General features: G+C 44.3%; 1 protein-coding gene across 1 annotated transcript; it reads right to left on the bottom strand.

Moving 5' to 3' along the window:
• Window positions 1–20503: 20503 nt before the first annotated feature.
• On the bottom strand, window positions 20504–71887 carry LOC115464704 (vomeronasal type-2 receptor 26-like). The gene is made up of 5 exons (XM_030195067.1): window positions 71762–71887; window positions 57084–57872; window positions 30006–30227; window positions 25878–26004; window positions 20504–21410 (listed from the first exon to the last, which is right to left on the bottom strand). The coding sequence occupies exons 1-5, from the start codon at window positions 71885–71887 to the stop codon at window positions 20506–20508; spliced, it is 2169 nt and encodes a 722-aa protein (XP_030050927.1). The 3' UTR covers window positions 20504–20505.
• Between the last annotated feature and the right edge of the window lie 202 nt (window positions 71888–72089).

The raw sequence follows: 72089 nt of genomic DNA, 5'->3' as shown, positions 1-72089 counted from the left end.
CTTTCCTCTGTGTATTTTTTTTTTGTTATATTTGTACCCCGCGCTTTCCCACTCATGGCAGGCTCAATGTGGCTTACATGGGGCAATGGAGGGTTAAGTGACTTGCCCAGAGTCACAAGGAGCTGCCTGTGCCTGAAGTGGGAATTGAACTCACTTCCTCAGTTCCCCAGGCCCAAAGTCCACCACCTTAACCATTAGGCCACTCCTCCACTAATCTCCTCCAAACAACCTTCCTGTAACTCCAGCTGGTCCCTTGGACTGGTCCTTTTTCCAAACCCAAACCCTTCATTCTCTAAAAACTCTTACATCCACAATGAAGTTGACTTACTGCTCTTGCAATCTGATACCAGCCTCCTGGCTCAAACTCCCTGAAATTGGTCTATTTCTGACTCTGTTGTCTAATATCAATATTAGTCTATCCACTGGTCAATTTATATACATATAGAAAATGACTATAATCCATCCCATTTTGGAAAAAGCCAAATCTAGATCCTTTGGTTCCAGGTCACTCCGTCCAGTCTCCAACCTCTCCTACATGTCTAAAGCCCTTTGAAAGAGTCATTTTTAAACAGCTTTCTCATTTTTTTGAGAAAATACTTGCACTGCACCCTCGCCAATCTGGATTCAGAGCACATTTCAGCATGGAAGCAGTTCTGGCTGCATGACTAAGTGAACTTTACTCTCACTTTGACCAACACAAAATCATCCTAGCTGTCTCCCTTTATCACTCAGCTGCCTTCGACTTTGCTCCCAAATGCTGAAACCCTAGGCTGATGCCTAGTACGTCTTGTGGCAGAACAAGCTTTGTGGGACCCTTTTACTAAAGTGTGGTAAGTTTTAGGCCTCACTGTGCTTCAACAGGAAAAATTGACCCATGGTAAGTGTAAGTCTGTGTGGTAAGTGTTAGGGGCGTGTCTTCTATGTCCTCTGCATTTACTACACTAAAATGTTCTTTACCATGCATTAGACTGTTTGCATTTTGCACTGATGCGCTTAACGCCTCCTGTTGAGGAGGCAGTAAATGCACCCGTACCATGTGCTAACTGTAGTGAGCAGTCCACAACCATAATCCATCCAGTTTCTACCCCCTAATGCAGTTAACATGTGAATTAGCTCATGCAATTAGCGCATTGCAAATAACTCTCCTCATGCCCTGTGATTGGAGCTGGATCCTTATTTACATCTAACCCTCCTAGACAACAAAGAAAAAGCCTACAGCAATCTGCATCAATTGGACCAACAACTGGACCTTCCAAGGATATCAGAATCAAAAACTCTAAAATTCATACCTGCAATCCGTGAGTCAAAACTTTATTTTAACTATATAATCAGGGTCAGATGCACTAACTCCACGGAAAAAGCCCTTCCCTTACTGATCCCTTAGCGATTTGGAAAAAAACGGGCATGCATGATGGAAATCGCATGCAAATGAGCTTCTCGCTGTTTGCTCATTTGCACATGATTTCCTTCCTGGGGGGGGGGGGGAAGCCAGTCGACCAGCTGAGCATGCACAGAGCAGCCAAGAGTTATGCGTGGCTGCTCTGTGCATGCCAAAGACGGCTTCATACATGCAGACAAGCAGCATGTATAATAGCCATCTATGACCTCCAATAAATTGCCGTCTTTGGCATTGTGCAGCGAAGGGAGAGAGCGGGACCCTGGAAAGAGAGAGAACTAAATAATCCAATGGAGAGCCAGGTCTCTCTCTCAGCCAATCACAGCGCGTTTAGCTGACACCAGTGACACTGGTTAAACACGCTGTAATTGGCAGGCACTTCTACTTTTTTTTTTAATGCAAGAAGCATAACACTAAAAAGAAGTGCCTGCCAATCACAGCGCGTTTAGCTGTCACTGCTGTTAACTAAATGCGCTGTGATTGGCTGAGAGAGACCTGGGTCTTCCTCGATCTTTGCAGTTCTTTTCAGGGTCCCGCTGTCTCTCATCTGCTGCACAATGCCAAAGACAGCTTCATACATGCAGACAAGCTGCGTGTATAATAGCTGCCTGCAGCTCCAATAAATTGCCACAGAAATGCACCCACAACAGCTCACAGCAGCCCTAGCCAGGCATTAATGAGAGGTGCAGACTTCCCGTTAGGTTTACCACAGTAAAGGTAGGGATTGCTTTTGTGCATGGGGTCGGAAAATCGCTGTGCATCTGCCTTGCATGCACATTATAATACTAATTAGCTCATTATAATACCTTTTATTTATTTATTTTTTTGTTTTTTTGTTTGTTTGTTACATTTGTATCACACATTTTCCCACCTATTCGTAGGCTCAATGTGGCTTTCATAGTACCGGAGAGGCCTTTGCAGGTTCCGGTGTGAACAAATACAGGGTGATGTTGAGGTAAGATCAAGTTCATGTGACACAGCCACATTAGGGAATTGGAGAACAGAAGAGTTGAGTTATGTCCACTACGTGCTTTAGTTTAGTTGTGTTGCAGAGATTAGGCATTTAAGTTGGATCGGTAGGGTATGCCTTTTTAAACAGCTTGGTTTTTAGTGATTTCCGGAAGTTTGGGTGGTTGTTCGTCATTTTCTTTCTTTTTTTTTTTAATTTATACTTTATTCATATATTTCAATACATCACCACAAAGTGTGAATTGCAATCTGCATTAAATACAATAGGAAAATATTTTTAAAAAATGTGGAAATTTCTAAACTGCCTGCTTGTCCACAAGTTAACAAGAAAACAAGATTCCAAGAATAAGGAAATGGTTGTACGTCATTTTCAAGGGTTTTGGTAATGCGTTCCACAGTTGTGTGCTTATGTAGGAAAAACTAGATTCGTAATTTGTTTTGTATTTAAGTCCTTTGCAGCTTGGGTAGTGCAGATTTAGATAAGTTCGTGTTGATTCGGATGTATTTCTAATTGGTAAGTCGATCAAGTCTGTCATGTAGCTCTGGGCTTCTCCGTAGATGATTTTGTGAACCAGGGTGCAGATTTTGAAGGCGATGCGTTCTTTGATTGGGAGCCAGTGTAGTTTTTCACGGAGGATTTTGCGCTTTCAAATCACGTTTTACCAAATATAAGCCTAGTTGCCGTGTTTTGAGCGGTCTAAAGTTTCTTTAAGGTTTGTTCTTTACATCCCGCATAAATTCCAGTGCAGTAATCTAAGTGGCTTATGTATATTAGTATTTGGCAGCCCAGGCCTGAGACTTTGGTTCAGGATCTAAAAATGACAAGAAAAATACAGGCCTTTAGCCCTTATCTGAACTCTGAAGTTTCAGCAAGCTCCTGAGCTATTGGGACACACCATGCAGCAAAATGAGGGAGGAGCTAGGTTGCAAAAACCTCAAAAACAGGACACAGATGGCTTCATAGGAAAAGTTTGTGGTTAGTGGACCAGGTGCAGAGGTCTTGCAAAAGTTTGTGGTTAAAGCTAAGATTTGAAGCTATTCATTAGCATAGCCAATCAGTATTAACCATGACATTAACATAGATCCAATCAAATGTGCCTGCTGTCATATTACCTGTATCCTGAATGAGCATATAAAAGTTAGTGTACTTCCTGCTTCAAGGGAAAGAGGGGCGGCCACTGCTCTCTCTCTCTCCAGGGGAAACCAATGTAGCACAATGGAATTGGCAAATTACCCAATTGCTTTCCCATGTATACCTTTGAGTGGTAAAATATATCACACAAGACTAAGACCCAGATAGCACCTGTTTGCAGCTGGGGTATTATATTCCTATAACCAATTGAATGGTATTTCTCATGACAAATAGTGTTCTGTAAATTGTATCTGCAGACTAATGGCTAATTGTAATTATACATGATCCTTAAGAAATAAAAGATACCTTCTTATACTCTTAATTATATTTAGTATGTGTTCTTGGCTACTTAAGAGCTAGTACACAGCTCTGGTAAGTAAGGAGTTCAGATAAACGAGGTGAATATAATAATATTTCCACTGATCAGTATGTATTGTAAGCCACATTGAGCCTGCAAAGAGGTGGGAAAATGTGGGATACAAATGCAATAAATAATAATAATAAAAGCAACCTTGAGGATTTCCTGTGTTCAAGCTACCTTCAGCTAGTCTGGGGGTGTCTTGAGGGCTGGAAATAACCCAGAAAAAATTTACTTAGTACCATTGATTGTATCAGGTTGCGAAATGTTTCCCTCGGGAAGAATTGCTTCATGCATTTGAGTTTCCACATTGAGTGGAACATTTTCTTTGTTGTGGATGCCACTTGGCTCTCTAGTGTTAAGTAACGGTCCATTGTAACGCCGAGGATTTTCAAGCTGTCTGAGATAGGAAGGGTGTGATCTGGGGTGTTGATACTTATGGGGATGTCCGCGCTGTGTTGGGATGAGAGGATGAGACAATGAGTTTTTTCTTTATTGAGTTTTAGTTGAAATGCATTTGCCCATGAATCCATGATGCTCAGGCCGAGCTTGATTTCGTTGGTGATTTCTGTCAGTTTCATTTTGTAAAAAATGTATATTGTGACATCGTCTGCGTATATGAAAGGGTTAAGGCCATGGTTGGATAAGGACTTGGCAAGTGGGGTCATCATTAAGTTGAATAGGATCGGTGATAGCGGTGATCCTTGCAGCTCCACAGTCTGCTTTCCACGGTGATGATATGTTTGAATTTGATTTTACTTGATATGTTCTTGTGGTTAGGAAGCCCTTGATCCAGTTAAGTATGTTTCCACCAATCCTGAACTTGTCTAGTAATCTTATCAATATATTATGGCTAGAAATGTAAGAAAGGGTGACAAAAATTTCTTCAGGTATATTAGTGAAAGGAGAATGACTAAAAAGGGAATTGTGAGACTGAAAGATACTGCGAACCGCTATGTAGATAATGATGAAGAAAAAGCAAATTTGCTAAATAGATACTTTTGTTCTGTTTTCACAGAAGAAAATCCTGGAGAAGGACCGTGATGGACTGGAAAAGGTACAAATGAGAATGAAGAGCACCATAAACGGAAGAGAGTGTGTATGAACAACTTGAAAAGCTTAAGGTGGACAAAGCCATGGGACCAGACGGGATCCACCCCAGGATATTGAGGGAGCTCAGGGACGTTCTGGCGGGTCCTCTTAAAGATTTGTTTAATAAATCCTTGCAGACGGGAGAGGTTCCGAGGGACTGGAGAATGGCGGATGTGGTCCCTCTTCACAAAAGTGGTGATAGGGAAGTAGCTGGAAACTATAGGCCGGTAAGCCTCACTTCAGTTATTGGAAAGGTAATCGAAGCGATGCTGAAGGAAAGGATAGTGAATTTCCTGGAAGCCAATAAGTTGCAAGATCCAAGACAACATGGTTTTACCAAAAGGAAATTATGCCAAACAAATCTCATTGAACTCTTTGATTGGGTGACAGGAGAATTAAATCAGGGACGAGCTATAGACGTAATCTATTTAGATTTCAGCAAAGCTTTTGACACGGTTCCCCACAGGAGGCTCTTAAATAAACTGGATGGGCTGAAGATAGGACCCGAAGTGGTGAACTGGATTAGGAACTGGTTGACAGACAGATGCCAGAAGGTGGTGGTTAATGTAATTCGCTCAGAGGAGGGAAAGGTGAGTAGTGGAGTGCCTCAAGGATCGGTGCTGGGGCCGATTCTGTTCAATATATTTGTGAGTGACATTGCCGAAGGGTTAGAAGGTAAAGTTTGCCTATTTGCGGACGATACTAAGATTTGTAATAGAGTGGACACCCAGGAGGGAGTGGAAAACATGAAAAAGGATCTGCGGAAGCTTGAAGAATGGTCTAAGGTTTGGCAATTAAAATTCAATGCGAAGAAATGCAAAGTGATGCACTTAGGGAAGAGAAATCCACGGGAGACGTATGTGTTAAGCGGTGAGAGTCTGATAGGTACGGATGGGGAGAGGGATCTTGAGGTGATAGTATCTGAGGATCTGAAGGTGACAAAACAATGTGACAAGGCGGTGGCCGTAGCGAGAAGGTTGCTAGGCTGTATAGAGAGAGGTGTGACCAGCAGAAGAAAGGAGGTGTTGATGCCCCTGTACAAGTCATTGGTGAGGCCCCACCTGGAGTATTGTGTTCAGTTTTGGAAGCCATATCTTGCGAAGGATGTAAAAAGAATTGAAGCGGTGCAAAGGAAAGCTACGAGAATGGTATGGGATTTGCGTTACAAGATGTATGAGGGGAGACTTGCGGACCTGAACATGTATACTCTGGAGGAAAGGAGAAACAGGGGTGATATGATACAGATGTTCAAATATTTGAAAGGTATTAATCCGCAAACAAATCTTTTCCGGAGATGCAAAGGCGGTAGAACGAGAGGACATGAAATGAGATTGAAGGGGGCAGACTCAGGAAAAATGTCAGGAAGTACTTTTTCACGGAGAGAGTGGTGGATACTTGGAATGCCCTCCCGCAGGAGGTGGTGGAGATGAAAACGGTAACAGAATTCAAACATGCTTGGGATAAACATAAAGGAATCCTGTTCAGAAGGAATGTATCCTTGGGAGCTTAGCCGAGTTTAGATGGCAGAGCCGGTGGTGGGAAGCGGGGCTAGTGGTTGAGAGGCAGGGATAGTGCTGGGCAGACTTATACGGTTTGTGCCAGAGCTGGTGGTGGGAGGTGGGACTGGTAGTTGGGAGACGGGGATAGTGCTGGGCAGATTTATACAGTCTGTGCCAGAGCTGGTGGTGGGAGGCGGGGCTGGTGGTTGGGAGGCGGGGATAGTGCTGGCCAGACTTATATGGTCTGTGCCCTGAAGAGGACAGGTACAAATAAAAAGTAGCACATATGAATTTATCTTGTTGGGCAGACTGGATGGACCGTGCAGGTCTTTTTCTGCCGTCATCTACTATGTTACATATGTTACTATGTTATGGTTTACAATGTCAAATGCACTAGACATGTCGAATTGGAGGAGAAGGATGTTTTTGCCTGTTGCTATTTCCTGCTTGAATTTGGCTAGAAGAGTAATATTTATTTATTTATTTATTTATTGCATTTGTATCCCACATTTTCCCACCTTTTTGCGGGCTCAAAGTGGCTTACAATACATTATGAATAATGGAAATTACATTTTGTTGCAATTCGGTTATGGATTACATTGTGAAGAGTTATACTGTTTCCGTGCTGTGGAGGGGGTGAAAGCCTGACTGTGATTCGTGTAATATTGAGAATTTGTTTATGTAATCTGTAAGTTGTTTGGTTACCATGCTTTCCATCAGTTTGATCACCAACGGGATAGATGCTACTGGATGGTAGTTAGTGATTTTGTTTTTTTCTTGGTATCTTTTGGTATTGGGGTGAGTAGGATATTGCCATTTTCCATAGAGAAGAGGCCTTGCTGAAGCATGTAATTTATGTGGGATGTGAGGTCTGCTATGAAACGGTCAGGGGCGGATTTCATTAGGTAGCTGGGACAGTTATCTAGTTTACAGTGAGTGTTGGAAAACCTACTAATCGCCTGAGTAACTCTTTCAATGGTAAGGAGGGTGAAGTTTAACCAGGTATGATCTGCCGGGTATGCTCCAATGGATGGGTGCAATTCATTAAGGAAGTTTTCAATGTCAGTGTTGTTCTGAAGTAGCATGTTGCGTAGGTTTACAATTTTTTCATTGAAGTACTTCGCAAATTTATCTGCAGATGGGATGTCTGTATTCATGGTAGTGACCAAGCTGGTGTCTAGGAGTTTGTTCACGAGTTGGTATAATTTCTTCATGTCTTTGTAATCCAGTGCTTTTTTTGTGCCGGTACGCGACGGTACGGCGTACCAGCACCTTTTTTCTAGGGCTCCCCTGCTCGCTCCCTGCTGTTTGCACCGATCCCTGCCTCGTAAAACTTATTTTTTCGTGAACCGGCAGACTGAAGAAATAAAACAAACAGCTGACAGGCTTGCCTCCTTCGATCGCGTCGGCCGCTTCCTTTCCCTGCATTCTGAGCGCGTCCCGCCCTCCTCTGATGTCATTTCCTTTCCTCGAGGGCGGGACGCGCTCAGAATGCAGGGAAAGGAAGCGGCCGATGCGATCGAAGGAGGCAAGCCTGTCAGCTGTTTGTTTTATTTCTTCAGTCTGCCGGTTCGCGAAAAAATAAGTTTTACGAGGCAGGGATCGGTGCAAACAGCAGGGAGCGAGCAGGGGAGGGTGAACAAGTGGGGCTGGGGGTGTGTGGCCAAGTGGGGCTGGGTGTGTGTGTGTGTGTGTGTGTGGCCAATTGGGGCTGGGGTGTGTGGCCAATTGGGGCTGGGGTGTGTGTGTGTGGCCAATTGGGGCTGGGGGTGTGTGTGTGTGGGCAAGTGGGGCTGGGGGGGTTGTGTGGCCAATTGGGGCTGGGGTGTGTGGCCAATTGGGGCTGGGGGTGTGTGGGGGGGAGCAAGTGGGGCTGGGGGTGTGGGGGGGGGCAAGTGGAGCTGGGGGTGTGTGTGGGCAAGTGGGGCTGGGGTGTGTGTGTGGGCAAGTGGGGCTGGTGGTGTGTGTATGGGCAAGGGGGGCTGGGCAAATGGGGCTGGGGTTTGAATGATCTCAGGGGCAGGTGGAGGCTGGGGCGAGTCACTGGACATTGAAGGGAGGGGGAGGATAGGGGGCAAAAGAGAATCGCTGGACATGGAGGGGATGGGATAGTAGGGCAGGGGAGAGAGGAGAATGGAGAATTGCTGGACATGGATGGAAGGGGAAGGCAGGGAAGAGAGAATTGCTGGACTTGGATAGGAGAAGAGGGCAGGGGAGAGAGGAGAATCACTGGACATGGGAGGGGAGGGGAGAGGAGACATGCTGGACATGGGTGGAGGGGAGGGAAGATAGGAAGGAGATGCACATGGATGGGATGGCAGGAGAGGAAGGAGAAATGCTGGAAATGGATGGAGAGGAGAGCAGAGCAGGAGATAGAGGAGCATTGCTGGACATGGATGGATAGAGGGTTTGGCGGGGAGAGAGGAGAAATGCTGGACATGGAAGAAGAAAGGAGGAAAGTAAAGAAATAAATGGAAAGGAAGCCCTGGAAACGGAGTTAAGAGAACAGATAGACAGCAGCAGAATCAGACACTTGGACCAGTATGGATAGAAAACAGTCACCAGACAACAAAGGTAGAAAAAAATTATTTTATTTTCATTTTAGTGTTTGGAATATGTCCAATTTGAGAATTTACATCTGTTGTCTTATTTTGCACTGGGTATACTGGAGCTGTAACATCTTACAGAAATGATTTATAATGAAAAAAAATCACAAGTTATTGTTTTTCTCCTATACTAGTATATTTTCAATGATGTCTGTTTATATGCGCCATGGCTGATATAAGGGGTGTGGCTAATGTGGGTGTGGCTATCATAGGGGTGGAGCCATATGTGGTGACCCCGCCCATAATGAGTACCGGCACCTTTTTTTCTACAAAAAATGCACTGTTGTAATCTGTCCCTATTTTGGTTTTATAGTATGATCTTTTGGCCTGTCTTATTACGTATTTGTATTTTCTTTGTATTTGTTTCCATGTGTTGAGTGTATGTTCATCTTTTTTTTTTTATTCCATGCTCGTTTGAGTTTCCTGGTTTGTGTTTTTAACTTTTTCAGTTCATCGTTGAACCATGGTGTCGAGTTATGCTTGCATGGGGTTCTTGTTCGTAAGGGCGCAATTTAATCTAGTATGCTTTTGTATCTTTTGTCCCATTCTATGAGGTAGTATATGGAGTCTGTTTGTGCTGCCCATTCGTTATTGTATATTAGTTGCCAGAATGTTTTCGTGTCTACTTGACCTCTTGTGCTGTAGGATGTGTGTTCTAGTATTCGTTGTATACCCTTCTTCCGCCAATGTAGGGAGAAGTTTAGTTTGTAGTGGTTAGTCCAGGGTGTGTCTATCCATTTCGTATTTGTTATTGTTAGGTTCTGGTCTGTTGAGAGTTTGTGTGAGATGAGATCAAGTGTGTGCCCTTTGATGTGGGCTGCTTGCATTTGTGGCCATTTGAGACCGCATAAATGGAGAAATTCCTTACATTCTCATGCATTGATAGAGTTCTGGTCTTCTAAGTGAAGGTTGATGTCTCCTAGTACTAGTGTATTGGAGTTGGTTACACATGTGTTTGAAATGAAGTCCATGAAGTTGGTCTGGCCTTCGTTCCAATTACCTGAAGGTCTGTAAAACAAGACACAATTCAAATGATCACGGAGGGTTTTGTTGTGGATTCTGATTGAGGCAATTTCAAGTTGAGGTGTTGTGGACTCGGCAGTGGTTTCAGTGGTAAAGTGGCACCGATAGATTAGTGCTATGCCTCCGCCTCTCTTTTCTTTTCTGGTCCAGTGTATGATTTTGTATCCTGGAGGGCACAGGTCTAGGATTATAGGGTCCTTTTGGTCATGGATCCAAGTTTCAGTGAGGAACAGTAGAAGGAGGTTTTCTGACATGATCCAGTCTGTTAGTATTGCTGTTTTATTTACAGCGGATCTGGCGTTGACATAGCCCACTTGGATTGTTTGGAATGGGTCTTCTGTAATTGGTGTTAAGAGGACTTTTGTTAGTTGTCGTTTCTTTGTTGAGGTGAGTTTGTTTGGGCCCTTCTTTCCCTTCTGTTGTGGTTGATCACATGTAAGTGTTCTTCCTTTGTTTAGGTTGTTATTAGTTTGGTGAGGTGTGGTGTATTTGATCAATTTATGATGATTGTGTAGTATGGGTATGATGTTGTTTTCTGCAAGTGGGGTGGTTAGTGTTAAGTGGACCAGTGTTAAGGAGTAGATTATTAGGAGTAGTTTGAGGGTATTTATTATGGTATATATTCCCTGTGGTTACTATTAAGACCGTGTTGCCCCAATCTGCTCTCCTCACAAGCCTGCCTTCTCCGGTTGATCAAATGTAGTGCAAAAGGCTCCTTCTCAGGCACGCCCATCCTGCTGAAGGTGTCTTCAGTTCACTAGCAATTATTCAATTTTTGCTTTGGATTTTACTGTCAGGCCTTTCAAGCCTTGTCAGTTGTAAAGTCTCAATATCTTGAAATATAATAGGCATTTTACTCACGGTCTGGTGATCAGACGTGTTGCCCAGGGCACAGAGACTCTGCAACCCTGGGAGCTGTGTCTATGTTGGAGGTAGACACCAGAGGGGAGGCAGCAGCCTCAGGCTGCCGCTACTGCTTTGCTCTGAGCCCCTCGGAGCCTGTCTCTGGGGCCTCCGCCGCGTTGCCCGTTCTCCTCTTGTCGCTGCTGTTGCTCTCTAGTCTCAGTGCTGTCGACTGAGCCCTCAGAGGCCTCAGTGGTTCCCTCCGAGAGCGTCCTCACAGCTCCATAACTCCCATGCTCCTGGGGCAGCTCCACCAGACAGTGCTCCCCTTTCCTGCTGCCATCTGAGGAACTGGCAGGTGGGCGAGGAGACAGGGCCGGGCGCACGACCGCTTCCACACAGCCCGTGCGGTCCCCCGTGGGAGAGGCTCGATCATCTCTCCCTGCTCTGGGTGGGCGGGTGGGTGAAGAGGCAGAGTCAGGCGCATGGTCGCTGTCCCATGACCCTCGTGCGTTCCCCCGTGGGGAGAAGTTCGGATGCCTCTCCCTACTCCGAGGGCGACAGTGGTGCCATTTTGTTAGCTGCTACTGTGACAGGAAAATGGCTTGGAGAACCCTTTTGTGCATGTCTCATTTTACTACTAGCTCGCTAGACTGACTAGAACTGGTTTCAAAACCACGTTGCTGGCTATGAATCAGTTAGATTCCTTAAAACTAAAGGCAAATATCATCAATCCCCTCTAGAAAGCAATTCACACAGAAGTGCTAAGTACAGCCATTTGTTTTCCTATGTTGCTAGAAGCCTTTGATCTCACAGGCCTGGTCTGAATTTACAACTTTAAAAAGGTCTGTTTCTTTCTGAATATTTAAAGCCTTAACCCTGCATTTGCCAACTAGTAAGATTGTGAACTCCACAGAGTGTACAGTAGTGCCATCCAGTGAAATTTACCTAACTAGTTTCTGACACAAAAAAATGTGCATTGGGCTCAAACATCATGCAAGTATCCCAGTGGTGTGTGGAGAGGAAACCACAACCCCCATAAAAAGAAGGCAAAAGTGCAAGAGATCAAACACCTATATAACAGTAATTAAAAGATCACCTCATTGCCACACCAAAGCTACCCCCAGATCACCCCGGGAACTATAGGACTGGTAAATTTTTATTTATTTATTTTATCCCACATTTGTATCCCACCTTTTTGCAGGCTCAATGTGGCTTACATTTTACCGTTAGTGGCGTTAGCCGATTCCGGTCTGAACAAATACAAAGTGATATTATGGTAGAAGGAGGTACATGTATGGTAGATAATTGGGGGGAACTTAGAGAGGGAGAGGAGAGGAAGAGTCAGGTAATGTCCATTACGGTCTTTGGTTATATTGTGTCACAAGTGTTCAGGTATTTTATGTTGGGTCAGAGGGGTATGCTTTTCTGAACAGGTCTGTCTTTAGTGCTTTTCAGAAATTTAGGTGGTCGAGCATAGTTTTTACTGCTTTTGGCAGTGCGTTCCATAGTTGTGCGCTTAAGTAGGAAAAGCTGGATGCATATGTGGATTTGTATTTGAATCCTTTGCTGCTTGGGTAGTGGAGGTTTAGGTATGATCGTGTAGATTTTGTGGTGTTTCTGGTTGGTTGGTAGGTCGATGAGGTCTGTCATGTATCCCAGTGACTCGCCGTAAATAATTTTATGAACAGTCATGCAGATTTTGAAAGTGATCCGTTCTTTGATTGGAAGCCAATTCAGTTTTTCTAGGAGTGATTTGGCGCTGTCAAAACGCGTTTTTCCAAATATAAGCCTGGCTGCTGTGTTTTGGGCGGTCTGAAGTTTCTTGATCCTTGCATCCCGCATAGATTCCATTACAGTAGTCTGCGTGGCTTAGTACCATTGACTGTATCAGGTTACGAAATATTTCCCTCAGGAAGAATGGTTTCAGGCGTTGAGTTTCCAGATTGAGAAAAACATTTTCTTTATGGTGGATTTCGCTTGGGTCTCTAGTGATAGGCTACGGTCAATTGTTACTCCGAGAATTTTCAGGCTGTCTGAGATAGGGAGGGTGTATCCTGGGGTATTAATGTTTGTGGGTTTGTATGTATTGTATTGGGATGAGATGATAAGTACATAAGTACATAAGTAGTGCCATACTGGGAAAGACCAAAGGTCCATCTAGCCCAGCATCCTGTCACCGACAGTGGCCAATCCAGGTCAAGGGCACCTGGCACGCTCCCCAAACGTAAAAACATTCCAGACAAGTTATACCTAAAAATGAGGAATTTTTCCAGTCCATTTAATAGCGGTCTATGGACTTGTCCTTTAGGAATCTATCTAACCCCTTTTTAAACTCCGTCAAGCTAACCGCCCGTACCACGTTCTCCGGCAACGAATTCCAGAGTCTAATTACACGTTGGGTGAAGAAAAATTTTCTCCGATTCGTTTTAAATTTACCACACTGTAGCTTCAACTCATGCCCTCTAGTCCTAGTATTTTTGGATAGCGTGAACAGTCGCTTCACATCCACCCGATCCATTCCACTCATTATTTTATACACTTCTATCATATCTCCCCTCAGCCGTCTCTTCTCCAAGCTGAAAAGCCCTAGCCTTCTCAGCCTCTCTTCATAGGAAAGTCGTCCCATCCCCACTATCATTTTCGTCGCCCTTCGCTGTACCTTTTCCAATTCTACTATATCTTTTTTGAGATACGGAGACCAGTACTGAACACAATACTCCAGGTGCGGTCGCACCATGGAGCGATACAACGGCATTATAACATCCGCACACCTGGACTCCATACCCTTCTTAATAACACCCAACATTCTATTCGCTTTCCTAGCCGCAGCAGCACACTGAGCAGAAGGTTTCAGCGTATCATCGACGACGACACCCAGATCCCTTTCTTGATCCGTAACTCCTAACGCGGAACCTTGCAAGACGTAGCTATAATTCGGGTTCCTCTTACCCACATGCATCACTTTGCACTTGTCAACATTGAACTTCATCTGCCACTTGCACGCCCATTCTCCCAGTCTCGCAAGGTCCTCCTGTAATCGTTCACATTCCTCCTGCGACTTGACGACCCTGAATAATTTTGTGTCATCGGCGAATTTAATTACCTCACTAGTTATTCCCATCTCTAGGTCATTTATAAATACATTAAAAAGCAACGGACCCAGCACAGACCCCTGCGGGACCCCACTAACTACCCTCCTCCACTGAGAATACTGGCCACGCAATCCTACTCTCTGCTTCCTATCTTTCAACCAGTTCTTAATCCATAATAATACCCTACCTCCGATTCCATGACTCTGCAATTTCTTCAGGAGTCTTTCGTGCGGCACTTTGTCAAACGCCTTCTGAAAATCCAGATATACAATATCAACCGGCTCCCCATTGTCCACATGTTTGCTTACCCCCTCAAAAAAATGCATTAGATTGGTGAGGCAAGACTTCCCTTCACTAAATCCGTGCTGACTTTGTCTCATCAGTCCATGTTTTTGTATATGCTCTGCAATTTTATTCTTAATAATAGCCTCCACCATCTTGCCCGGCACCGACGTCAGACTCACCGGTCTATAATTTCCCGGATCGCCTCTGGAACCTTTCTTAAAAATCGGAGTAACATTGGCTACCCTCCAGTCTTCCGGTATTACACTCGATTTTAGGGACAGATTGCATATTTCTAACAGTAGCTCCGCAAGTTCATTTTTTAGTTCTATTAATACTCTGGGATGAATACCATCAGGTCCCGGTGATTTACTACTCTTCAGCTTGCTGAACTGACCCATTACATCCTCCAAGGTTACAGAGAATTTGTTTAGTTTCTCCGACTCCCCCGCTTCAAATATTCTTTCCGGCACCGGTGTCCCCCCCAAATCCTCCTCGGTGAAGACCGAAGCAAAGAATTCATTTAATTTCTCCGCTACGGCTTTGTCCTCCTTGATCGCCCCTTTAACACCATTTTCGTCCAGCGGCCCAACCGACTCTTTGGCCGGTTTCCTGCTTTTAATGTATCTAAAAAAGTTTTTACTATGTATTTTTGCTTCCAACGCTAATTTCTTCTCAAAGTCCTTTTTTGCCCTCCTTATCTCCGCTTTGCATTTGGCTTGGCATTCCTTATGATCTATCCTGTTACTTTCAGTTGGTTCTCTTCTCCACTTTCTGAAGGATTGTTTTTTGGCTCTAATGATTTCCTTTATCTTACTGTTTAGCCACGCCGGCTGACGTTTAGTCTTTTTTCCCTTTTTTCTAATACGTGGAATATATTTGTCCTGAACCTCCAGGATGGTGTTTTTAAACAGCATCCACGCCTGATGCAAGTTTTTTACTCTGCGAGCTGCTCCTTTCAGTCTTTTTTTCACCATTTTTCTCATTTTGTCGTAATCACCTTTTCTATAGTTAAACGCTAGCGTACTTGATTTCCTAGTTTCACTTCCTTCAATGCCAATATCAAAACCGATCATATTATGATCACTGTTATCAAGCGGCCCTCGTATCGTTACCCCCTGCACTAGATCATGAGCACCACTAAGGACTAAGTCTAGTATTTTTCCTTCTCTTGTCGGCTCCTGAACTAGCTGTTCCATGAAGCTGTCCTTGATTTCATCAAGAAATCTTATGTCCCTTGCGTGTACAGATGTTACATTAACCCAGTCTATATGCGGGTAATTGAAATCCCCCATTATTATTGTGTTGCCCAGTTTGTTTGCGTCCCTGATTTCCTTTAACATTTCCGCATCCGTCTGTTCGTCCTGGCCAGGCGGACGGTAGTACACTCCTATCACTATCCTTTTCCCCTTTGCACATGGAATTTCAATCCACAGTGATTCCAAGGAGTGTTTTGCTTCCTGCAGAATTTTCAATCTATTTGATTCAAGGCTCTCGTTAATATACAATGCTACCCCTCCACCAATCCGATTCACCCTATCACTACGATATAATTTGTACCCCGGTATGACAGTGTCCCACTGGTTATCCTCCTTCCACCAGGTCTCAGAGATGCCTATTATATCTAATTTTTCATTTAGTGCAATATATTCTAACTCCCCCATCTTATTTCTTAGGCTCCTGGCATTCGCATATAGACATTTCAAACTATGTTTGTTGTTCCTAAGTACATCATGCTTAGTACTTGACAGTATTAATTGGCAATCTTTTGTCTGATTTTTATTGTTATTTAAAGATACCCGATCTACTACAATCTCTTTTGCAACCTCACTATCAGGATACTCTATCTTCCCTGTTATGGTGATATCTTTGAAAGATACCTTATCCCGAACCATGCTCTTTTGAGCGACTGTCGGCCTTCCCCCCATTTCTAGTTTAAAAGCTGCTCTATCTCCTTCTTAAACGCCGATGCCAGCAGCCTGGTCCCACTCTGGTTAAGATGGAGCCCATCCTTTCGGAATAGGCTCCCCCTTCCCCAGAATGTTGCCCAGTTCCTAACAAATCTAAAGCCCTCCTCCCTGCACCATCGTCTCATCCACGCATTGAGACTCTGGAGCTCTGCCTGTCTCTTGGGCCCTGCGCGTGGCACAGGTAGCATTTCAGAAAATGCTACCCTGGAGGATCTGGATTTCAGCTTTCTACCTAAGAGCCTAAATTTTGCTTCCAGTGTGCTTCCAGTGTGTTTTTTCTGTATTGAGTTTTAGTTGGAATGCATTTGTCCATGATGTTTAGGCTGAGCTTGATTTTGTTGGTGATTTCTGCCAGATCATATTTCTAGGGGATGTATAATGTAACAGCGTAGATAAATGGGTTAAGGCCTTGGGTGGATAAGGTCTTGGCTAATGGAGTCATCATGAGGTTGAAAAGGATTGGTGATAGTGGTGATCCTTGCGGTACTTCGCAGCCTGGTTTCCACGGTGACGATATGTTTGTTTTTTATTTCCTTGTGGTTAGAAAACCCTTGATCCAATTGAGAGTGCCACCACTGATTCTGAAGTATTCTAGGAGTCTTAGCAGTATGTTATGGTTAACCATGTCAAACGCACTTGACATGTCAAATTGGAGGAGGAGAATACTCTTGCCTAATGCTATTTCCTGCTTGAATTTGGTTAGGAGAGTAAATAGTACTGTTTTGGTGCTGTGTTGGGGTTGAAATCCTGATTGTGACTCGTGTAGTATAGTGAATTTGTTTATGTAATCATTGAGTTGTTTGATCACCAGTCCTAAATGCCAGATCAGCTGCAAAAAAAATCCTCGGTGATCCACAATGCCATAAAAGAACAGCATCTTGACATCCTAGGAATAAGTGAAACCTGGCTAGATGAAAGTGGGGGTTTACCACTGGCTGAAATATGCTCAACAGGTTTCAACATCCAACATCAACCAAGACCAGGAAGACAGGGTGGAGGGGTAGCAGTCCTGATTCAGGATACAATCAAACTGCACAGAATATCCATCCCCCAGCTATATGAATCTGAATCTCTTTTAATACAACTTGAAGAGGAGAAACCAATCTGGCTGCTCATGGTTTACAGAGCACCTCGTAACAACACATCATCTGTGCAAGAACTCCTAGAACTGATTACTCAAGTGATCCTAAATTACCCTAGGCTGGTGATCATGGCAGACTTCAATCTACACATCAAAACCCCAGATACCACCACAGCTGTCTTCCTGGACACGATGACAGCACTATGATTTACATAGGTGATCAATTCTCCAACCCACGAAAAGGGTCACATACTAGACCTGGTATTCTACAAAGGAGTGGATATCCCAGAATTTCTGGGATAATAGTACTGAAATAACACCCCTATCATGGTAAGACCATTTTCTAATTTTCCCTAAGTGACCACCTAAAAGAAATGGCACCTCCCTGAGTTTGGAATGAGATCAGAGACAAAAAAAAAAAAGCTGACTGTTGAGAAATTCCTAGAGACCTTGGACTATCCATACGTGGATGATAAGACAACAACAGTATCAGAACAAGTTGACATCTGGAATGCACACTTAGCCAAGACCTCAGAGAAAACAGCACCACTAAAAAAGGTCTTATGCCAGACTCACAAATGCTCACCTTGGTTTTCTCCAAAACTTCGGATCCTTAAACACGAAGGACGAGAACTGGAAAAGAGATGGCACGAATCTCACCTGGATGAAGACAGACTAAACTGTAGGAAGCACATGGCAAAGTACCGCCAAGCCTTAACAACAACCAAAAAACAGTATTTCTCTCAATGCATTGCACAGGCTGCCAATTCAACCAACTACCTGCTCCCTCGATCCCTGCCCATCAAAGATAGTGCAGCAGGCCAGTATAGACCTCATAGAAGGCGCCACAAAAATTGTGAACATCTCTCTTTCTAATGGGCAGCTACCAACTGCATTAAAAATGGCAGTGGTCCGCCCTCTGCTGAAGAAAAATAACCTAGACCAGGACAAACTTGAAAATTACAGGCCAGTATCCAACATCCCGTTTCTAGGGAAACTCATAGCACAAACAGTCTGTTTTAAACTTAATGACTGGTTAGAAAAGAGAAACTGACTAGATCCATGTCAATCTGGATTCAGACCTGGTTATGGTACAGAAACAGTCCTTGTATCCCTACTAGATTATCTTCATAGAAACCGACACAAGGGATTCTCAGCTTTTGACACTGTGGATCATTATATCATGCTAGCACGACTGACAGAAACAGGTATCAATGGAACAGTACTTGCTTGGTTCAGATCCTACCTATCATATAGGTAACAATCCATAATGTTTGGCAGCAATTCATCACCACCATGGACATTGACCTGAGGGGTACCACAAGGATCAATACTTTCACCTATTCTGTTCAATATCTATCTCAAGCCACTAGCTGAGCTGACTCGGTCAATGGACACTCAGTTCTACATCTATGAGGATGATGTGCAGCTACTCAAACCCAATGAACCTGACTTATCTACAGCCTTGAATAAACTGATTACCTGTCTAACATCAATTCAAGAATGGGCTAAACACAACAAACCTTGTTTGAACCCAAGTAAAACCGAGCTTCTCTGAGTCCCTATCACAAGTGGATACATATCTGACATCAAAATCCCTTTTGGGAAATATGAACTCCCCCTCAAATCACAAGTCAGGAACCTTGGAATACAGTTAGATTCAACCCTTACTCTGATTCACCAAATACAAGCAACCTTCAAGAGCTGCTTCTACTCTCTGTGACAGCTACGCTGCCTCTCTCCTTACATTGAGAAGGTAAATCTTATCCCAGTTGTACATGCCATGATAACATCAAGACTGGATTACTGCAATGCACTATACAATGGTCTGACTACAAAGGGCCTGCACCAGCTCCAGTTGATTCAGAATGCAGCAAGACTCATAGAAGGTTGCAAGTGACGAGACCATATCACACCATTTTTGCAAAAACTTCATTGGCTACCAATACAATACAGGGCTAAATTTAAAACTCTATGTCTGATCTTCAAGGCCCTGAAAGGAAATGGCCTTGAAAAACAGGATGATCCTCCACACACCGCCAAGGATACTAAGGTCCTCCCACGGACTTTCACTAACCACACCCTCTCCAAAAGACATTACACGATGTGATACCCTCAAGCAAGCCTTCTCCGGAGTAGCCCCCACACTCTGGAATGCACTGCCTGAAAGGGTGCGCTTAACACAAGACTATCTCTACTTCAGGAAGTAGGTGAAAGCTTGGCGTTTCAACCAGGCCTTTAATGGAAGAAGTAACTAACACATTAGTCTCACTCACACACACAAGGAGTGACTCAGGCTGCACATACAGCAGCAGGACATGTTTATTCACTCCTACCCTAGCTGAGATCATATTTAACCATTTCTCTGACCTCATGTGCAACTTTCTTTAAATCAATCACTTTACTTTCTAACTTATCTATATGTTGCTTTACCCTTCACTATCAATTATAATGTGCTATTACATATTATGTTGACATTGTAAATAGTACACCATGCCATAGTTTGTATTATTTTTGAATATTTTTACTGCTGTAATTGTCTATTGCTCATGTTTGAATTATTCTTACTGTACACCGCCTTGAGAGAATTCCTTCAAAAAGACGGTAAATAAATAATAATTTTTTTTAAATACCATCTCACCACTGCGCTAAAAATTACGAGTGCAAATTTGATCGTGTACCAAAATTGCACGTCTGATTTAATTGAATGAGACAATTAGCACCAATAGTTTACCTTTTAACAAGCTATTATTGGCACTAATTGAAATCGATTAACATGTATGCACACAAATTTAGGTGCATGATCCATGCCTAAATTGAGCTACTGTATTTTGAGTAGTGTGGGGTCTTTTTAGGACCCGTTCTTTGCAACCTGAATAAACATAAATGGAGGAACACGTTGAAAAGCTACTCACACGTTCAAGGTTAATCCAAAAATAAGATATCACAGACAAAATTGTTATTGACCATTATATTTACTTAAACTTTATATTAAAATTGTGTATTAACATCTTATTTTAGCTATAATATAGAAAATGTGAAATTTAGGATGGCCTCGACCAATGATGCAGTTTCTGGTAAAAAAAACACAGATCATTTACTTAGGAATCACCCAGCAAATAATAACAATAATGCATTAATCCGACATTTACAAAAATTTTAATCATTCCAGTTTTTAGTTATGCATTTTCTGCTGTTCCTTTCAGGCCTCAGCAGAATAATGTAGCACTTAGGGAAAAAGATACAGCCCAGAAGTCCAGCACTGGAGGCCAGAATAGCAAATATCTCCACTGCCACCATGTACTTGCCCTTGGTGCTCAGATACGTTGGGATGAAGGAGACCCAGACACTGCAGAAAACCAGCATGCTGAAGGTGATGTATTTGGTTTCATTGAAGCTGTCAGGTAGATTTCTTGCTAGCAAAGCTACAATAAAGCTGGTACCAGCCAAAAATCCTAGATATCCTAGTACACAGTAAAATGCAACTATTGACCCTTCATTACATTCAATTAGTATTATTCCAGTTTCTGATCTCCTGTTAAGATATGGGAAAGGGGGAGCAGTACACAACCAGATGAGACAGAGAAGAGCCTGAAGAAGGGAACAGGAAAGAACTATAGAGTTTGAGAACCTGGAACCCATCCATTTCCGGAGCTTGTTGCCAGGTTTGATGGCTTGAAAGGCTATGACAACAGTGATGGTTTTTGCCAATACAGAGGAGAGTGAAATGGAAAAAGTGATCCCAAAAACAATCTGTCGGAGAATACAAGTCACCTTTTCAGGACGGCCAATGAATATCAAAGAACAGAGGAAGCAGAGCATGAGTGAGATGAGGAGAATGTAACTGAGGTCTCGGTTGTTGGCTTTCACTATGGGAGTGTCTTGGTAGTAAATGAAGATTCCCAGAATAACAGCAGTGATGAGAAAGAGGAAAATTATGATGAAAGTCAAAGTTATCCCCAAAGGCTCTTCATAGGACAAAAAGGTTATTACTTTTGGGATGCAGGCATCTCTCTTCTGATTGGGCCATTGGTCCTCTGCGCATGCTATACAGGTATCCATATCTGAGAATGAAAAATATTGTCTTATTATCTCAAAAATATCATCTGTTGCAGGACATACATGAATGTCTATTTTCTTTTATAGAATAGGCTCCTCCCAGGCATCTTCTAGGTGCCCAATTATTGGTGCCCTTTAATAAAAATACTCCCTATTGGTCAAATCCTTTTCAGCTACACATCAAGTATTGTGTAGTATTCTTGTGGCTGCATAGAATTAGTAGAAAAGGTACAGGGAGGAGTGACTGAATTTTTATTTTTCTTACATTTGTACCCCGTGCTTTCCCACTCATAGCAGGTTCAATGCGGCTTACATATTATATACAGGTACTTATTTGTACCTGGGGCAATGGAGGGTTAAGTGACTTGCCCAGAGTCACAAGGAGCCGCCTGTGCCTGCAGTGGGAATTGAACCCAGTTCCCCAGGGACCAAAGTCCACCACTCTAACCACTAGGCCAATGTAAACAAGGTTAGGGCTCTTCAGCTTGGAGAAATAAGTGCAGATGAGAAATATGACCGCGGTCTGTAAAATCATGAGTGAAGAGGAATAGGTAACCATAAAATGGTTGTTTATTCTTTCAAAAAGCACAAAGACTAGGGGACATGCCATAAAATTGGTAAATAGTACATTTAAGTCAAATAGGAAAAAATATTTTTTTTCATGCAGTGCATGTTTAGGTTCTGAAACTTGTTGCTGGAGGATGTCACAAAAGTAGTTAGCTGGGTTTTTAAAAGGTTTAGACAAATTCCTGGAGGAAAAGTCCATAAACCATTATTAAGATAGGCCTGGGGAAAGCTAGTTTTTAGCCCTGGAAATAAGGGACATGGGGTCTATCTACTTTTTGGATTCTGCTATGTACTTGTGACTTGGATTGACAACTGTTGGGAAGAGGATACCAGGTTAGATGGACCTTTGGTCTAACTCAATAGGTCAACTCTTATGTTTGCAAATTTGGACAAAAATCCTTGATTACACACACAACAGAACGTTTGGTGTTCTAAATTTAGGACTGACACCAATAGGAGTGAGGTGTAACAATACCACTTAAAACTGGGAAGAATGATAGACATTTTACCCCCATTTGACTACTGTCTGCTACTCGTGCTCCCCTTATTTTCAAATCTAAATGTTCCCATAAAGCAGTTTACACTAAGATTTCTTCAATAGCGCATGCCCATAGTGCCGGAGCCCTTACTAACACTTATTTTCTAGGTGGTAAGGGCTTCCTGCTAATCATCCACTAATCAGCTGGAAAGTGGAAATGTAGCTGCACTAACTGAATAGCACAGAAAATGCCTACTATCAGCCCCCAAACACGCTCCCTGTGCTAAAAATTAAAATTTATTTTTTAGCACATGAGAAGCGCATGCAGATCCGAAAATTGCTGTGAGACACCTGAGCATGACCCTGATAGTGGTTTTTAACCTGTGGATAGCTACCCAGGACATCTATTTTCCTGTCCTTAGTTAATAGGAAAGTTATCTGGACAGTACTTCTGAATATTGCAAAGCCCATGTAAGTCCAGACTCTACTATGACTACACCACTGGACCACTCCAGCAGTAACAGGATAGCACCACAGTGTTCTTCCCGGATTTTGAGATGAAATATCCAGTTATGGGCTGCTGAAAACACTGGAAGAATTCATCCAGTGCTAGTTAATCTTCTAAGAACCCCTTCTACCAAGTTAATTAGTGCTGAGTATTGGACCGATAGTTTGTATAATACATATTGTAGTATGTCCCTTGGCTGTAATGTGGATAGAAGCCTGTATGGATTTTTTTTCTGGCTTGGAATGTGAGGCTGCTGCAAAGCCAGCCTCCAAAATACAAAACAAACCTACTGCAATCCTGATCCTTAAATCCCATCTGGGATTTCAGTCTGCCACAAACTAAAGCACTGTGTGGTTTGTATTTCTAATATGTAACTCAAGAAGGGAAGGCAGACCAGCCTTCCTTCCTTTCAGTAAAGGCCTTTGGCACACAGCTTGTTTAACCCTTTTCTTCAGTATAACTTGAAACTCCTCAATAACTTTACAAGTTCTCCTCCACCCCCTCACAGCTCAGAGCAGAGTCCTATGTCCAGGACAAACACCAAACTGTAGCCACAGCCTTACTATGGCTTATCAAATGAAGTTCATTTCTTAGTTCCAACAGTTCAGCTCAGAGTTCAAACAGTCCAGCAATAGCTTCTCAAACTTCTCAAACTGCCTTGCTGACAACCCCAGTGTAGTTTCAGCTGGGGCTTGTCCCCACCGCCCACTTTTCCGGTTAAACTGGCTCTGGTCTTCCCACAGGGGGGGGGGGGGGGGGGGGGGGGGGGGGGGGGGGGAACCAGGCTCCTCCTCTTCAGGGATTGTGATCTCTGGAGTAGCCAGTTTAGACACTGCCTGGTCAGCCCACTCCATCTCTGTTTCCTCACTTCTTACTTCCTCCTTAATATTAGCCCATGGGGAGCCCTCCTCCTCCCAGCTGCAGCCTATATCCATATTATACTGTTTATTTATTTATTTATTTATTTATGATTTACAATAACAAAAACAAGCACTTCAATACTCATTGAAAATTAAACATTGGCAAACATTATCCCCTTTAAGGTTTAAAAAGAGAAATATAAGTATAGGAAACAATTAATGCCAGTTTACTAAAGTCCACAATATTGAGACTCAAGATTCACGAATATGGATATTTTAAGCAAATTTAACAGAGAAACTTAGCAGCGTCAGTTGCTTCAACCAATACCTCATTTACTTCAATGAGAGCTATGTTCCACTATCCCCCGCAGAACCTTTAGCTGCTAGAAAGGCGGTTAACTGCAAAGGCTCAAAGAATACAAACTTATTTGATTGATATTTTATAATACATTTACAGGGGTATTTCAGAAAAAAAGTTCCCCCCAATTGAAGTACACCTGGCCTCAATAGAAGAATCTCTGCCCGCACTTCTGTGTTTCTTTAGTAACATCAGGAAAGAGTCGAACCTTAAGTCCGAGAAGGCTCTTGTCATTATTTTGAAAAAATAATTTCATTAACCAGTTCTTGTCTGGTGACAGGGCCACCGTGGCTATCAATGTTGATGGCATTATTGATTCACTATCTGGGACTTTCAACATCAACGAGACATCCCGATCTGGTTTAGTTTGAGATACGGAGTTTTTCAAAGGCAGATAATATATTTGAGTGAATGGAGGAATTAATTCTTCTTTTACCCCTAGTATCTCCATTATATACTTTCATAGCATTTCTCTAGGAGATGTCCCAAAATGTTTAGGACAATTCAAAAATATAATGTTATTATTTCTTGTCACATTTTCCAAAAATTCTGTTCGCCTTCTAAGCGCTATTAAATCCTTTGTCATTATATCTTGGTGCAAATGTAACCCTTTAACTTCTTTTTCCAATTCCTTATGTTGGTTCAACAAAGGCTCAGTTCTGGTTTCAGTCTCTTGTACCTGTTGATCTAGACTAGTTAAATCTTGGGTAATTTGTTTAATTTGTGGATTTCCCCAGATCCACAATCAGAGTCCATAAAGTGTTACTTCCCGGGGTTTCACTAATAAAGGAAAATTTAAAATTTGTACCTCTGTGGAACAGCTAAGGAAAAAGGTTGTTTCCGTGATTCCTCGCAGGTATCCGTCATTTCTGGCTGCTTGGTTGTTGGTTGTTCCTCCCTCTGGGTGCCTTGAACTTCTCCAGGCTCAGTGCCCTGCGCGGATCTTACTTCCTCCCTTTCCCCACCAATCGCACCCATCGGTAGCAAGACTGGGGTTTCCTGCATAGGAGTGCTGAATGCAGAAGGCTGCGGAGGAGCTCTACCATTGGGGCTGAGCGAAAGCTCCAGCCCTAAGGTCGCCAAGGAGTCTCCATTCACCCCCGGTCAACCAAGCGGGCTGCCTTCCGATGCTGTGAGTATCTGGGCTCTTTGAGCGAAATTCAGTATAGTGGATTGAATTTGAGACAAATTCTGCCGTGGAGGGGCTGCGGAGGCTGGACAGCCCCTTCTCTTCGGCATTGTGAGAGTTCAGAGAGACCTCAGAAGCATCCGACCCTAACGGCGGCCATCTTGAATCTCTATATATACTGTTTAGTCAGCCAGGGGGCCTGGGCTAAATCAGAATCCTGGTCTGTCTTTCAGGATTTTCCTTGATATTATATGGAACCTGTCTGTCTGGGATCCTTCTTCTTCTCTTGCCAGGCCAGGTTTTCCCTCTCCCTCCAAAACCTATGCTGTAGCTGGGGATAATACAAGTGAATACTTCCCGTGCTCTGCCTGCCAGCTTTAGGCAGAACCCACGAGTCATTACAATATCTATGTGAGTACTAAATTTGTCTGGATAATGGTGATCAATACCTTGATGTTTTTATAACCATGGCTGCCAGTATTTTTAAACAAAGCTACTTGCTAAGGCGGGACTGAAGTTCAATAACGAATAACCAGTGCCAAGAGTAGCCTCATTATAATCTTATCACTCACCAGTTTGGTTGGAGACCTCGCCTTCTGAACAGCGAATACAGTCATAACAACAGATGGACTTTCCTTCCCTGGTTAATTTCCTGAACCCAGGAAGACAACTCAGGCTGCATCTAGACTGTGGAGGTGCCTAAGGATTGAGAAAATAATCTGAGAAAATTGAGGTAACACTGGATTATGACTTTTCAGATGCAGTTTTACTTTTCTTTATAAACATGGGCTGGTTCTATCATTTTTTTTGTGTCATTACCAAGCTACTCAGTATACAGGGGTGAAGAATGAGCACTATTTTTATTGGAAATACAGATAAACTTTGGAAAAAGGTTGACCTGGAATCAGTCATTCAGGTTCATTGGAGAATGTGTTGAAGAATGTTCTTGTGTTAGTCACCCTTAAAATTAATAACAGAATGATGAAGTACATCTGTTTCCTCAAATGACTTTGAGTAGAGAGATGTGGCAGCCCTGTTAGTCCACTTTTAAAGGTAATTAATGGAAATAAAGATTAAAAGAAAATAAGATGATACCTTTTTTTATTGGACTAACAAAACATTTTTTGATTAGCTTTCGAAGGTAGCCCTTCTTCGACAGATCAGAAATAAGCAAATGTTGATAGATTACAGTATATATAAGTGAAACATCAGCATTTCAGTGACAGTGTAACAGGATGAGGGTGGGGTGGGTTAGGTGATAGATAGTGAGGGCCAGGTGGATGAGGGACAGGGAGATATGCATGGTGGTAACAGGGTGACAAAGCAGTAGAATTTTATGCAGTGCTTTTTTTGTGCCGGTATGCGCCGATACGGCATACCGGCACCTTTTTTGTAGGTCTGGCGGTGTGCTGGAGCCGGCTCGCACTGGCTCGCAAGAGCTGGTTGCTCTTGAGGGCGAGCTGGCTCTCCTCCCTCCCTCCCCCGAGCTACAGGGTCCCTCCGAGTCAGTGGCGTACTCCGTGCCGCCAGACGACCCTCTTCTGCCACCCGACCCGGCTGGCACCTGACTCAGCCTTTAAAAAAAATCTATGAAGCGACGGTGAGGTGCCTTGCGTCTCAGTGTAAAAGAAGAAAAATCGCCTCGTCGGCCGGCTGACAAGGCGATTTTTCTTCTTTTACACTCAGACGCGAGGCGCACCGCGCCGCCGCTTCATAGATTTTGTTTAAAGGCTGGGTCAGGTGCCGGCCAGGTAGCAGGAAAAGAGGGTAGTCTGGTGGCACAGAGCTGGTAGGCAGGTGGGGACTGGGTCAGGGAGGGGGCTCAGATGGTAGGAGGGGGGCTCAGATGGGTATGGGTGACTGGAGGGAGGGGGAGCAGGGGAACGAGGAGAGTCGCTGGACATGGGTGGAGGGCAGGGGGGCGGGGGGTTGCTAGACATAGGTGGATGGCAGGGGAGGGCAGGGGGACAGGAGGGTTGCTGGACATGGGTGGATGGAGGGGAGGGGGTTGCTGGACATGGGTGGATGGAGGGGAGGGCAGGGGGGAGAGGAGGGTTGCTGGATGGAGGGGAGGGCAGGGGCAGAGGAGGGTTGCTAGACATGGGTGGATAGAGGGCGGGGGCAGAGGAGGGTTGCTGGACATGGGTGGATGGAGGAGAGGGAAGGGAGAGAGAAGAAAAGCTGGACATGGGTGGATGGAGGGGAGGGCAGGGGAGAGAGGAGGATTGCTGGACATGGGTGGATGGAGGAGAGAGAAGAAATGCTGGACATGGATGGAGGCGAGGGAAGAGAGAGGAAGGAGATGAGATGAGGGAAAAGGAAGAGAGGAGAAAAACTGCACATGGATGTAGAAAATAGGCAGAAGCTGGATCCACTGGACAGTCAAGTCTGCGGAGGACCCAGCTTTTACTTATGGATGTAGGGCAAGAAATGAAGAAGAAAGGCGGAAAGTAAAGAAAAAAATGGAAAGGAAGCCCTGGAAACGGAGTTAAGAGGACAGATAGCAGCAGAATCAGATACTGAGTCAGCAGAATCAGATACCGAGCCAGCATGATCAGAAAAACAAACTCACCAGACAAGAAAGGTAGAAAAAATCATTTTATCTTCATTTTAGTGTCTGGAATATGTCCACTTTGAGAATTTACATCTGCTGTCTTATTTTGCACTGGGTATACTGGAACTGTAACAGCTTACAGAAATTATTTATAATGAAAAAAAAATCACTTTTCTTTTCTCCTATACTAGTATAATATTTTCAATGATGTCTGTTTATATGCGCTATGGCTGGTATAAGGGGTGTGGCTAATGTGAGTGTGGCTATAATAGGGGTGGGGTTATATGTGGTGACTCCGCCCACAATGAGTACCGGCACCTTTTTTTCTACCAAAAAAGTACTGATTTTATGGATTATAATGGGCTAGAAAACCCAGATCTTTGTTAAGTCCTGTCTGGTGGATGTCAAAATATTTAATCATTCTGACTTCAAAGATCTTATGTTTCTGTATTGTTTTAAAGTTCCCTTTTAGTATTCTCACCATAAAATCGCTGGTACAGTGTTCTGGTTTTGTAAACTGCTGCCCCACCAGCTGCGGTTAAATGGGGCCTTGGTAGTTGTGTAAAACACGTGCCGATGCCAACGCAGGCCCCCTTTTGCTGGAGCTTGGTAAAAGGTGGCCTTTTTTGCAAAAAAGGATATAATTATGGTTTTGAAAACTATCCTTAAGAGAAAAGATATTTCCTTTTGTGGTCAAGAAGTTTAAATGTTTCCTGATGAGGCTCTGACCACGCAGCTCAGGAGAAATTTATTTTTCCAGTTGAAATCAAAAATTTCTCAAGTGGGTGGGACCATTTTTTTTTTAGGTTCCTTTGTAAATGTTTAATCTCCTGGCAAGGGAAACAATATATCTTTTTTGACCCTCTCCATTTGTAGAATTTATTGAGTGATAAGGTTCCCTTATAAGGTTATTTGTTTGAGTGTAGGAGTGGGATATGGGTCTGTAATGTGATAGGATTGTTAGCTGCAGATATGATATAAATCAAATTTTTCCTGTTATATTTTTGATAATGTTATCAGGTTTCTCCTTGACATGGGCTACAGTGATCAGCATTGTTATTCTTATATGTTTTATAAGATCACTAGCCGTTAAGTCCGTTAAAACGGGCGAGATTTGTGTTTTGCAAAATGTAATAATTCTCACCTCCATCCATCCATGTCCTGCAAACCTCCTCTCTCCCCTGCCCTCCCCTCCACCGATCCATGTCCAGCAACCCTGCTCTCTCCCCTGCCCTCCCCCCCATGTCCAGCAGTCCTCCTGTATCCCCTGGCCTCTCCCTGTCCACCAACCATCCTCTCTCCCCTGCCCTCCCCCCATATCCAGCAACCCTCCTCTTTCCCTTGGCCTCCCCCCTCCACCAACCCTGCTCTCTCCCCTGCCCTCCCCCCATGTCCAGCAACCCTCCTCTCTCCCCTGCCCTCCCCTCCACCGATCCATGTCCAGCAACCCTGCTATCTCCCCTGCCCTCCCCCCATGTCCAGCAGCCCTCCTCTCTCCCCTGGCCTCACCCCGTCCACCTACCTTCCTCTCTCTCCTGCCCTCCCCCCATATCCAGCAACCCTCCTCTTTCCTTTGGCCTCCCTCCCCCCCCATCCAGCAACCTTGCTTTCTCCCCTGCCCTCCCCCCATGTGCAGCAACCCTCCTCTCTCCCCCCTGCCCTCCCCCCATGTTCAGCAACCCTCCTCTCTCCCCCCTGCCCTCCTCCCATGTCCAACTACCCTCCTCCCATGTCCAGCTACCCTCCTGACCGCCGCTCCGTCCCTCCCTCCTCCGTGCCGGGCCCCCTGCACTGACATGAGGGCGCCTCTGCTGCTGCCTGCAGCGCTCCCACACAAAAGTGAGAGGTGCTCTCATGTCAGTGCAAAAGGGCCCGATACGGAGGGGAGCGGTAGCGGCGACGACGTCAGGGATGGGGGGATGGAGGTTGGTGCGCCGGCGATGTTGCTTCATCTCCCTCCAGGCTCCACAGCGGCAGTGTCTGTTTCCCTCTCTGTTCTGCCCTCTGACGTCATCATGTCTTGACATGAGGGCGAGACAAAGAGGGAAGTCTCTACTGCGCATTTGAGGGTGAGTCGGTCACTTGTCATTTAAATGTTTGATGCTTGATAAGTGCATGGTTCAGTAGCTTCCATCTTACATCTGACCTGTTTGAACAAGTCCTCCCACATATTCACATTGATGGCAAAGTCCTCCCCTAGTGGAGCATAAGGGTTATAACTTCCAACAATTTCAATACTCCGTGTCCCATTGGGTAGAACGACAATGCTTAAAATATCATATCCAATGGCAAGATCACCATTCTCGTCAAAAAAGATTTCCTCGCCCAGAGCATTCTTAAAATGAAGGTTCTTCAGATAATGATGAAGCTAATGGAAAGCAAAACATTTTTATTAGTGAATTAACTACAGGGATACACTCCTAATGTCAGATTTCTTAATTCAATACAAAAAAGTAGTCAATCCTGAAAAAATGATGAAAAAGTATATTGGATGCCTAGGGACGTAATCACTGTGATGTCTTTTAATTAAAAGGGCACAAGGGAGAGTTCAGTATAGGCTGTACCTACAGCCGAGCATGAATTTCAGTGAGTCAAACTGCAAAAGCGGCTCACTTTAAAGCTCTATACATCATAAAGTACTCTCTAAATTTGAAGCCCTTAATAACTCCCCAAGTGAATATAACTTAAATTTAAGTGTCCTAAAACAATAATAAGGATTAAGTAACTCTGCTAAATAGAAATAGTTTTATCAATAGGCATCCATATACAATCCAGACCCAGTCTAAATTATTTCAGGAACAATTACAAGAACACCAACAAATGTTGGAACAATTGAGAGCTAATTTGAAGCAAAATAAAGTAAAAAAAATTCCAAAGAGACACACAGGATTATTCCCAAGGATCTATATATTCATGGATGAATAAATTTAAAGATTCTGAAGCATCGGGCAGGGATGCTCCACAGAAGCACACATCTTTTGAAGGTGTCACAGACTATCAGAACTCGAGCAGTGGCAGTGATAGAGAATCATTGCCACTTAAATCTATGTCATAAGTATATAAATATTGCCATACTAGGAAAGACCAAAGGTCCATCAAGTCCAGCATCCTGTTTCCAACAGTAGCCAATCCAGGTCACAAATACCTGACAAGATCCCCCAAAAAAGTACAAAACATTCTATACTGCTTATCCCAGAAATAGTGGATTTTCCCCATGTCCATTTAATAATGGTATATGGACTTTTCCTTTAGGAAGCCATCCAAAGCTTTTTAAAACTCCGCTAATCTAACCACCTTTACCACATTCTCTGGCAATGAATTCCAGAATTTAATTACATGTTGAGTGAAGAAACATTTTCTCCAATTTGTTTTAAATTTACTACTTTGTAGCTTCATCGCATGCCCCCTAGTCCTAATATTTTTGGAAAGCGAAAACAGACGCTTCACATCTACCCGTTTAACTCCACTCATTATCATATCTCCTTTCAGCCACCTTTTCTCCAAGCTGAAGAGCCCTAGCTGCTTTAGACTTTCCTCAAAGGGAAGTCGTCCCATCCTCTTTATCATTTTCTTTGCCCTTCTCTGTACCTTTTCTAATTCCACAGGATTTTGAGATGCGGCGACCAGAATTGAGCACAATATTCAAGGTATGGTCGCACCATGGAGTGATACAAAGGCATTTTAACATCCTCATTTTTGTTTTCCATTCCTTTCCTAATGATACCTAACTTTCTATTTGCTTTCTTAGCCACAACAGCACACTGAGCAGAAGGTTTCAACGTATCATCAACAATGACACCTAGATCCCTTTCTTGGTCCGTGACCCCTAATGTGGAACCTTGCATGACGTAGCTATAATTCGGTTCCTCTTTCCCACATGCATCACTTTCCACTTGCTCACATTAAACGTCATCTGGCATTTTGACGCCCAGCCTCCCAGTCTCATAAGGTCCTCTTGTAATTTTTCACAATCCTCCCGCTATTTAACAACTTTAAATAACTTTGTGTCATCAGCAAATTTAATTACCTCACTCATTACTCCCATCTCTAGGTCATTTATAAATATGTTGATTTCAATCTGCCAGATGTACATTGGAAGGTTCCATCTGCGAAATTGGAAAGAAGTAGAGAGATCGTGGATGCTTTCTAAAGTGCTCCGCTCAGACAAATTGTGACGGAACCCACGAGGGAGGGAGCGACTCTGGATCTGGTGCTCACAAATGGGGATAGTGTGTCAAATGTCCGAGTGGGTGCATACCTGGGAAGCAGTGACCATCAAACGGTTTGGTTTGATATGACAGCTGAAGTGGAGGGCGGCCACTCTAAACTCAAAGTCCTGGATTTCAAGCGTGCTGACTTTAGTAAAATGGGGGAATACCTGAGGAAGGAGCTGATGGGCTGGGAGGACGTACAAGAAGTGGAAGGACAGTGGTCCAGGCTGAAAGAAGTAATAAATAGGGCCACAGACCTTTATGTAAGGAGAGTAAATAAAAGCAAGAGAAAAAGGAAACCGATATGGTTCTCCAAGAAAGTGGCTGAGAAAATAAAGGCTAAAGAGTTAGCGTACCAGAAATATAGAAAATCTCAAGAAGAGGAACATGGGGAGGAATACCGGGTGAAACTGAAAGAAGCCAAGAGAGAGATACGTCTGACGAAGGCGCAAGCGGAAGAACAAATGGCTAGAAATGTAAGGAGGGGAGACAAAAATTTCTTCAGGTATATTAGTGAAAGGAGAATGACTAAAAGATACAGCGAAACGCTATGTAGATAATGATGAAGAAAAAGCCAATTTGCTAAATAGATACTTTTGTTCTGTTTTCACTGAAGAAAATCCTGGAGAAGGACCGCAAAGGACTGGCAAAAGTACACCTGAGAATGGAGTGGATAGAGCACCGTTCACGGAAGAGAGTGTGTATCAACAACTTGGAAAGCTAAAGGTAGACAAAGCCATGGGACCGGATGGGATCCACCCCAGAATATTGAGAGAGCTCAGAGAGGTTCTGGCGGGTCCTCTTAAAGATTTGTTTAATAAATCCTTGGAGATGGGAGAGGTTCCGAGGGATTGGAGAACGGCGGATGTGGTCCCTCTTCACAAAAGTGGTGATAGGGAAGAAGCTGGAAACTACAGGCCGGTAAGCCTCACTTCGGTTATTGGAAAAGTAATGGAAGCGATGCTGAAGGAAAGAATAGTGAATTTCCTGGAAGCCAATAAGTTGCAAGATCCGAGACAACATGGTTTTTACCAGAAAGAAATCGTGCCAAATCTCATTGAATCTCATTGAATTCTTTGATTGGGTAACTGGAGAATTAAATCATCGACATGCTATAGACGTAACCTACTTAGATTTTAGCAAAGCTTTTGACACGGTTCCCCACAGGAGGCTCTTAAATAAACTGGATGGGCTGAAGATAGGTCCCGAAGTGGTGAACTGGATTAGGAACTGGTTGACGGACAGACGACAGAGGGTAGTGGTAAATGGAGTTTGCTCGGAGGAGGGAAAAGTGAGTAGTGGAGTGCCTCAGGGATCGGTGCTGGGGCCGATTCTGTTCAATATATTTGTGAGTGACATTGCCGTAGGTTTAGAAGGTAAAGTTTGCCTATTGCGGATGATACTAAGATTTGCAACAGAGTGGACACCCGGGAGGGAGTGGAAAGCATGAAAAAGGATCTGAGGAAGCTAGAAGAATGGTCTAAGGTTTGGCAATTAAAATTCAATGTGAAGAAATGCAAAGTGATGCACTTAGGGAGTAGAAACCCAAGAGAGACTTATGTGTTAGGCGGTGAGAGTCTGATAGGTACTGAGGGGGAGAGGGATCTTGGGGTGATAGCAGTGGTGTGCTGGAGCTGGCTCGCACCGGCTCGCAAGAGCCGCTTGTTAAATTTTGGCAGCTCTTGCGAGCCGGTTGTTGTTGGGGGCGAGCCAGCTCCATTGCGGGAGGTAAGCATGGCAGGAGGGCGCCATCACAGGCCATGCTTACCTCCCCTGCTGCTCCAAAGCATATCCAACCATGTCCTTCGCTCCCACCCTCCCCTCCCGCTCCCCTCCATCTTTTTTAATTACCTCCGTCGAAGCGTGCGCCATTTAAAGCCCTGCTGCGTGCTGGCCGTCTCCAGGCTTCCCCTGCTTGCTTCGGATGATGTTCGTGCCTTAGTCCCGCCTTCATTCTGAAGTCATTTCCTTTTTTCGCGAAGGCGGGACTAAGGCACGAACATCATCCGAAGCAAGCAGGGAGATGGCCAGCACGCAGCAGGGCTTTAAATGTCGCGCGCTTTGACGGAGGTAATTAAAAAAGACGGAGGGGAGGGTGGGGGCGAAGGACATCTTTGGACATGCTTCAGAGCGGCAGGGGAGGGAGGAGAATCGCTGGATGGGTAGAGGGGGGCAGGGGAGAGACCTGCTGGGCATGGGTGGGTAGATGGGGACAGGGGAGAGACTTGCTGAGCATGGGTGGGTAGAGGGGGGCAGGGGAGAGAAGAGAATTGCTGGGTATGGATGGATAGAGAGGGGCAGGGGAGAGAGGAGAGTTTCAGGACATGGATGGAGGGGAGAGCAAGAGAAATTCTGGACATGGATGGAGTGGAGTGAAGGGAGAGAGAAGAAATGCTGGACATGGAGGGAAGATAGAGGAAGGAGATTAGATGAGGGAAAAGGAAGTGAGGAGAGAAACTGCACATGGATGGAGAAAATAGGCAGAAGCTGGATCCACTCTACAGTCAAGTATGCGGAGGACCAGAAATGAAGAAGAAAGGAGGAAAGAAAAGAAATAAATGGAAAGGAAGCCCTGGAAACAGAGTTAAGGGAACAGATAGAGAGCAGCAGAATCAGATACTGGACCAGCATGATCAGAGAAACAAAGTCACCAGACAACAAAGGTAGAAAAAAAATAATTTTATTTTCATTATAGTGTTTGGAATATGTCCACTTTGAGAATCAGGTGCTGAACGTTAAAAGTTTATATTTATTTACTTATTTATGGCATTTTATCCCATATTAAACATGAATTAGATTGGAACCTGGGATAATTTAATTTTTTTTTCATGGAGAAAGTAATGTGTTGGCGGCCCCCCCCCCCCCCCCCCCCCCGGGGTATAGCCAGCTCTGCAATTTTTTTGGGGGGGGAGCAGAGGTGGGTGGGGGGCGCAGTGGTGGACGGGGGTGCAGAGGTGGATGGGGGGGGGCGCAGAGGTGGATGGGGGGGGCGTCGAGGTGGACCAGGGAGAGAGCCTGTTGTTAAAAATTTACCAGCACACCACTGGGTGATAGTATCCGAGGATCTGAAGGCAACGAAACAGTGTGACAAGGCGGTGGCTTTAGCGAGAAGGTTGCTAGGCTGTATAGAGAGAGGTGTGATCAGCAGAAGAAAGGAAGTGTTGATGCCCCTGTACAAGTCGTTGGTGAGGCCCCACCTGGAGTATTGTGTTCAGTTTTGGAGGCCGTACCTTGTGAAGGATGTTAAAAAAAATGGAAGCGGTGCAAAGAAAAGCTACGAGAATGGTACGGGATTTGCATTCCAAGACGTATGAAGAGAGACTTGCTGACCTGAACATGTATACCCTGGAGGAAAGGAGGAACAGGGGTGATATGATACAGACGTTCAAATATTTGAAAGGTATTAATCCGCAAAAAAATCTTTTCCAGAGATGGGAAGGCGGTAGAACGAGAGGACATGAAATGAGGTTGAAGGGGAGCAGCCTCAGGAAAGATGTCAGGAAGTATTTTTTCACAGAGAGGGTGGTGGATGCTTGGAATGCCCTCCCGTGGGAGGTGGTGGAGATGTAAACGGTAACGGAATTCAAACATGCGTGGGATATGCATAAAGGAATCCTGTGCAGAAGGAATGGATCCTCAGAAGCTTAGCCGAAATTGGGTGGCGGAGCAGGTGGGGGGAAGAGGGGTTGGTGGTTGGGAGACGAGGATAGTGGAGGGCTGTGCCAGAGCCGGTGATGGGAGGCGGGACTGGTGGTTGGGAGGCGGGAAGTACTGCTGCGCAGACTTGTACGGTCTGTGCCCTGAATAAGGCAGGTACAAATCAAGGTAAGGTTTACACATATGTTTGTCTTGTTGGGCAGACTGGATGGACCGTGCAGGTCTTTTTCTGCCGTCATCTACTATGTTACTATATTAAAAAGCAGCGGTCCCAACATAGACCCCTGGGGAACCCCACTAACTACCCTTCTCCATTGAGAATACTGACCATTTAACCCTACTCTCTGTTTTCTATCTTTTAACCAGTTTTTAATCCACAGTAGAACACTACCTCCTATCCCATGACTCTCCAATTTCCTCTGGAGTCTTTCATATGGTACTTTGTCAAACGCCTTCTGAAAATCCAGATGCACAATATCAACTGGCTCACCTTTATCCACATGTTTGTTCACCCCTTCAAAGAAATGTAGTAGATTGGTGAGGCAAGATTTCCCTTTACTAAATCCATGCTGGCTGTGTCTCATTAATACATGCTTTTGCATATGCTCTGTAATTTTGTTCTTTATAATAGTCTCTACCATTTTGCCTGGCACTGATGTCAGACTCACCAGTCTATAATTTCCCGGATCTCCTCTGGAATCTTTTTTTTTTAAATGGTGTTACATTGGCCTCCCTCCAATCTTCTGGTACCATGCTCGATTTTAAGGATAAATTACATATTACTAACAATAGCTCCACAAGTTCAGTTTTCAGTTCTATCAGTACTCTGGGATGAATACCATCCGGTCCAGGAGATTTGCTACTCTTCAGTTTGTAGAACTGCCCCATTACATACTCCAGGTTTACAGAGAATTCATTAAGTTTCTCCGACTCGTCAGCTTCGAATACCATTTCTGGCACCGGTATCCCACCCATATCTTCCTCGGTGAAGACCAAAGGAAAGAATTCATTTAATCTCTCCGCTATGACTTTGTCTTCCCTGATCGCCCCTTTTACTCCTCGGTCATCTAGTGGTCCAACTGATTCCTTTGCCGGCTTCCTACTTTTAATATACCTTTAAAAAAGTTTACTGTGTGTTTTTGCCTGCAACGCAATCTTTTTTTCGAAGTCACTCTTAGCCTTCCTTATCAGCACTTTGCTTTTGACTTGACATTGCTTATGCTGTTTCTTATTATTTTCAGTTGGTTCCTTCTTCCATTTTCTGAAGGATTTTCTTCTAGCTCTAATAGCTTCCTTAACCTCACTTTTTAACCATGCCGGCTGTTGTTTGGTCTTCCATCCTCCTTTTTTAATATGCAGAATATATTTGGTCTGCGAAAAAGTCTTATTTTCAGCAGGATCCGTATCCGAACAGGAGAGGAATGCGTTCTTATAGACAGGGAGGTCGAGCGCGACAATGGACAGACAACAGAGAGCAACCTCAAACCCGATCCTACAGTCCCAAGACTCATTAGTGGTTAACATATCGGGAGTTTCACTATCTGACGAACAAATGAGTCTTTTGAATAAGGGGCTTTCATTTGTTCCATCGGTTAAATATAATCCATTTACGACTAGGAGATATCTTGCTCAGATAGTGTGCTTCCTACAGATTAAATTTTATTTTGCAGATTCTCATAATATGGATAATTCAATTTTTCGGGCTCGTTCAACTTGGTCTCCCCTCCAGGTATAATTGATACAGCAATTTCCACTTATCAACCCTTATCAAACAGGATTTACCCAAAAAGATTTTACAATAATCTTACAAAAAGTTCAAGCACTTAAACAGCTGAGATCTGATTCCCATCTAATTATTAAACCAGCAGATAAGGGGGGAGCTATAGTGGTTTGACATCATGATGATTATTATGTAGAAGTATTTCAACATTTAAACAATCCTCAATGGTATTCCCCCTTAAAATAAGATCCTACCTTAAATCTTGCTAGGCAGATTGCTATAATTGTTGAAGCTTTCTCTCAGGGTCATTTGACCAAGGCTAAAAAAAAAAATTTTGAAGATAAAGAATCCAAGCATTCCAAAATTTTATATGGGTCCAAAATACACAAGACACTTTGTAAACCCCTGGGGAGACCTATTGTCTCCTTACGGGATTCCTTATTGGAACCTTTATGAAGATTTTTGGATCGTTTTTTTGTACTTTAAAAAGTTATCAATTAAAATCAAGTACAGATTGCTCCTCAGCTAATGTTGTTTATGTTATCATCTGTCCCTGTTTGAAAATCTCTGTGGGACGTAACAGCAGAAAAGTTAGACAAAGATTAATTGAACATCTCAGAAGGTTGAAGAATAAAATTCTAACAGCCCCAATGGTTAACCATTGCATTGAGTTCAGTCATATTTTTTCAGAAATGCAATGGCTGATAACTGTCTGAGCAAGTTTCTTCACCTTATCAGGGGGACCGAGACACTTTTTAAGCTTTAGGAGAACAATGTTGGATTTTTGAACTACATTTGGTTATACCACATGGATTGAATGATTGCATTGAATGACTGCAGTTTTTTCAGGTTTGTGACGTCAGTACGTATCTAATGCATGCTGGCTCTTTTTAAGGACAACACCGCCACACTGTGTAGTTTCAATATGGAAGACCCATTGTGAAAGCTGCACTGGCATCCCTGAGGAAGAGTTTGAAGCATACATTTCTGTCAGACGTTGGGAACCAACAGTGCAATAGCAACGAAGTTGAATTTTCAAAAGCTAAATTTGCTCCTGTTTGTTCCTTATCTTCCGGTGCAGTGTATTGCTTGTTATATTCATACAGTTTCAAAAGAGTTTGCACTAAGACCACTGGGAGGAAAGTATGCTCCTGTTGGATTAAAGGGTTTGATTGTATATGGATACCTATTGATAAAACTATTTCTATTTAGCAGATTTACTTAATCCTTATTATTGTTTTGGGACACTTAAATTTAAGTTATATTCACTTGGGGAGTTATTAAGGGCTTCAGGTTTAGAGAGTACTTTATGATGTATAGAGCTTTAAAGTGAGCCGCTTTTGCGGTTTGACTCACTGAAATTCACGCTCGGCTGTAGGTACAGCCTATACTGAACTCTCCCTTGTGCCCTTTTAATTAAGAGACATCACAGTGATTACGTCTCTAAGCATCCAAAATACTTTTTCATCATTTTTTCAGGATTGACTACTTTTTGTATTGAATTTTTAGTTGTCTCTCCTTTGGGATTCTTTCAATAGTTGCAGATCTCTAGATGGCAGCGTGTAACTCAGATGGTCAGTCAGGTCCAATGCAGGTCTGTTCCTCGGACAGAATGTCAACAAGCTCTTGTCTCTGAAAAGATCCCCTTTTTATACAGAAATTATAGGCTGCAGCTCTACTAACACATATTCTAGTCTTGTGAGTGTTGCACACATAATATTGTTGTGACTTCAGGGGCCATGGGATTGTCTTACAGGCACCACATTAAGGGAGCACCTTAACAAAGGGCCTGGGTTTCATAACAGTATATGCAGTTTTGCTAGCCATAGAGGCATATTTTCAAAGCACTTAGCCTCCCAAAGTTCTACAGAAACCTATGGAACTTTGGAAGGCTAAGTGCTTTGAAAATATGCCTCATAGCGTCTCTCCAGCTGCAAGAGTAATTCCAAGATTAAGGGAGCACCTTGACAAAGGGCCTGGGTTTCATAACAGTATATGCAGTTTTGCTAGCCATAGCGTCTCTCCAGCTGCAAGAGTAATTCCAAGATTCATTGGCTGTTATGGCCAGAACATTGATTCTGATAACAACCTAAATAATAGGCTTTAGAGATGAAGTCTGTGTCTGTATATTAAAGTCATGTTATTAATTCAGGATAATGCCATATATTATATAATGATACAAACTAAGCATATAAACACAGGGGTACTGGTTCCAAATCTTCACAATAAATCCTATATATATATAGAACTCAGCTCTCCAAAAAGTGGACACAGTAAATGTGGAGAATGTCTGATGTGTTCGATCATGATAGAGGAAAAAGAATTTGTAAACCCTATGTCAGGAAGAAAATACACTTTATATGTAAATACCACTTGTAAATCTAAAGGCGTTGTCTACTGTATTCAGTGCCCATGTAAGAAGATTTATGTGGGTCAAACCAGCAGAAAATTGTATGTCCGCCTTATAGAACATAAAAGTGTTATCTCCACTAAGAAGACTACTTCGCCGCTGGCAATACATTGTAATGAGTTGTCACATGAGTTTACCACACTTAGGTGTGTAGTTTTACAACAAGTAGATTGGCACAAGCAGGGGGAAGAAGCCAGTCGATGGCTTTTACGAAAAGAACAGCAATGGATCTTTCGATTGAATTCAATGAGTCCAGGGGGTTTAAATGGAAAGATAGAATGAATGCATTTTCTATGATAAAGCATTGAATATAAAGGGATGTTTTCCTTTAAGAAAGTGGGCTGGTTCTCTGTAACTGAAACGCCTAGGATTGGATAGCGATGGGAGCGTGTGACGTCAGAATGAACATTCATAAGACCGCCATGTTTAGAAAGTCTTTGCCCTTCATGCTACCATCGGCAAGAATGAACGGAGAGTAAGCCAAGGTAGAAGTAAAAAGATTATTTTACTAGATAGGATTTAAGGATTAATAATGTTTTCTCCTTTTGCATAGGATATGCTAAAATAAAAAAACCGGGTGAATATATGGCTGTGGTCCTGAAGCAGCGAAATGTGAAACGGGACCGTTGACCACAGTTAAACCACGGTCAGGAAGGAGAAAGCCTGAAATTCGCCAAAGTTAAGTTGAACTGTTATATACAGCATATTTGGCACAGTGGCTTTGTTTGAACATTTAGAAAAACTACTTCAAAGCATTATTCATAATAATAAGAGGAGTTGGTTTGATTGAAACGCCCATGATGATGAAGTATAGCCTTTATCCCATATATAAAATATTGTTGGGAGGGGCTTTTTCTTGAGGCGATTTCCTCCTCATATTAAATATACTTTGACTTTTTGGAGAGCTGAGTTCTATATATATATAGGATATATTATATAATCCCATATATCTTTGTTATACAGGAACACATATAGGGCTAGAATCTATATATGAAGCCTGAAAAATCCACATGGAAAAACAATCACACCTAGGGTATTCTCTAAAGTATACCTAAATTTTAAAAAATAGACTTTAAATTTCCACATATTATAGAATACGCCGAGCACCTCTCCACACAACCAAATTTGGTCGTGTTTATTTAGGCCACGTTTTACTTGGTGTAAAAAATGATGCCTAAATTAGGCACAGATCGTGTGTATTCTCTAATATTGTGCATAGACTTTAGAAATGCCCCGCCTCTCCCATTGCTATGTTCCCTTTTCAACTATCCTGCTTATAATCGAAAGAGAAAAACGCCTATGTGGCGACCCAAATCGCGAGATAGACGTTTATCTCCCAAAAACGAATAAATCAGTATAATGGAAAGAACAATTTTAGAGCATCCGTGGCGCACATACGTTCAGAGAAAAACGCCCAAATAAGGGGCGTGTCGGGGGCGTGTTAGGGGTGGTGTTATGAGGTGGTCGTCTACAATGTATAACGGATAGCGAAATGTTTTGGGGTGGGCGTGAACATGGGCATCATTGCTTAGACCCGAAATAAAAGCGACCAGAGCAAGGAGGAAATCGTCTTTAGACCCAGTAGCGATTGTGTGGAGTTGGAGAGTGGCGAGATCGGTGTTGGGAGAGAGCTGAATTGTTGGTTGCAGAGAGAAAGCTGAGTGTGTTGAGTGTGTTGAGTACTTGTTACGTTCGTCTGTGTGCTCTGCCTCTTTTGTGTCTTACCCTTTGACCTTTCCCTACTCCTACTCCTTGCTCTATCGCCCCCTTCCCCTTCCCCTCCCCCTATCCCTCTCCATTCACTGTCCCCACGTGTATACTGTAGTCCCTGACCTCCGTTTGTCTCTGTGTTCTTGTACTGTTTGGCTAGTGAGTGGCCAGAGGGCGTGGTGAGAGATCTGTGTGCTGTTTGTGTTTTACTACTAGTACTAATATAATACTTGCACTGGTGGGGACATGGATGCAGTTAATGCACTGGTGGCTGGCATGGTACAGGAAGAGGGCACACACTGCAGGAGATATTCACGGCCCCGAGTGTTCAGGCCCTGCACCACCTTCCTACAACTCACTGACCAGCAGTGTCTAACAAGGTTCAGGTTTGATAGGGACACCATTGTGCAGCTTTGTGAGCAGCTGAAACCCCTCCTTCAGCCCCAGATACGTAGGAATAACCCCATCCCTGCCCACCTCAAAATCACTGCCTTTCTCTCTGTCCTGGCCACTGGGAGTTTTCAATATGTATTAGCTGCTAACACAGGGTTCACCCAGGCTTCTATTTCACACTGTCTCACCCAGTTCCTGGATGCCTTTCTAACTCACACCTCTCACTACATCACTTTCCCCACCACCCCCCAGGCCCTGCACAACAACGTGGCCGCCTTCTATGCTGTTGCTAGATTCCCCTCGGTCATAGGTGTGATTGACTGCACACACGTCCCACTCAGACCCCCCCCCCCCCCCCCCCCCGGCCACACGAAGCCACCTACAGAAACAGGAAGGCATTTCATTCGATGAACATGCAAGCAGTATGTGATGCCCAGGGGGAGATATTAGACGTGTGTGCCAGGTACCCCGGGTCCACCCACGATGCCTACATCCTACAGCACTCGGGCATCTTCCACAGGTTTGAGCAAGGGGAGTTCACTGGTGGATGGCTACTAGGTAAGTGCAACATGGATCTACCCATACTGTACCTCCTCCACTGGGCAACCCTCCGCCCTGGCTTCCTCCACTTCACTCCACAACCCACTATTCTAATCCCCCCTCCCCCCCCTGTACCTGCTCCAAACAATACACCCTCATCTATCTCATTCTGCTTTTCTCCAAGGGTGACCGAGGCTACCCGCAGAGGACATGGCTCATGACCCCCGTGGTCCACCCACAACCAGGGGCAGAAGAAACCTACAACAGGAGACATTGCAGCACCCGGGGGATCATTGAGCAGACCTTTGGCCTGTTGATAAACTGGTTCCACTGTCTGGACCGGTCTGGAGGAGAGTTGATCTACAGTCCATAAAAGGTGGCCAAGATATTTGTGGCGTGCTGCATGTTGCACAATTTGGCCCAGCGCAGAGGACAGCCTCTCCCAGGAGCCACAGCCACCAGAGGAGGCTCCAGATGAGCAGGAGGAGGAGCCCCCTCCACCCCCCAGCCCACAGAGCAGAGCTCAATGCTTACCAGCTTGGCGTAAGAGCAAGACAAAGACTCATTGAAACAAGTTTTGCGTGAAAGTAAGTGCACATTTATTTATATTACGTGCATAAGTGTTCAACCCCACCACCACCTCCCCTCCCACCAACCCTCACCCTCCAGCATGTGCCATCACTTTCCCCGTCCCCTCCTACCCCTCCCATGGACTTCCTTTGCAGCTGGTGCTGCAGGGGAAGTATCTTCACACTCTGCTGATGTGCTGCTCCCACTGTCCTCCTCCGTATCCACACAGCAGCCTGCAGCTTCGGCTGCGGTGTGGAAATCTGGCCACCTTGTTGGCTGTAGCCTGGCCACAGGACCCAGAATGGGAGCTGGTTTGGTGGTGTGTGCTGCAGTAGTGGCTGCGGAGGCGCCCGATCTCAAGGCCCACCTCTTAGCTGGTGGTGGTTGCTGCCCACTGGAGGAGGAAGTAGATGGCAGGTCTTGCTGCACCACCATTGCTGGAGTAGGTGGTGTCACCTGAGGGCGCAGGCCTTCAATGGTGTGCTGCAGCTGTTGCAGTTGCTGGAGCACCTCTTGGTGGGCTTGCTGGTGTGCCTGGAGCACCTCTTGGTGGGCTTGGTGCTGTGCCTGGAGGGCTTCCTGCTGCGCCTGCAGTGCTTCCCGCTGCAGCTGTAATTTTTCCTGCCGGTACTCCTCTAGGCGCACATTGTGCCTCAGCAAATCAGTGGCCAGCTGTAAGCTCTTTGAGCAGGGACTGTCTCTCTTTGTTAAATTGTACAGCGCTGCGTAACCCTAGTAGCGCTCTAGAAATGTTAAGTAGTAGTAGTAGTATATGCATCCTCCTCAGCAGAGTCAACCAGTGGTGGAGGTGCCGCCTCTGCTGGTGGTGCTGGTGGAGGTTGAGCCTCTACTGCTGGTTCAGCTACTACAGGTGGTGGTGGTACAAGCTGTACTGGTGCAGGTGGTGGTGGTGGTCCAGGCTGTACTGGTGCAGGTGGTGGTGGTACAGGCTATACTGCTGCTGCAGGCGGTGGAGGTTGAGGCTGTCCTGCTGGTATAGGCCTTTGTTGGGCTTGCAGGCCACTAGGGCCAGCCTCCTCAGATTCATCACCTGTATAGCACAAGGGTGAGGAAGTGTGTTAGTGAAAATAACCCACTTTTGTCTTTCAGCATTCATATACATTGGCCCCCAAACTGCTGACCCAGCAAAGAGATGGTGAGGAGGAAAGGAATTGACACCGATGTGAAAGAGAGCTCCACAGGCAGCTGGGTAGAGGTGGTGGACGGACAGCCAAGAGAAGGACACCGCTCACAACTTTGTGGACAAGCTGTTTGTTGTATATTAGTTAAAGTGAAGGACATTTCAGCATGTCTTTTGTTACTACTGACTTGCTAGACTGCCTAGAACTGCTTTATCACCCCCATTACAGGCTCCTTAAGTTGCATGCATGTGGCCCACACTCACTAGAGCACAGAGGTGACAGAAGGAAATAGGCACAGTTTGGTGATGGGAAAATAGGAGGGAGTAGTAGGGAAGGAAGGCCCCCCAAAGTTGTGCCACAGTAGTAACCTACACACACCCATAGGAGCCAACTGTAAAGTATTATTGGGGGTGCTAAGGCCAGTGCACAAAACTCCACCCTGGACACCTACATGATAGTTGCTCAATATTGGGGGTGTTCAAAAACCCACAGCACCCACAGAGTGTGCTCTTATGACACACATGAATACTACCACTACTCAAATAGAGCTTACAATGTAATTAAGATGCACACACAGGACAAGTAAGAGGAAAGGTAAATGAGTACGGTAGGGATAGAGAGTAAGGGTACAGAGCAAGTAAGTAGGGGTAAGGAAGTCAGGACAGCATCATAAAGATGGTCGTTTATTCTACATATGAGCACACCCGCCTGAAACTCGCTCCCCCTCCTCCCGCCCCCCCCCCCCCCCCCACTCCCCACTTCCCACCTCCCGGCCCCAACTTGTATAACACAGTTTAGTGCAGCAGAACAGATAGCCCAGCTTCATAATTGTCAACCTACCTGAGCCCTCAGGCTCTGCCGAGGTGTCAAGGGACCCTATTCCGTGGATGCCCTCCTGGGGTAGGAGGGAGTGGACCATGAGCTCCAGGGGGGTGAGGTTGTGTCATGTGGTGGGGGATGGGCACCAGCCTTGCGCCTCACATCCCTCCTCAGCTTCCGCCACTTGCGCTTGTAGTCCTCCACGTCCCTTGCACAATGGAAGACTGCATTGACGCTGTCACGTACCGCCTCCCACTCCCGCTGTTTGGTGGTTGCAGCCAGCCTTTGCCCTGTGGGAGCACAGAGATTTCGGTGCCGTTGCTGGATCTCCTGCACCAGTAGCTCTACCTCTCCATTTGGGTTGGGAGCTGACGCGGCGGCATTGTACCAATGGGGTTTCGAAAATACGGAGTGAGTGGGCGTTTAAATAGTCGCCAGGGACGCCCATTTTGGACAGGGGATAGGCGTTCCAGATATGGGCGGTTTCTTTTCCATTATACACACATTTCCTAAATGTCTCCAGCTGAGGTAGCGATTAGGCCCATGTGATTTCAATTATGGGTACATTAGTATGGGCTTCCCCACCTGCCTTCCCTTTCTTCATTGCCATTTAAACCGCCATTTCCTGCGCTGGGACGTTGCCGGTTGTTCTTAACATTCGTTTACAGAGTTTTACCCTCACTTATAATAAGGTTTGTGTTTGGCAATGTATGCTTGGGTACACCTGTGTATTTTTGGGGGGGGGTTGTGATTAGTGCTGCCCCTCAGCCACCACGCCTTCCGTTTCCACTCTTCCACATCCCGTGAGCCTCCCTTACTTTCTCCCATTCTCTCTGCCTGGTTGTAGCAGGCAGTCTGTGGGGGCGAAGAAATTGCTACAATCGCCCCAAATCAAGCACCCCTCGGTAAGGGTCAGTTCACTGAGGCAGACGTCCAGCTTATATTCCAGAAGATAGAAGGCGCACTACACATTCTTGAAACAGACGTTCATGGTAAGCTCTCATTTGTCTGCCACCTCTTCTCTTTCTGCTCATAATCAAGGAGTGTGCATTCACTGTATGTAGTCTGCAGTCAATTCTCAGCTAGCTCCCTTTTCACCAGGTTCCTGTGCACTGGTTGGAGGCCATCAGCGCTGTACTGTGTGGGGTTGGCAGGTCCTCAATGGTGTGGGCCAGCTGTTGGAGCTGCTGTATTGGTTTCCGGTAGGTTCCATCTTCCTTGTTTATGTGGTGAACCCCAATCCCCATTTATGAAGTGGCCACCCATTGTCAAGGTCGATAGGAGGGGGAGGGGGAATAATATATGCAATGGATGTGTTTAGCACATTATTGAACACCTTCCTAAAATCCTCCATAGTTAGGGAACAAGAACATTTCTAACATCTGGTAGCCTGGAAAGTAGGCTCAAGGTGGCTACAGGTACTGCCTACTGAGCCCTTAAGACGTGGTGGTGAGGGAGAGGGTTCTGTGTACAGGTCCCAACCCAAATTACCTGCAGGTGGCCACAGCCTGGTGGCTGCTGTGGCCTAGTGGTTAGAGCACTAACCTTGTAATTACAGGGTTGCCAGCTCAATTCCCACTGCTGCTCCATGTGATCAAGGGCAAGTCACGTCACTCTCAGTTGGCTCAGGGACAAACTGAGTCATCCTGTGACAGAGACAGACCCAGAATACCTGAATGTAACTCACCTTGAGCTACTACTGGAGAAAGTGTGATCAAACCGCCAAATAATGAGCACCATATTTATTTGTGGCCTTCTGTAACTCTTGTATTATATTGCAACTGTGATGAAGTAACCATCCATCTAATGGGCTTCCCTTCCCATTGTTTTCCCTTTTCTCCTCAGCACTATATACCATTGCTGATGTATTGAATGTGAAAATATGAGCCAGCTGTATATAGCTCCTTCATGGGCCCCCCCACCAATGTGGCTTGTGGGTAAGGATGTCTGGCCATCAGAGAGCAAACATCGTCTATGTGCTACCTAGGGTTATGTGCAAGTTTCTACTTGGCAGATCACAAGTGCTAGACAACAAATCTCTTATTGATGCCACTCTGTGCTGTGGGTCAGTATGGTAAAAGGGGGAGGGGAGGGAGAAAGGCTGGCTGGGCATTTGTGTTCGTGAACAGTAATATCCATCCAGCCTCCCCAGCCCCCCCCCCCCCCCCCCCCCCCCCGCACATATGGCCATGCAGGTTGGAATGAACAGGTGGCCTTCTGTATGGCCAACATTCTCAGACATGCATCAACTTTCTCATTCACACTGCACATTTCATGCTATGAAAATTGCTGCCTCCTTCCTCTCAACTCAACAGCACCATTTGCTTATATGTAGTGCACAAGGGAGAGACACACACACACACCCTGTTATTTAAAGTGTAACAAATAGATTTATTTCCCCCCCCCCCACCCCTGCAAAACACCCCCAACCCAACAAAGCCCCACCAACATTGTGATTCCCCCCCACATCTCCCCACATCCCCCCACCCCCAACACCTCCCAACAACCCCAACAATTCCCTCCCCCCCCCACAACGTTAGTCAAGGGCGGGCACGCCCTCTGAGTAATGCCCTCTGTAGCAGGGCAATGAGCAGCCCCAGCAGTACCCTCAGTGGGCCCTGGAGCTGCTCATTGCCCTGCCGTAGGGCTCTGATCTCCTGCAGCAGCTGGTGCTGGCCATCTACCAGCTGGCGCTGGTCATCTACCAGCTGCTGCAGGAGGTGCATCATTGCACCAGCACCAAGGGCTGCTGGAGCTGGCCCAAGGGCTGGAGCTGGCCCAGGGGTTGGAGCAGGCCCAGGGGATGGAGCAGGCCCAGGGGAAGGTGTTGTGGCACGTGATGGAGGTGTCTCAGGGGATGGAGATGGCCGAGGGGAGGGAGATGGTGCAGCTGATGATGGAGCTGCAGATGGGGAGGGGTCCTCTATAATGTCTTCATCAATGATGAGGACCCCCTCCTCCGAGTCCGACTCCTCCTCATGATGGGCCTCCTCGGCCGCTGCCTCCTCCTCCTCCTCCTGTTCGTAGCCCTCCTGGGCTGACTCCTCCTCCTCCTCCAGGTGCCCCTCCTGGCCTGGCTCCTCCTCCTCCAGGTGGCCCTCCTCATCAGCCTGCTCCTCCTGCTGGTGCTGGAGCCCTGTGTATGCAAACAGAGTATGGATGAGATGAGCACATGCAACATGGCTTGCATAGTGCAGTAGCTGAGTGGCCTGAGCCAGGGGATGAGGGAAGGTGTGAGGAGGCGTGGCCTATACTCATGGGGGACTGAGATGCATCAGATGACATGACAGGGAACCCTGGAAGCTGCACTGACACAAAACACAAAGGACATGTTGGCAGACCACACTCATTGGTGACCAGCATGTTTGCATTGTGAGATGCAACGAGGGTTTGGTGACCTGTTTTTGTTGTTTTTAATGGGGGGGGGGGGGCGGTGGGAAGGGTGTTTAGCACATTACTTTTATGTGAGGGAGGCCATGACATGCAGTAACAGTAGGGCCTCAGGCAGGTCTACCAGGACACACTATCCACCCACCCCAGAAAGGGGGAGACTAAAGTGAGGCATGTCATCTCAATCATCTCGGGGGGGGGGGGGGGATGGTCATTGGAAGTTGCAGCCACAGTCATGGGAGGGCACCTGCAACTTGCATCCTTGATCTGGGACCAATAAATATGTTATTACTTAGTAGTTGGCTATTAGCCACATGGAAATTGATATTGTACAGGACATTAGCATTATTCAATAAATATATTTAGAAATCAGTACAGGTGTCCTGTTGTTGAATACTTACGGTGAGCCCTGAGGTGCCGTCGCACTGCCCAGATGAGCTCGGGCCTCTCCCGCCTCACACGGCAGAACCTCCTCCTCAGGGACTCGAGGTTCCGGTGAACCCCGAAGCGTCTGAAAGATATAAGTTTGTAGAGCAGGAGTCAGGGGATGGTCCTTCTTGCCCTCTGCACACACATTCATTTGTTATTCAAATAGCAGAGAGAGGGTCAACACTGTTGGGGGGGAGGGCCACCTCCATTGGTCCAGATTCATAGGAGCCACCTTTTTAAAATTTTTGGGGGTGCTACCCCCAGTGGAGATCACCCCTCCCTGGATACATACAAGGCATTTATTCTATATTGGGGGTGCTCAAGCACCCACAGCAGCCACCGAGTTGGCTCCTATGCAGATGATGCCATAGAGGTGGCCATGAGGCCAGAAAGTACCGTTTGTATGCATTATAATTAATGCTTGTAAAACTACTTTATATGTGTTATCATTAGCATGTTATCAAGTATGCTATACGTTTCATTGGTATAATGTTTCCACTATTCCGATGTGTTGTAAGCCACATAGAGCCTGCAAAGAGGGGTGGGAAAATGTGGGGTTCACAGGCAAGAAATAATTAAATAATGAAATACATTATTGTAGGGATGTGGGAATGGTCGTTCTTTCAAGAACATACATTTTATTAATGATTGTGCATGTACCCATACTACTCATTATCCTTGCATGCACACTCCAGTTACTGGTTACATTGATGACGGAGCTGTTATATGTGTAGGTACAGGAGGGGGGATGTGGGCCAAACACTTACCTTTCAAGCCTGTCCCTAATGCAGGACCAGGCTCTCATGGCCTGGAGCCTGGGGGGCAGGTGGTGGTGCGTGATAAACAGCCGATGGCGGTGCCTTAGGCACAGCCGCACCAGCAGCAGGCTCTCCTCATGCCCGAAGTTTGGCTCACGTCGGTGCGCCATTTTTTCAGGTGTTGGAAAATAAGTGCCTTATATAGACGTCCTTGCGTGATGGACGTCGTTTCGTGCACAGCTCCATATATGGATGACCATCCCATATATGGCCCTATCAGCACGTGGACGCCGTCATAAGCATAGACGTCTTTGACGTGCATGCCTGGTTGTTATGCGTGCGGAACTTGCCTTATATAGATGAGTATGAAGCACCTGACCCTTTTCACATATACACAATATGCATATAGCTGCATGCAGTTCCGGACATCCAGATAGGGCACATATGAGGAATATATCAGTGGAGCAGCATGATCTTCCTGTAGTTGACGCGTATAAAGGTTCCTCATATTTTTCCCTACCTGGATGTCCAGAACAGCATGTACTGTATTTGCGGTACACCTATCTACATTCTTTTACACACTTTCTGATTTGGTCGTTTGCACCTGCGATAATCGAACGTGTTAGGGCGCCCAATTTAGTCACGCTTATGCGCTCCTCATTTGGTCATTTTGCTACAGGGATAATCGATTTTCAAAAAACGCCCATACTATTTTTCGATTATACATGCCTGATTTTGGACGTTTTCGTAAGGAAGTCCTAATACGTACTTGGACGACCTTTCGATTATGCCCCTCCACGTGACTTAGAATTTAGGTGCATCATGTTATAAAATACACTTAAGTGAGTTGTATACATAAATCTCAATAACAATTAGTTCTGATAATTGATTATTAACATCAAATTAACAGCCGTTATTAGCTAGTTAATCAAGGTTCTACAAATTTAAAAGATGCTTGAAAGCCCACTGTTTTGTCAAGGTCTTTCTGGAGGAATGAACTCTTTAATCATGTTTAAACATATTGGTTTAAATGATGCTTGACATGTCTTTGTAGGTTTTAAATTGTGTTTGTTTTTACTATTATCCACATTGGTCAAAGCAGGATATAAATGTGAAAAATAAATATATAAATAAATATATACTTCATTAGTTTGTCAATAAAACTGATAAGAAGTTGGCACATTTATTCAAGCTAAAGAGGATCCACGTACGTGGAGAACTCAATAGATCCCACAGGGCAGCCATAGTTGGGTCCCCAGATTTATATGATATTTACTATCAGGGAAAGATGAGAAATACAATGTGATCAATTACTCAAGGTGTTTGGGTAATCCTTGGGGAACTTATGTAGCAAAAGGCTGGCAGTCAAGTCATATCTTGCTAAAGGCTGCTTTCTAAAATTCTTGATAGCAGACATGGCAAGGCCTCATGTGGGGATTTCAGCTGAGGACATTCTTAAGACTTTTAAGGAAGCAAAAGCACCAGCACTGGATGGTTCTCTGGCACAATTTTATAAACTATTGAAAGATCATATTAGTCTGCTTCTGGTGGCATATTTCACTCAAGTGTTTGAAGATTGGCAGTTTCCTAAGTATGGCAAAAGCCTTACTTTTGGTTATACAAAAAAAAAAAAAAAATAGGTAAAGACTATATAAGATTGGAATCCTATAGGTCCATATCTTTGTTGAACTTTGAAGTATAGATTTGGGCAAAAATTCTTGCAGATAGATTGCTGTTACCTATGGATTGAATGACCTACTCTTGACATGATTCAAATCTTATATCAGGAAACAATGGCATCTGTAATGATTAATGGTGTCATATCTGATCCCTTTATGTTGACTAGAGGAACTTGACAAGGTTGCCTTCTTTCACCTCTTTTATTTCTCCTATACTTAGAGCCTTGGTTTTGAGTTATTGGGCAAAAACAACCAGATTTGGGGAGTAAGTGTGGGATCAGAAATGAAGTTGTACAATTTGCTGATGACATCCTATTGGATTTTTGACCGCCAATGCAATCTTTACCATTGGTGTTGTAAGCTGAGTCTTTTGAAAAGGTGACATGCTTGAAGTTCAATCTGGCTACACCTGAAGCACTGGTATTGGGAGGGAATGAAGAAAGAAAGTGGGGTGGATGGTTTCCTTTGACATACGTGGAGAAAATGAGATATTTGAAAATCTATTTGTCTAAATAATTGAAGATCTACCATATTAATATAGACATTTTAATGGAAAATGTATCTGATCTTGGACCTCTTTACCTTTGAATTTACATGAACACATTGCTCTGTATAAGATGATACTTTTTCCTCAGTGGTTATAAATGCTGCAAACTCTGCCAGTGTGTTTACACCCAGATTCTATAAATGGCTCCTTCAGTTCTGCACACAATTTTGGCTGCATGGCCAAAATTATGCACATAACTTAATTGAATAACAAGCCAATCAGCGCTGATAATTGGCTTTTAAGAAGCAATTAGAGGCACTAATTGGCACTAATTAGAATTTACTCACACAAGTTTCTAAGCATATTCTGTAAAGTGCTGCACATGAATACTAATGTGCGGAGCCATGGGTATGGAATGGAAGGGTCATGGTCGTTTCGAAAAAGTATGTGCACTGATATAGAATATACACGATCTGCACCTAAGTTAGGCACAAGCATTTAGACCATGTTTTAGTTGGTCTAAATGGTTGCACCTAACTTTCAGTAGCAGGAAACCCATGTATTCTATAACCCACGCCAAACTTTAGGCGAGTTAAATAGAATCGTACTAAGCGTTCTTTTTTCTGGCTCCGATTTATAGGGCACAATTTATAGAATTTGGTCCTTAATGAATAGAGAATTAAAGAAGCATAATGTGATTTTGTGCATTATTTCTGTGGAAAGCAGGAAATTCTGAGTAGCTGTTCAGAAGTTATCTAACACAGTAGGAAGAGCTAGCTTGGCCCTGCTGGACATTACATAAGTACATAAGTAATGCCACACTGGGAAATACCAAAGGTCCATCGAGCCCAGCATCCTGTCCATGACAGCGGCCAATCCAGGCCAAGGGCACCTGGCAAGCTTCCCAAACGTACAAACATTCTATACATGTTATTCTTGGAATTGTGGATTTTTCCCAAGTTCATTTAGTAGTGGTTTATGGACTTGTTCTTTAGGAAACCGTCTAACCCCTTTTAAAACTCTGCTAAGCTAACCGCCTTCACCACGTTCTCTGGCAACGAATTCCAGAGTTTAATTACACGTTGGGTGAAGAAAACATTTCTCTGATTTGTTTTAAATTTACTACACTGTAGTTTCATCGCATGCCCCCTAGTCCTAGCATTTTTGGAAAGCGTGAACAGACACTTCACATCCACCTGTTCCACATCCTCTAAATATTTTATATACCTCTATCATGTCTCCCCTCAGCCGTCTCTTCTCCAAGCTGAAAAGCCCAAGCCTCCTTAGTCTTTCTTCATAGGAAAGTCGTCCCATCCCCGCTATCATTTTAGTCGCCCTTCGCTGCACCTTTTCCAATTCTACTATATCTTTCTTGAGATACAGCGACCAGAATTGAACACAGTACTCAAGGTGTGTTCGCACCATGGAGCAATACAATGGCATTATAACATCCTCAAACCTGTTTTCCATACCTTTCCTAATAATACCCAACGTTCTATTCGCTTTCCTAGTCGCAGCAGCACACTGAGCAGAAGGTTTCAGTGTATTATCAACGACGACACCTAGATCCTTTTCTTGGTCCATAACTCCTAACGTGGAACCTTGCATGACATAGCTATAATTCAGGTTCTTTTTTCCTACATGCATCACCTTGCACTTGCTCACATTAAACGTCATCTGCCATTTAGCCGCCCAGTTTCCCAGTCTCGTAAGGTCCTTCTGTAATTTTTCACAATCCTGTCACGAGTTAACTACTTTGAATAACTTTGTGTCATCAGCAAATTTAATTACCTCGCTAGTTACTCCCATCTCTCATTTATAAATATGTTAAAAAGCAGCGGTCCTAGCACAGACCCCTGAGGAACCCCACTAACTACCCTACTCCATTGTGAATACTGCCCATTTAACCCCACTCTCTGTTTCCTATCCTTCAACCAGTTTTTAATCCACAACAGGACATTTCCTCCTATCCCATGACCCTCCAATTTCCTCTGTAGCCTTTCATAGGTACCTTGTCAAACGCCTTTTGAAAATCCAGATACACAATATCAACCGGCTCCCCTTTGTCCACATGTTTGTTTACTTCTTCAAAGAATTGAAGTAAATTGGTCAGGCAAGATTTCCCCACACAAAAGCCGTGCTGACTTGGTCTCAGTAATCCATGTCCTTGGATGTGCTCTGTAATTTTGTTTTTGATAATAGTCTCTACCATTTTCCCCGGCACCGACGTCAGACTCACCGGTCTATAATTTCCTGGATCTCCCCTAGAACCTTTTTTTAAAAATCGGCGTTACATTGGCCACCCTCCAATCTTCCAGTACCACGCTCGATTTTAAAGATAAATTACATATCACTAGCAGTAGCGCTGCAAGCTCATTTTTCAGTTCTATCAGTACTCTAGGATGAATACCATCCAGTCCAGGAGATTTGCTACTCTTCAGTTTGCTGAACTGCCCCATTACGTCCTCCAGGTTTACCGTGAAGTCAGTAAGTTTAACCGACTTGTCCGCTTGAAATACCATTTCCGACACCAGTATCCCATCCAAATCTTGCTCGGTGAAGACCAAAGCAAAGAATTCATTCAATCTCTCCACTACGTCTTTATCTTCCTTGATCGCCCCTTTTACCCCTCGGTCATCCAGCGGCCCAACCGATTCTTTTGCCGGCTTCCTGCTTTTAATATACCGAAAAAAAAATTTGCTATGTTTTTTTGCCTCTAATGCTATCTTTTTTTTGTAATCCCTCTTGGCCTTCTTTATCTGCGCCTTGCATTAGGAAATATAATATAGTATGCAACATGAGGAATATTAAGGGCTAGATTAAGGGCACATCACTTTATACCACCATGGATTAGAAAACCAGAAGGTTCATTTATTGTATCTGTTACATGCTCCAGGATGGCAGTTTAGGAAATATCATAACCAGCATGTGATACTGCAACTGAGATGTTTGACCTGTCAGATGTATAGACGCAGTGAAATTGGTCTCTAGATCATGCCATTGCTTCCTTTTATGGGAAATCTTGGTTTTGAGCCGAGACTGATACAGTGAAATCTAGAGATCTGGAAACTGGAAGGATGTTAATAATAATGGTTGTTGTTACTGAGGAGGGGAAGTGTAAACCTCTGGGAGATTTTTTACAGGGAAGGAAGAAGTCAACGTGTGAACTGTTGGTTTACTATCAATTGAGGTACTACATCCCCTCATTACCCCCTGCCAAAATACAAAAAGATGCATTGAAGGAAGTGTCTGAAACCTTTCTGTTAGCATGAGAATCTAAGGTGAACATCTTCTTTCTTTAAAAATTGGACTTTTGAACCATGAGCATGTGGCATCACAACGTACACACAATTTTGCTGGGTAAAGAGTTATCTGCTATTAGATTGCTAATGAAAAATAAAAAGAGCGACTTATTTTTAATATATATAAAGAACAACTGTTCCTACTCTGTCTCTGTATCTCCTCTAAGCAATCTTATTAAGCTAGCATTGCTAAACGTGGGCAATGTTTGATATGCTGAAAAGACCAGGTCTCCCTGTGACATTCGTTCTGGTCCTATGAAGAGGTTCGTGAATTGTAGGCTGCTGGCCCATTACTTGGTGCCACTTGATAGGTGTAAAAATATCAAAAGGCCCCTTAGTACAATTATTTCACAGTTTGGCAGTGGTGCCCAGTTTGTATAAGGGGGAGAAAATACTCCTTAGAAAGTTGTTTCTCTTTGATAGGAAGTGCATTTTGCTAAATTGGCAGACAAAGGTATCCCCCTCGATTACTCAAAGGAAAAATGAATCTCACGAGGGCCCTTTTACAGAGCGGTGGTAAGCCAGATGCTGGCTTACCGCTCACTCTTCCGGGATTACCACCAGCCCATCGCAGCTGCTTGCGATAGTCCTGCCATGACCACGTTCCAATTCTGGGGGAAACATAAAACCTCCAGAAATGGCTTGCATAAGGATAATCCAGCAGTAATCAGGCATCGCCGCACACTGCCCGGTTACCACTGGGTTAGCACGGGAGCCCTTATCGCTACCTCAATGGGTGGTGGTAAGGGCTCCCTGTCACATGGCTATGTGGTAAAAGTTCTCTTACCATATGGCCTTGTGTGTCTGGAGTCTTTTTACCTGCTGCGGTAAAAAGGGCCCTGGCGCACAGGAGAAACAACCCCTGCCACTAGCAGAGGGACCTTTTTCCTGCAGCTTGGTAAAAGGACCCCATATTAACATAGTAAATGACAACAGATAATGGTCTATACAGTATGCCCAGCAGTCACAATCATTATCAAGTCATGATTAAACCGACAATGAATGTGATATAAAATGCACGATCCTAGTCTTTCCAGTTGTTCCAGATGCTGCAATTTGAAAGGATCAGGGTGAGGAACAGGTTCTCTTCCCCACTCCATCATTATTGGGCTCAAGTTTTAGGGTGGTGCAGTGGCGTAGCCACAGGTGGGCCTGGGTGGGCCAGGGCCCACCCACATAGGGCTCAGGCCCACCCAACAGTAGTATACATTTAGCGGTAGTTGGTGGGGATCCCAATCTCTACCAGCTGAAGACTTCCCCCTGATGGTAACAAACATGCTGCTCTCCACGATACTGGCACCTACGCATGCTCAGTTTTCAGCGCATGTCTGCTGCAGACTGCCAAGGTGGAGAGAAGCATTTTTCCACCAGCTGAGATATATTTTTGGTGCGGTGGAGAACACTTTGTGCCCACCCACTTCTTGCCTAGAACCACCCAAAATCTGCTGTCTGGCTACGCCCCTGGGGTGGTGCTATCACAACGGCAGATAGTTATAAAGAAAATAATGTGATGATTGAAACGCAGATGCTGTCAGAATGAAGAATTACTATTTAATGGGTTTGATTGAAGTGAGAGGTCTAAATATTAACCTCCTAGCTCTGCTGTAGGGTAAACTTAAAGCAGAGAAGAACAAAGGGGCTTTTCATGGTGTAGAATGGAGTTTGATGGGGGGAGTGATAAGATGGGGAAGGAAAAGACAAAAGGGATATAAAGTGGAAATTTTTGGTTGTTTGTTAATACTGGTTGGCAAATTCATTCTGTTGTTTAATGTTTTATCTACATGATTTCTGTTATATGATGCAGATGTTTTGACAAACTGAAAAAAGATGCACCTGCTGTGGAAGTAATTAAAAAAAAAAAAACTCTGAGACTTGTGCAGTTAATACTATGGTGCACATCTCTGACGGTGGGCAGGAAGCATCTGAGTATATAGACTTCACTACATCCTGCAATTATTGATCATTACATTTTCAGAAAGAAAACATTCCTCTATCAAAGGATATTACCTTCCATGGTAAAAAATCCAAAATGCTCTCAAGTTCTCCACTCCAAAGGTTGGTACTTCTAGATCTAGAAGAGATCATGTCTTGCAGTGCATGTGCCAGGCCATACACAGCATTGTATACATTATAGCTGCTCCCAAGGATTGCGATGTCACAGTGTAAGAGGTAGTCAGATATTTCATTACTGCTGCAGGATCTTTGGATGCTCTTGGGGCACTGATTGTTACACAGGTCCTTCCACCATGCCTGTATCAATAAATCACTTGGAAATATAGCAGGATTAACCTCTCGAACAAATTTGTGAAAGTTTGGAATACTCTTTTTTCCCACAGTGAAAGCAAAGTTGTTTTGCATATCAACATTGTATGAGGGAAGGAAAAATAACCTTTCAGCTGTGATGATCCAGACCTTTCCAGGTGCTTCCCAAATGCTTGAATGTATTATGGAGTCTGTATAGTCTCTATTACAATACAAAATAATCACTTTAGCTGAAGATGTAATGATGGTGTTATGAATATTATCTATATTTTGGGAAATAAATGAAGTGGAATGATGGAAGGTTTCTATGAATTCAATGCAACCTCCACTCTGCTCAATCCATTCTCTCAGGATCTGCACAGCCCTCATGCTGTTTTCTTCACTGGATGCGACGATACCGACCCAGTTCCAGCCAAAATGCTTCAGTAGTTTGACTATCCCAGCACAGAGGTGCAGCTCACTGGGGACAGTACGGTAAAAATAAGGAAACTTAACTGTGTCACTCATGACAAGATTCCCTGAGATGTAACTGATCTGTTGAAAATAAAAGATTGAATTCATCATATCAAATATTTAGAACATAATTATACTGTACAGAGTGAAGGAGAAAAAGTATTGAATGGCAAAGCCAGCTGGTATGAAGTATCAGAAATTCTGTACTGAGCTATCAAGGACATAAAGCTAAGCAAAAGAGTGCTGTGCACAGAAAATGTTTGTGTTATTATTATTATTATTCATTTTCATTTCATATTTTTTTTGTTACATTTGTACCCCGCGCTTTCCCACTCATGGCAGGCTCGTGGTTGCTTCTTTTACTTAAAGTCAGTTAAGCAAAGAAAAGGAAGAGTAACTTACCTGAAGACAGCAAGAACATGTGGAAATATTGTGGCTTTAAAAGATATGCCCAATGCATTAAGTACATAAGTGTTGCCATACTGGGACAGACCGAAGGTTTATCAAGCCCAGTATCCTGTTTCTAACAGTGGCCAACCCAGGTTACAAGTACATGGCAAGATCCCAAAACAGGTGATTTCTGTAACAGACCTGCATACTTGGTGCATCAGGTGCCTTGGGCCTTCTTCTATCTATTTAAAAATGCAGTTGAGGACACATGAGGGGGCATTAGATCCAGCAGAAGAAACATTTTGGCTCTTTGAATGCTGGTCCATAAACAACTAATTAGAGAGACCTTATATTTTTTTAGTGTGGGGATTAATTTAATGTAAAACTATCATCGTATCCCAAACACTTTACTTTTATAAATAATGGATAATCCCACAGTGTGCCATTTTTTTCTTTATGCGGAAGCAAGTATAGAGATGTGAACCTCTTCCCTGAAGAAGATTTTCGAAACCTGGCCACATTGGCAGAGGTTTGAATTGGGAGAAAAAACTGCTGCTTAAAGCTGCTTAAAGCTAAGTGACATTATAATAAGTGTTTAGAATATTAGAGTTTGAAATTCACGTGAAGATGTTGATTTAAGAAGAAAAAACGTTTAAAAAAATACGAGTGGATCAATGATGATAAAAACAGCACCATTACTACACTGAAATGATGGTGTATGTTGTTTAAAACTCTGAAGATCCCTGTTCACTACATAATGTTGATCTATAAATGAAGATTGTGGGCACACTGTGGGATTATCCATTATTTATAAAAGTAAAGTGTTTGGGATACGATGATAGTGGTCCATAAACATCGGCACTGAAAGCATCAACCTCGATGGCTGCTCAGATTTCATCTACTACTGGGAGTGAACCGGCATTGAGAAGGTCTCCACCTCCCTCGATATCAGCTGCTGATAGTAAGCCCCAGGACTGGCCAGTATTAGACCCGACTTCTAGGACATGTTCCAGTTCGATGTCATCCTCATCAGCACCAAAGGATCACAATGCTGAGCACTGAGTGAAGCCAAAGAAGCATAAACATCGGTCCTTTCTGAAGCATGGTGCTGGGAGCACCAGGGCTCACCATTGCTGGTACCTAGAAGCACCAGCACTTAGAGGATAGTTCCCCCTCTTTAGTTGATGTGCCAGTCTCCGAGCAGCCAGGTTCCCACTTCTGGTTTGACACCGGCCCTTAGGCAGTCTCTTAACCAGTTTCTCAGATTTGGACGATGCCTGCCCTCGATTAGCAGTACTGGGCCATGATCAGAGAGGAGCTGGTGCAGCTATTTCAGCTGCACACCACTCAGGCATCAAGGGCTCTTACACCAGCTGCAGTTTAGCCTCAACTCTTTCCTGAGTCCTATATTCTGCCTCTAGAACAGTCTTTGATGCCAGCGCCTCAACTGGTGTCAACATCGACATCAATCCATAACGCACCGTTCTCTACATTGGGGGAGGAATCTGAGAGTAGAGCTGTACCTCAGCACACTCCTTACCGTCTGACCCATGCTCTATTAAATTTAAGTCAAACCTGAAGACGCTGCTTTTTCAAAAGTTGTTTTTGTGTTTTTATTTTTGATAATTTTATTGTCTATGTCCCTATTATCTGCAGGATTTATTGTTACTTTACTCTGATTATAGTTTGCTGAATATGATTGTTGTGCTATATAACCTCTTTCCTTCCCTCATATATTTTGATGTGTCCTTGTTTGGTCTTGTTATTTTATGTTATTTTATTATTTTATGTCTTGTTGTTGTATCTGTTTTAAGATGGGATGTGACATTGTTCTATACCAAATTTTACAAATAAATAAATGTTTATGCACCTAAGTGCTGGCAAATCAAGCAGCACTATTGTATAATTTAGACATACAATCCTCTTAGCACATAAATACAAGAGGACATTCATAGAGGAGGAACTAAGGCGCTGCATAGACCTGGCATAAGTGATGGACCTTAATATAGTATTCAAAATGGCAAATGCTGCTTGCAGCCTGCTCTGGAGCCATACTTCTGACCTATTCCAACCTTGTGGAAACTGGAAGTTGCATCAAAAGGGACAGAAGAGGTCAGAAGATGGCAAGAAATAAATTTAAAGGTAAAAGAGTGGGGAGGAGGGTGGGGACCTGTATGGCTGAACCGTCACCTCACTTCTGAATCAGCTGGGTTTAAAAAAGGTTTGGATGGCTTCCTAAAGAAAAGTCCATAGACCATTATTAAAATGGACCTGGGGAAAATCCACTGCTTATTTCTAGGATAAGCAGAATAAAATGTATTGTACTTTTTGGGGATCTTGCCAGGTAGTTGCGACCTGGATTGGCCACTGTTGGAAACAGGATGCTGGGCTTGATGGACCTTCAGTCTGTCCCAATATGGCTGTACTAGCATTTAGGTTCCCGAAGTTAAACTAGTCCTACAGCTTATGTAACTGCGGATGCCTATATGTGGTAGGAACATGCACAACTTCCAATATTCTGTCAGTTATGTGCCTCAATGTGAGCCTCACTTATGTCCCATCCATACTCCTCCCCTGCGTCCATCTTCCTTGCATATTTGCACTATGTAAATTAAGCAGGTTTTTCCAGAAGAGTGCTAAGGCATCTTGCTGGCACTATCATAAATTCTAAACATTTATGTATGCAGTGGGTTAGCGCATAGTTTATAGATTTGATTTGATCTTCTAAGGCTCTTGAATATGGGGGGGGGGGGGGGGGGGGAAGCTTTTTTATGTTTATCAGACCACAAACCCCAGATTCTATACACAGCTACAAAGGTTCTGCATACAAATTAGCATACGTAGCCAATTTGCTCATGGTACCTAATTGGTTAACAAGCCAATCAGAGGTGATAATTGGATGTTAACAAGCAATTTTCAATACTAATTGGCACTAATTACGATTTACACACATAGCTCGCTAAGCATATTTTATAAAGTGATGCACGTAAAAAACATATCAACAACACATGGAGGGTAGGGCATCCCGATAGCAAGATTGCAATTGAAAACATAGTAGACCAGGTGTTTTTAAATAAAGAGCAGATAGATTTTCAAGATTGCAAATTAATACTATCAACTGCTGAGCAAGTTGTGAATAGGAACAACAAACATTGTTTGAAATGTTTATATGCAAATGCAAGAAGCCTAAGAAATAAGATGGGAGAGTTGGAATATATTGCACTAAATATAAAGATAGATATAATAGGCATTTTTAAGACCTGATGGAAGGAAGGTAACCAGTGGGACACAGCCGCTGCATTGATTTTCTCTCCTCTCATGCCATCCTCGATCCGCTTCAATCCGGCTTTCACCCCCTACACTCGACAGAAACAGCACTATCTGCAATGACCTGTTCCTCGCCAAATCCAAAGGTCACTACTCCATCCTCATCCTCCTCGACCTATCCGCCGCTTTTGACACTGTCAATCATAATTTACTTCTTGCTACACTATCCTCGTTTGGGTTCCAGGGCTCTGTTCTCTCCTGGTTCTCCTCTTATCTCTCTCACCGTACCTTCAGAGTACACTCTCATGGTTCGTCCTCCTCCCCTATCCCGCTCTCTGTTGGAGTTCCTACACCTCTTCCTTAGGCTCCCTGATCTCTTCTCATGGTTTCCACTATCATCTTTATGCTGACGACACCCAGCTTTATCTCTCCACACCAGAAATCACTGCGGAAACCCAGGCCAAAGTATCGGCCTGCTTATCTGACATTGCTGCCTGGATGTCCAACCGCCACCTGAAACTGAACATGGCCAAGACTGAACTTATTGTCTTCCCACCCAAACCCACTTCCCCTCTCTCTTCACTCTCTATCTCAGTTGACAACACCCTCATCATCCCCGTCATATCTGCCCGCAACCTCGGTGTCATCTTCGACTCCTCCCTCTCCTTCTCTGCGCATATCCAGCAGATAGCCAAGACCTGTCGCTTCTTCCTCTATAACATTAGCAAAATTCGCCCCTTCCTCTCTGAGCACACCACCCGAACTCTCATCCACTCGCTCATTACCTCTCGCCTTGACTACTGCAACCTACTCCTCACCGGCCTCCCACTTAGCCATCTATCCCCCCTTCAATCCATCCAGAACTCTGCCGCACGTCTTATCTTCCGCCTTAACCGATATACTCATATCACCCCTCTCCTCAAGTCACTTCACTGATACCGCATACAGTTCAAGCTTCTCCTACTCACCTACAAATGCACTCGATCGGCAGCCCCTCCTTACCTCTCTACCCTCATCTCCCCTTACGTCCCTACCCGTAACCTCCACTCTCAAGACAAATCCCTCCTTTCAGTACCCTTCTCCTCCACCTCCAACTCCAGACTCCGCCCTTTCTGCCTTGCCTCACCCCATGCCTGGAACAAACTCCCCGAGCCCATACGTCAGGCCCCCTCCCTACCCATCTTCAAATCATTGCTCAAAGCCCACCTCTTCAATGTCGCCTTCGGCACCTAATCACTACACCTCTTCTCAGGAAATCTTAACTACCCCAACTTGACATTTCGTCCTTTAGATTGTAAGCTCTTCTGAGCAGGGACCGTCCTTAATTGTTAATTTGTACAGCGCTGCGTAACCCTAGTAGCGCTCTAGAAATGTTAAGTAGTAGTAGTAGTAGTAGTAGTAGTACAAATTATATCATAGTGATAGGGTGGAACAAATTGGTAGAGGGGTAGCATTATATGTTAAAGAGGGCCTTGAATCGAATAGTCTAAAAATTCTGAAAGACACGAAACACATCTTTAAATCCCTATGGATAGAAATTCCATGTGTAAAGGGGAAAAGGATAGTGATAGGAGTGTACTACCATCCACCTGACCAGGATGAACAGACTGATGTAGAAATATCAGAAATTAGGGAGGCTAACAAACTGGGCAACATAATAATAATGGGTGATTTTAATGATCTTTGATATTGACTGGGTAAATGTAACATTAGTGCATGCTTGGAAAGTAAAGTTCCTTGACGAAATTAAGGACTGCTTTATGGAGAATCTGGTACAGGAGCCAACAAAAGAAGGAAAAATTCTAGACCTAGTCCTTAGTGGAGAGCATGATCTGGTGCAGGAGGTAATGGTGCTTGATAACACGGAAAATGTAATGGAGCAATTTGACAAATTTAAAAGTAGCAAATTGCCTGGACCGGAAGGTACACATCTAAGAGTACTGATAGAAAGAAAAAGGCAACCACTATAGGTGGGAGCTGGACACAAACGGGCTGAAGGCCAATGAAGGGTTAAAGAGGGGGATGACAATGGGAAGAGCAGGAGGATGAAGGAGAGAAAAGGGTTAAAAAAAGCAAGGAGAAACGGTGAAGGAGGAGCAAGTGGAGGGGGAAAAAGTTAAGGAGCCAGCATTTGTAGTGCACTGATCCCCCTGACGTGCCAGGACATCAACCGGGCACCCTAGGGGGCACTTCTAAAAATGTTTTTAAAAAATACAAATAGCTCCCAGGTGCATAGCTCCCTTTCCTTGGGTGCTGAGCCCCCCATCCCCCCCCCCAAACCCACTCCCCACAACTCTACACCATTACCATAGCCCTTATGGGTGAAGGGGGGCACCTACATGTGGGTACAGTAGGTTTTGGGGGGGGGTGGAGGGCTCAACACTTAGCACCACAAGTGTAACAGGTAGGGGGGGATGGACCTGGGTCTGCCTGCCTGGAGTGCACTGCACCCATTAAAAACTGCTCCAGGGACCTGCATACTGCTGTCAGGGAGCTGGGTATGACATTTCAGGCTGGCATATAGGCTGGCAAAAAAGTGTTTTATTTTTATATTTTTAGTGTGGGAGGGGGTTGGTGACCACTGGGGGAGTATGGGAAGGTCATCCCCCATTCCCTCCGGTGGTCATCTGGTCAGTTGGGGAACCTTTTTGAGGCTTGGTCGTGAAAATAAAAGGACCAAGTAAACCTAGCGAGATACTGCTTAACGCTGCTTTTTTTTCCCATTATCCGTGACAGCTGGCCATCTGGTAGCCACACCCATGTCCCGCCTTCGCTACGCCGCTGATACGCCCCCTTGAAGTTTCGCTGGCGAGGCGACGGGAAAGCGGCGATGCTATCAAAAAAGCCGCTTTCAATTATACCGATTTGGCCGCTTTTGAGAGATCGCTGGCCATCTCCCGATTTATGTCGGGAAATGGCCGGCGATCACTTTCGAAAATAAGTCTGTTTATATATCTTAAAAGGTGCAAACAGGGAAGACAAGGCCATAGCAGAGAGATTAAAAGTATTCACCAAGGAAGATGTGGGAGAAATACCGGTGCCAGAAATGGTATTCAATGCTGACAAGTCTAAAAAACTGAAACAAATTTCTGTGTAAACATGGTAGATGTAATGGAGCAATTTGACACATTTAAAAGTAGCAAATTGCCTGGACCAGATGGTACACATCTCAGAGTACTGATAGAAAGAACAAGGCAACCACTATAGGTGGAGGCTGGACACAAATGGGCTGAAGGCCAATGAAGCGAGGTATGACAAGCAGAAGAGCAGGAGGACAAAGGAGAGGAAAGGGTTAAAAGAAAAGCAAGGAGAAATGGCAAAGGAGGAGCAAAGGGAGGGGGAAAAGGTTAAAAAATAGAAGAAGTAGGGAAATTAGTATTGGAAAGGACAAAGCAGGGCAGTGCTTCCAGGGAGAATAGAGCTAGAGAAATACTTAAAAAGAAAATTTTACCGAATGTGAAGGCCTGCATGTCCATGTGCACTGTCTGCTAACGTTCCTGAAGGCGGTCTTAGGGCGGAGGGTGGCCATCATTTGGCTCTGGAGCATGAGAGGAACAAGGTGGGCATGGTCTACTTGATATTGGGCTGTACCGTGAATTGCCATGAGCATTTCTCATCCCTCTCTCTTGCGCATGGTAAATGCAGCCGGCATCTGATTTGGGGACAGGGTGCACAGAGGGTCACAGACCGTGTTCGGACCATTGGATCTGCATTCAAGGCAGCAAGTAGTTCCAGGGTAAGTCCGAGCAATGAAGAGGGAGGTGCTGCATTCAAAATAAATAAATATATAACCGGGGAAGCAGCCATGGACATGCCGCAGCGGGCCAGTAGGGAGGTAATTTGAAGCGCTGCACAGCTGAGCGAGTTAACTAAAGACCATGCAAGTGAGCAGCCTGTATCGTAAATATGTTAAAAGAGCTGCAGGCGCCATGCCTCGGTCAGGCGTTGCAGGATTTAGTAGCCACAAAGCAGCACAGATTATTTCATAAACTATTATACTGCAGTATGTAGGAGCAGTGAGGTAACAGTACAGTTGATTGTGACCAGGGGTGCAGAGCAGGGATCACAGACAATGGCAGGAAACAGAAACTCTTGAAACCGTTTAGATGTCCTGCCTGGGGTGGAAGGGAATAGAGAAAGAGAGATTACCACAAAACGTGATGTTAAAGTTCAGGGGTTGTTGTTTGTATGCCATGCAGATTTACAGCAGTCACAGCAGAAAGGCAACTTTGGAGAATTCATAGTACACACGGTGTGTTGCTATCTTTAAATGTAGCATCTTGCAGTTGAGGTAACCACGGGGAAGCATCTGTACAATTGGCGGCCATTTTGGGTCCACATAGACAAGATGAGCAGGCAGCCATTTTACCTCCTAGGAGATGTGGCTGCGCAGTAAGAGATCAGTCGTTTCCTTTCAGTAGAATTACATTGCTCCTTCGGGATGGTACTGCCATAAATAGGTTTATTTTCTACACATCTATGGTACATTGCTAACTACGAACTGCAGAGGGCAGCATAACATAAGGAGCTAGCAGGAACTGTCAGGCAGGCAGAGATATGCAGGCTAAAAAAAAAAAAAAAGAGAGAGAAAAGGATGTATTTATTCCACAACATTCATTCCCCTTATCTCTCCTGACTTACGTTTTGCAGTTGAAGGAGTAAGTTATAGCAATTAAGGAACAAGGTATGGTAGTGCTCTGGAATTTGATACCAAAAATACACCATGTCTTACTACAAAGTTAACAGGGTTCAAGACACTACGGGGAAAACATGCTTTTGCTGAACTTGCCCTCCAAAATGTACTTGTAATTTATTTGCTTACTTTTAATCATCACATTGTTTAACTGTTTATATATCTTACTAGTCTTCCCAGCCTAGCTATGCCGCCACAGTGCAACAAAAGTAAAAAAGCAACAGCCAAGTCTTCAAGACTGGCCACAATAACTAAAGCAGCAGGAGAGAGCACCAGAGAGGATGCAAGAAGGCGGTGCAAAAGGCCTGCGATCCAAAGAAGGAACACAAGGTCAATCAAAGCAAGACATGGAAGCCCTCATGACGGAGCTCCAAAAACAGAGCAACATGGAATGGCTACGGTGACACAGCAGCTGCAAGCAATGGGAAGTAGCACTGTGATAAACAGCCCAACTGCCCCAGTCTGTGCACAAAAGGTACAACCACCTATAGCTACAAGGCCCATGGATGGTCTACCAGGGGGGTAAGTCACCTGCTAGCACTGTTATCACACAAACACCTTCGCAAATGCAGTGTTACCAACCTGTCTAGGGGTGTAACCCAAATTATGAAAGAAAAAATGTAGAAGAAGGAATTTATTGACATCTTCTCCTTGGTCCTACGAGAGCAGGACGATGAGGGACAGGATACTTTACCCATTTTAAAGAGAGAGGAGACCAAGAGTATAATATGCATCCTTTGATGAGGCCATCAAGATAATAAGGAAGCTTGGGGTACAGGCAAAACTCGCAAAAGCGGATATTGAGTCCACAATCTGTCTCCTTCCAGTTCACCCTGAATCCTTTCGTCTGTTAGGTTTCATGTTTATTCAACAATACTATTACGACAAGTGTATTCCGATGGGTTATGCTTTATCATGTGCATATTTTGAGCAGTTCAGTTCCTTCATGCACTGGGTAGTGAAGCAAATAGCCACAGTTGCAAAGGAGACTAGCTTTAGGGACCACAGGAGTAACAAAAGCCCATCATCACATTAGGGTATCCAAAGCCATTAAAAATGATTTGTTAGTGTAGAGTAAATTCCTTACTACGTTCAATGGGTTGACTTTCTGGCAGGACCCCCCAACACAGGCTGAGTCACTCGAGTTATTCACAGATGCAGTGGGGGGGAAAGGGATTTGGAATTTACTTTCAGGGTGCATGGTGCGCTGCTCTCTGGCCTCAGTCATGGATAGAGCAGAAGCGGAGCCAGGTTGACGGCGCTGGTGGTAGCGAAAGCAGCATGAGAGCGGACTTCTGCCGGTGCCGGCACACATTTTCAATGCAACACGTTGAGAAAAAAATAGGCGCCGGTACCAGCAGAACTCCATTTGGGGGAGCAGCCGCTCCCCTGGCACCCCCCCTCTAGCTACGCCACTGGGATAGAGACCGGCACCACGAGGGACATTACATTTTTGGACTTGTTCCCTATCATGGTGACATTCCATATATGGGGCCAGGAACTAGCGAACAGGGCAATTTTCAATTCTGATAATATGGCAGTTGTAAAAGCTATCAACAGTTTGTCAGCCAAAGAGCACAAGTCAGATAGGCCGGTGAGAATTTTGGTCTTCCTACAACAAAGGTATTAGTTAATTGGATGGGCCTCAGGGGAAATGAGGTGGGAGCAGTTTGTGCTACAGTGGTGGAAATAAGTATTTGATCCCTTGCTGATTTTGTAAGTGTGCCCACTGACAAAGACATGAGCAGCCCATAATTGAAGGGTAGGTTATTGGTAACAGTGAGAGATAGCACATCACAAATTAAATCCGGAAAATCACATTGTGGAAAGTATATGAATTTATTTGCATTCTGCAGAGGGAAATAAGTATTTAATCCCTCTGGCAAACAAGACCTAATACTTGGTGGCAAAACCCTTGTTGGCAAGCACAGCGGTCAGACGTCTTCTGTAGTTGATGATGAGGTTTGCACACATGTCAGGAGGAATTTTGGTCCACTCCTCTTTGCAGATCATCTCTAAATCATTAAGAGTTCTGGGCTGTCGCTTGGCAACTCGCAGCTTCAGCTCCCTCCATAAGTTTTCAATGGGATTAAGGTCTGGTGACTGGCTAGGCCACTCCATGACCCTAATGTGCTTCTTCCTGAGCCACTCCTTTGTTGCCTTGGCTGTATGTTTTGGGTCATTGTCGTGCTGGAAGACCCAGCCACGACCCATTTTTAAGGCCCTGGCGGAGGGAAGGAGGTTGTCACTCAGAATTGTACGGTACATGGCCCCATCCATTCTCCCATTGATGCGGTGAAGTAGTCCTGTGCCCTTAGCAGAGAAACACCCCCAAAACATAACATTTCCACCTCCATGCTTGATAGTGGGGACGGTGTTCTTTGGGTCATAGGCAGCATTTCTCTTCCTCCAAACACGGCGAGTTGAGTTCATGCCAAAGAGCTCAATTTTTGTCTCATCTGACCACAGCACCTTCTCCCAATCACTCTCGGCATCATCCAGGTGTTCACTGGCAAACTTCAGACGGGCCGTCACATGTGCCTTCCGGAGCAGGGGGACCTTGCGGGCACTGCAGGATTGCAATCCGTTATGTCATAATGTGTTACCAATGGTTTTCGTGGTGACAGTGGTCCCAGCTGCCTTGAGATCATTGACAAGTTCCCCCCTTGTAGTTGTAGGCTGATTTCTAACCTTCCTCATGATCAAGGATACCCCACGAGGTGAGATTTTGCGTGGAGCCCCAGATCTTTGTCGATTGACAGTCATTTTGTACTTCTTCCATTTTCTTACTATGGCACCAACAGTTGTCTCCTTCTCGCCCAGCGTCTTACTGATGGTTTTGTAGCCCATTCCAGCCTTGTGCAGGTGTATGATCTTGTCCCTGACATCCTTAGACAGCTCCTTGCTCTTGGCCATTTTGTAGAGGTTAGAGTCTGACTGATTCACTGAGTCTGTGGACAGGTGTCTTTCATACAGGTGACCATTGCCGACAGCTGTCTGTCATGCAGGTAACGAGTTGATTTGGAGCATCTACCTGGTCTGTAGGGGCCAGATCTCTTACTGGTTGGTGGGGGATCAAATACTTATTTCCCTCTGCAGAATGCAAATAAATTCATATACTTTCCACAATGTGATTTTCCGGATTTAATTTGTGATGTGCTATCTCTCACTGTTACCAATAACCTACCCTTCAATTATGGGCTGCTCATGTCTTTGTCAGTGGGCACACTTACAAAATCAGCAAGGGATCAAATACTTATTTCCACCACTGTATCTATGCTATGGGCATTGCGGAACCAGCCAGCCCCATATGCAATCATAGTGCACCTGGGAGGAAATGATCTGACTGATATCAATAACGATTTGGTGGTAAAAAAATATATACTAGCTAGCCTTTTTCCACAGTCGGGCCTGGCCTGGTCTTCTATCACCCCGAGATGAAAGTGGAGGAGCGAAAGATCTTACAGGTCAATAGACAAGGCCAGAAAAAAGCTTAATAAGTGGATGTTGAAGTTTATGCACAAGATAAACGGGCATGTAATAGTACATGAGTTGATCTCTGAGTCCTGCGATGGACTATACAGGCCAGATGGAGTTCACTTATCAGACATTGGGATAGACATTCTGAACTCGGATTTCCAAGATTACATAGAAGCAATAATTTTAGGAGGAGGCCACAGCTAGGATTGGTGGGGAGAGCCCCGGCAAGCGAGGAGTCACTGCCGAAGCCTGTGGCGGTATGTGATGTCATTCATGGCTGGGTATGCAGCACCTTGATAGTTAATAGTTGAAAGTGAAGTGTTCAACTATGTTGGTTAAATTGAAATTGATGAAAGGAAGGTGTGGCCACATTTTAGTATATCTTCCTAATGAGATATTGTACTCTCCAGTCACCCAGCTCTGGGCTACTTTTACCTGTTCAACTATTTTCTCACCTCTGCAATAAAGCTGCCTCTCTTCAGATGTCTACCTCCAACCACTGATACAGCTCTCAGAATTACGGAGTCTTTGTACTCTGGAGCAACACTTCTGAACATCTGGTCCAAAATATATAACTTCTCTTTAAATTTTGGGATAAGAGGGAATGGGTATGGTCAAAGAGACAGACAGAAGAAGAAGAAATGTACTCAGAAGTTCATCTATCAATCAGTTAGGGCTTTGTTTGTCACAACCTCTCAACAAAAATTATATGACTTTAACACAGGCCTTTTAGGCACCTTACTTTAGGTACTGAAATGGAAGTTGGCACACTCATTGAGGTATAACAAAATGGTATTATAAAAATCTATCCTTACATAACCACCATATTTGATATGCGTCTCTTTAAGGATTACTGCCCACTTAACATACGTTAAAAATTTGAATGAAATTAAAGGCCCCAGCTATGAATTTCCTCTCCCTGCTGATGACCCACTTAGTCGATTGCTCACTTATTTGCAAGACCAATTGCCTTGCTGGATCTGCATCACCCTCCTGTTTCTCTCCCCCATCCCCAACCATCCAGCATTGTTCCATCTCTACCCCCTTATCCCAACTATCACCACCCTGTTGGTCTCTCTTTTATCTTCCCCTCCTACTTAGTCACTTATTGGTCAACTGGCCCGCTGCTTCCTGAGGTCAGCACTGTAACACCAGCATCAGAAAACAGAAGTCAAGCACAGGGACATTGCCCTATGTGCGCCATTGATGGTCCCAGAAATAGAAAGTTAGCTCAGAGTCTATGTAGCTGTGACGCATACAGCAGTATTTGGTTATAAATTCTTACTGCAACTTATTAATTATCCTGAATGACACAATCCAAAGTATAAAATGACCACCAGCTCTTCAAGTCATCCTTAAAGACGTATTTATTCAAGATTGCTTATCCAACTGATAATACTTCATCCTAGCCATCCTTATTTCGGCTGTACCCACTGACCCCCGACTGCACCTACCTCGACTTGCTCCCCTGTTTTATCCACATGTTGTTATCCCTTCCATAGGCTTCTTTATACCTGTACCCTTCCTGAAATGTAACCATTTGTAATTGAGCCCGCCCTTGTGAGATAATGTGGGATATAAATGTATTATAAATAAATAAAATAGCTTGAGTTAATCTTCCTGGAAACAAAGGTTAATTCCTCTAACTGAACCCAAGCCAAAAGGAGAATAAAATAAACCACCATACAACCTTTTCTGGCCAACAAGATGCTGACTCAGGATCCTGTTCCAGCAAACAGCTGCTGCAAGGTGTAACTTACTGTTTTGGGGATTGACAGAGCCAGCTGTGGATCACACAGGGCAGTGCCCCCACACCTTCCATCAATTTGCTGATGCTGCCTCTGCCATTGCGATCTGGGGAAGCAATGGACCTGGCAGAGGAGCTGGAAACCAGGTGAGTGAGTGAGTGGAAGGGGGAGAGGAAAAGGAGAAAAATGGGGGAATTCAGGATGGTGGTGGTGTTTTTGAGGGGAGTGAGAGATAGGACAATGTTGGATGGGAGGAGAGGCAGAAAAACAGGCAATATTGGATGGAGTTGGTAAGAGGAAGAGAGATGGGACAATACTGAATGGTGGGGGGAGAGACAGAGAGATGGTGCTGGATGGTGAAGGTGTGAAGTAAAATGAAGATATCCCCTTACCTGGGGGTAGTGGTAAATCCTGGACAGGCTGGAAAACTCACTCGATTGCTCAGCTAAAAGACCTTCAATGACAGCACCCAGTCTTCCAGATGTTTTGCAGCTATAATTTGGGATCCCGGTGTCCATTCCTGAAAATATATTCATTGCAGCTGTATACGTTAGGAATAAATTGTTGCAAGGGTTATAAGTGTGGAACCCCAGTGTGAGATTGGGTAAAAGCTCCGAGCTGTTGTTAATCTCCTCCACCGCAGACACAAAGGCCAGGAAGTTGTAATAGTATAATGATATAGGACTTTAAGGATAATAAATGACAGATAACTTTAAATTA

The sequence above is a fragment of the Microcaecilia unicolor genome, chromosome 3, assembly GCF_901765095.1.
Source record: "Microcaecilia unicolor chromosome 3, aMicUni1.1, whole genome shotgun sequence".
NCBI classification, from domain to species: domain Eukaryota; kingdom Metazoa; phylum Chordata; class Amphibia; order Gymnophiona; family Siphonopidae; genus Microcaecilia; species Microcaecilia unicolor.
Note: the sequence above shows the minus strand (reverse complement) of the source record. Positions and strands in the feature narration are given on the sequence as shown.

Bases quoted from the DNA above. Each gene is read 5' to 3' on its own strand.
- LOC115464704 (XM_030195067.1), bottom strand. From the start codon at position 71,887: ATGGACACCGGGATCCCAAATTATAGCTGCAAAACATCTGGAAGACTG. The intron at 30,228-57,083 runs GTAATATCCTTT...GCTTTCCATTAG, and splicing joins TGGATTTTTTACCATGGAAG to CTTCATCATTATCTGAAGAA. The intron at 26,005-30,005 runs GTCAGATGTAAG...CTCAATCCTTAG, and splicing joins GGGAGGACTTGTTCAAACAG to GCACCTCCACAGTCTAGATG.